This window comes from Mytilus trossulus, chromosome 8 (genome assembly GCF_036588685.1).
Source record: "Mytilus trossulus isolate FHL-02 chromosome 8, PNRI_Mtr1.1.1.hap1, whole genome shotgun sequence".
Taxonomy (NCBI): Eukaryota; Metazoa; Mollusca; class Bivalvia; order Mytilida; family Mytilidae; genus Mytilus; species Mytilus trossulus.
The window spans coordinates 76,134,716-76,206,804 of NC_086380.1; the positions used below are offsets into that span (position 1 = coordinate 76,134,716).

The 72,089-nt window shown below is 32.1% G+C and overlaps 6 protein-coding genes across 6 annotated transcripts; all 6 read left to right on the forward strand.

Annotated features, from left to right (window-relative positions):
* Nucleotides 1-2,054: 2,054 nt before the first annotated feature.
* LOC134728012 (E3 ubiquitin-protein ligase TRIM71-like) lies at nucleotides 2,055-3,092 on the forward strand. Its single transcript, XM_063592411.1, has one exon. The coding sequence runs from the start codon at nucleotides 2,055-2,057 to the stop codon at nucleotides 3,090-3,092; it is 1,038 nt and encodes a 345-aa protein (XP_063448481.1).
* Nucleotides 3,093-9,275: 6,183 nt separating this feature from the next.
* On the forward strand, nucleotides 9,276-10,925 carry LOC134728013 (E3 ubiquitin-protein ligase TRIM71-like). Its single transcript, XM_063592412.1, has one exon. The coding sequence runs from the start codon at nucleotides 9,276-9,278 to the stop codon at nucleotides 10,923-10,925; it is 1,650 nt and encodes a 549-aa protein (XP_063448482.1).
* A 3,835-nt stretch (nucleotides 10,926-14,760) lies between these two features.
* LOC134728014 (E3 ubiquitin-protein ligase TRIM45-like) lies at nucleotides 14,761-15,816 on the forward strand. Its single transcript, XM_063592414.1, has one exon. The coding sequence runs from the start codon at nucleotides 14,761-14,763 to the stop codon at nucleotides 15,814-15,816; it is 1,056 nt and encodes a 351-aa protein (XP_063448484.1).
* Nucleotides 15,817-22,429: 6,613 nt separating this feature from the next.
* Nucleotides 22,430-23,863, forward strand: LOC134728015 (uncharacterized). Its single transcript, XM_063592415.1, has one exon. The coding sequence runs from the start codon at nucleotides 22,430-22,432 to the stop codon at nucleotides 23,861-23,863; it is 1,434 nt and encodes a 477-aa protein (XP_063448485.1).
* Nucleotides 23,864-34,358: 10,495 nt separating this feature from the next.
* Nucleotides 34,359-36,008, forward strand: LOC134728016 (uncharacterized). Its single transcript, XM_063592416.1, has one exon. The coding sequence runs from the start codon at nucleotides 34,359-34,361 to the stop codon at nucleotides 36,006-36,008; it is 1,650 nt and encodes a 549-aa protein (XP_063448486.1).
* A 32,631-nt stretch (nucleotides 36,009-68,639) lies between these two features.
* On the forward strand, nucleotides 68,640-70,289 carry LOC134728017 (uncharacterized). The gene has a single exon (XM_063592417.1). The coding sequence runs from the start codon at nucleotides 68,640-68,642 to the stop codon at nucleotides 70,287-70,289; it is 1,650 nt and encodes a 549-aa protein (XP_063448487.1).
* Nucleotides 70,290-72,089: the final 1,800 nt, after the last annotated feature.

Below are 72,089 nucleotides of genomic sequence, written 5' to 3' on the forward strand. Positions count from 1 at the left end.
TCTTTATGTAATTGATATGCAAATGAAAATCACTGTTAGGAAAGTGCGAATCATTTAAACGGCCGATATCGTTTGTTGTGGGATAGATGTTTTACTTTTATAAAATATAGGTTGATGGTAGTTATAAGAAAAGAGGGGCTAAATATACCAGTTGGACAGTCAAACTCATAGATCGAAAATAAACTGACAAAGTCAGGGCTAAAACAGAAAAAGACAAATAATAGAACACAAAACACAATATAGAAAACTAAAAACTAAGCAACAGGAACCCAACCAAAAACTTGGGGTGATTTCAGGTGCTCCGGAAGGGTAGCAGAACCTGCTCTATAATAAAAAATGTTTGGTATGTTGTAATGACCTGCATTTATTTGGCCTGCTAGCTATTTTGATCAGTCTAGCGCGTCTTTTGTATACAATTATAAGCTTTCATTGTCTTAAATTTTTATAATAAAATTGCCTTTCTTTTTTGTGGTAAAGATAATGCTTTCAAATATAAAAACCACAACAAACATGATAAATAAACCTAGCAAAAAATACAACAATGGATTTATGTGATTATTTTCCATGAAACAATGAACTCATTCATCAAGATTCATATCATAATATACAAATAACATTTCTAACAATCCAAGTGCGAAACTTGACTACCGTTATCTTTTTAAGCAATAGGGGGTTATGTTTTTTCTCTTGTCCATTTGTGTTCTCGTCTGTCTGTGAGTCCTAACTCCCCAAAATTGATTTATGTTCTCTCACCTTACTTTACCACAACCGAATGTTAGGAATGCCTTTTTTTGTTCTGTAATCTATCTTTAGTTTACCTCAATCAAACGTTTGTAATCTAATATATAATGCTTATGACCACAACCAACCATTTATAATATTATATACCAGCATTTGCACCATCTGTGAATTCATTACAATTATCATTATTAGGAAAACGATCAAATCATTAGAATATGCTTATGGTCAATTTTACTAGGTAAATTAAGTCTCTCGTCGATTTTGTTCCTTTTCTGTTCTGGGTGAAAACAACTATGACCTCATATACATTGGTGTTTGTATTATGTAGATATAAGAAGATTGTGCCAATCAGACAGCTCTTCATCCAAGTCACAATCTTATGTACTTTTGAGCTTTTGTGTAGCTAATTTCACATTTGACTATACCTAACGTCTCCAAATTTGACTAAAAGTAAACAAGGCGATTTAGACAATAGATTGTTCAACTTTTGTAGTTTAAATAAAGGCAACAGTAGTATACCGCTATTCAAAACTCATAAATCCATGGACAAAAAACAAAATCGGGGTAACAAACTAAAACTGAGGGAAACGCATTAAATATAAGAGGAGAACAACGACACAACATTAAAATGTAACACACACATAAACAGACTAAGCATTAGACAAAATCCTATGAGAATAACAAATATAATATCAAAACTAAATACATGAATTTGGGATAGATAAGTACCGTGACACGTCTTATAGTAATGTGAATTCATACTCAAAAATAAGAGAAGACAAACGACACAACGGAAACACAACGTTAAAATGTAACACACACAGAAACGAACTATAATACAACAATGGCCACATTCCTGAATTGGTACAGGACATTTTTAAAAGAAAAAATGGTGGGTTAAACCTGGTTTTGTGGCATGCTAAACCTCGCACTTTAATGGCAATGTTAAATATAACATTACAATGACAACATAATATTACAGGTCTACAGTACAAATAAATAGGAGAACGTATTATGCAAAGAAACACATGAATAATAGATAACAATAGGCATCACGTTTAAAATTCAATACGTCAAAAACGCGCCTCGTTTAAGTTATATATCAGTTGCGTTTTTCTTTTCTTTTATTGTGCGATTACGTTTTCAATTCTAGAACGATCAAATTTCTATTTACAAAATAACATACAGCATTTGTCAAACGTTAACTGTTAATACTGGGTAAGGAAACTTGCATACAAAAAAGAAAATCTTAAAAATTCTTTATGATTTGGAGTAAAATAAACCGTATATATAATTTGTTTTAAGGTTTTCCTATGGCATCAGCTAGTCTGTGTGATCCTTGCTCTGAAGCTGATAAGTCATTAACTGCAACAAAGTATTGCTCTGACTGTGAAGAACAACTTTGTAGAGACTGTGGGGTATCACATTGCCGATCCAAAGCCTTCAAATCTCACCATGCTATCGACCTGTCGGCCATCGGATCCAATATCCTTATATCTGCGAAGAAAAGGTGCAATGACCATTCAGAAATGATATTGGATTATTACTGCACAGATCATGAGATCGTATGTTGTAGAGCCTGCATATCTAATGAACACAGGGTTTGTCAGAACGTACTCCCGTTGGAACTTGCCTCGAATGATGTTAGAAAGTCTGCACTGTTTAACGATGTTATGGAAGACATAACTCATCTTATCACAACATTGAATGCTTTAGAAAATAACAGACAGTCAAAATTACAATCAATGGAGGAATCTAAATCAGCAATTACTAAGAAGATCCGTGCAGTGAAATCCAAGTTTTTGAAACAAATTGACGATTTGGAGCGTGAATTAACGACCAGTTTCTCGTCTCTACAACGAAAACATGAAATGGAAATCAACAAACAAAAGCAAGAAATATCACAAGTCTTGGTCGATGTAGAGGAAAACAAAAACAAAAAGGATTTTTTCAGAGATCATGGATCAAAGAATCAGCTTTTTGTATTCTTGCGACAACAAGTATCATATATTGATAGCACCGAAGCTAGGATTCAACAGATGATATCCAATTCACAAGAAATCAATATTATCTTTGATGAAAAGAAAGACGTCAAGCTTGAATCTTTTGGGTCCCTGATAGAGTATGTCCAACCTTGTCTAGTTCAATACAAACCACGGAAATGTCACCATGCCCAGATAAATGCAGAACAAATGAAATACATTATTTGGTTTGAGAAGGATACAGGGTTAAAACTTGAAATAGGGGAAACATATGCTCTTCGAGATGTAAAAGTCACAAACGATAATACGCTACTTCTAACCAATACATCATCATCCTATCCCAAACTCTATGTTTACAGAGACTGTTAAGATTACGAGACAGAGATAAGATTTTCCTCCGAACCTCATGGTGTTGCTGTGATACCTGGTACGGACAAAGTTGTTATTACCCTCCCTAACCAGAAGTCTATACAATTAATAAATACTAAATATTTGACAAAGAGCAACACAGTTAACGTTGGATTTACATGTGTTGGGATCACTGCTGTGCGTGACAGAATTTATGTTGGTGGTGTACATGGTGTAGGAGGTATTATTAAAATATTAGACACCAATGGGTCAATTTTGAAAACAATGAAACAAGAATCTGATTGTATTTGTTTCAAAGGATACGATGGTAGAAAAGAAAAATTGATTGTTAGGTGTCTTGACAAACTCCTTTGCATCAAATTGGATGGAACACTAGTATACAGTAAGGCCATTTCAGGAATATCAGGTATAACACTTGATCGACAGGGCAATCTCTATTTCTGCGATTACCATGGCAGCAACATTCAAAGAATATCATCAGGTGGGAAATGCAGTGAAAAAATGCTGTACAAAGACAATGGTTTTAACAAACCGTATGGAATGAGTGTTAACAATGGCTTCACAAAACTGTTTGTTATACATAATCATTATAAGTGTGTATAGAAATGCAAGTACTTGTAAAAACTTGAAAAGTTATATTCGGATTTTTATAAAATTGTGTTATCCATATGTACTTAGTAAATATATCTTGTTTGTATGTTTTTTTTGTACAATTTTAGATTTTCATTTGATGTTTAGAAGAAAATAACAATATAGGTCAAATTCAAATTTAATTATGTCGTCTGGCATGGCGTTATTTTAAAGGAAGGCGTTGCACATTGACACATAGTTCAAAACGTCATGACATAGCAAATCCAAATCTATGTTTGCTGTTTAAAAGTCATAAATCGATTGAATAAAAAAAAATCCGGGTTACAAGATAAAACCGATGGAAACTCATCAACTATATAAGAGGGAAACAAAGAAACAAGATAACACTGAAGTGCATAAAAAAAGCAAGCGACAATTTGAAACACAAATTAAAGGAGAACAAAAGAGGAACAGAAAGACATTTGAAATATATATATATATATATATATATATATATACGAAAAAAGTAAAATCACAAAAATACTGAACTCAGAGGAAAATCAATTTGGAAAGTCCATAATCACATGGCAAAATCAAAAAACGAAACGTTTCAAAAACGAATGGACAAGAACTGTCATATTCCGGACTTGGTACAGGCATTTTAAAATGTAGAAAATGGTGGATTAAACCTGGTTCTATAGCGCTAACCCTCTCACTTTAATAATAGTCTCATCAAATTCCGCTACGATAGCAAGTAAAAAGATTTAAGATAAGTGTGCAAAAAAAAAACCCAGTTAAACGCATATACACAAAAAGTCAGAAAAAAGGAAGAAAAAACAAACAAAAAACCCTGAACAAAAACAAACAGAGATTGAAATTCCAAACTCTTAAAAAAAAGAAATACATAAAAATAACAGTAAAACAGAAATGACAAAAAGGTGTAGATTCAATATATGAAATAAGAAAATAATAAGTAAACAACTCATTTCCGCTCAATATATTTAAAATCTTACTTTTTTAAAGTAGATAGTTGAGTGCTCTGGATTTTTTTAAAGTATCTGTTGTATGTCAATTTTGGTGTTCACTCTTATATTGTGCATCAATAATTTTTCTGTTATCTACACTTATCGAATATGTCAAACGGAAATATTTTATTCTCCGGATTCAATTTCTTGTACATTTGAAAGACCAACAAGACATATAAACCTGTATTTTGGTGACACTTAAGCTTATAAATGGATTAGCCAGAGTAAAACGTATACCAAGATCTTGTATTAGCATTGCTTAGCGAAATGACAAGGGGTCACACGGGATACTCGTAGACTTATTGTATTCCGATGAGCACAAAAAAATGAAATTTAAATTTAATTCAAGTATCTAAAGTTCTTGTATATATTCCTGATGTTGAATTTCCTATTATAATTTTCTTGATATAAGGTTGTTGCTCACAAGGAAGCTATTAAATCTAGAGTTCCTAGTGGTGATGACGAAATAATCTCTTCGTAAATTTAACGGTCGCCAACACGAGTTGGTTGACCGTTACGGAATATCCGTTTCACAGATGATATCGGAGATGTTCCTAATGTTGTTGCTACAATCTCGTTCCTTTCTTTTAATGAACTTTATCAAATACTAGATAAGACTAGAAAGAAAAACATGGCGTTACCGTTCATATTAGCTCACAATCTTCCTAGCTACGAAAGGGGCATGCATTTCTGTTAAGGAACTTTGTTTCATTTTGAACTAATAGGAGTTAAGAGGTAATATCGAAATAAAAAAAGAACTTAATTACAGATATCGTTTAGTTTATTTGAAAAAATAATAATATGGGTCACCGATGAGTTAAAAAAGATATTTCAGTTTTAATGAAAAGAAATAGTTTTTTTGGCTTAAAGGGAGATAACTTGTAGCTTTTGTGTTGATATAAATATTTTAAAACTCAGTTTGGGCTAAACAAAAATTATTTTTTGGGTTGATTTCATAAAGTAAAAACTAATAGTGTAATAGATATAACTTGTAATGAAAGCATTTTTTACTGATTTTTCTTTTGTTCCCTCAAAACTCTTTAAGTCACGGTATCGAAAGTGCGATTTGTTTGATTGGTCTATTTCGCTTGTTGCACGTAGAGTAAATGCTTTAACTTCCACGAACAATAGGAGATTGCTAACTTCTTAGAAATAGTTGGTGTCTTGTTTAAAATGGACTTGCAGTATGAAATTTATAAAATAAAGCAAGGTTCTTTCAATAAATTTACTGAGTTTATTTATAAAATCGAGTCAAAACCAAAAACACCCACGTACAGGAAAATATAAATTGATAGGACGAGAAGAGAAACACCAATGAACCGCACAAACAAAGGACTATCACTGAGCACCATAAATATAGTTTGTCCAATTATGTATCGCATTGATTTCTCCTGTTTTCAGTCCTGATTAACAGCTATGACCTTCTGAACATTGGTATTCTTATTTTGTACTTTTTTAAAGAGGATATTTTCAATGTAATCATTTCCCACCCAGTGTACAAAGCACAAATGTATATCCCTTGCGAAAAGGCAATTATATCATTGTTTCGTTTTGTAGATTATCTCTTACTAAAGAATCTTGTATACCAACTGTAACATTTCTATATGTTAGGACGAGTGTGTTATGTAATTGTATCAGGTTTACATGCATAAGTATTTTCACCCATGTCCATTTGATACAGTTAGAGAACATCAGAGATATTAATTAAGATATATATTTAGATTTCTTTTTTGACTAGTGAGCCCTAATGATTTGCATAAGGTGCCCTAGTAAATTTATGTAAGGTGCACGGAACGCTAGGAGCCCAGATTACCGGAGCATTCGGATTTCCGGAGCACCCGGATTTCCGGAGCACGGAATACACGGAGCCCGGCTGCCATAGTAGTTTATAGTTGTATCCGGACTTGTAGAAGTAGCATAAAAGAGAGAAAAAGCGTGAGATAAAGGAGGAGAAAGAATTTATAGTGAGAAGAGGACAGTTACGTTTGGAGAGTAGAGATGAGAACTGTGTTGTTGAGCCTGAAGTTAGATGTACATTTTGTTCTACTTGTAACTGTGTTAAAGTCGTGTGATTTTAATAATACATTATTGTACTTTTATTCAAATTCGTGTTTATGTTCACTTTCAAGACTTCGTTCAGACTGCATTAGGCTCCATTTATATATTGATGTGACCAGGATTCCCTTAATCACGCTACCAATAGATTTCTAGAGTACCCTGTTAAAGATTATACTTGGCATTTGTCGTCCGTGTACAAGTGAATGGCACGACATGCAACTTATACACCCCAAAACATAGCACAAACACAGCACAAACACACGGATACACATCTTAGTTTAAAGTTGCATCATAACTTCTTTTTCGTCACACAAAGAACCATAAGACTATAAAATTATACCGATTCGTCCCTTCAAAAATCAGGCTTAAAATTTATCTCAAAAACAAATATCCAATAAAAAATGCTAAATACGTATACAAGGTATTAATCTTAACTTAGGCACAATTTATATGGACCGATGGAACTAAATATAATTCTAACACAATTCAGATGCTTTTCATCGTTCTTGAACTTTGACTTGTTGAGAGTCAATACACCATTTCCTTTTTGACTGTTCTTTATTTACACACTTGAACAAAATCTGATGAACAATCTAAGATGGCTCCCTGACGACTTTATATTAAGTTATTAACATCTGGTAATCCGAACATTTCGTATCAACACTACGTCAATATATTCAAACATTTATTATAGTTTATTAAAAGCTCTGAGAGATTTCTTGTCAAAGATATATTACTAATAGTGTATTTGTGGTACATTCACGTCACCATCTTTATCATCATTACCTCTTTTTCAGTTATTATTTTTTCATCTTTTTTCAATAAATTAAATCTTAAAGTATTGTCAATTCTGATTATTTTTGCATGCTTGTATTTATATTGTGTTGTAATTCATTGTTATTTGGAACGGGCCGCATAAGTATGGTTTACTTAAACTTGTGCCTAATCTATTTTACTTCGAGTAAATGCAATATGTAAAAAATTCAAACAAAACATGCGACACTTAAAAGAGGGACGAAAGATACCAAAGGGACAGTCAAACTCATAAATCTACAACAAACTGACAACGCCATGGCTAAAAATGAAAAAGACAAACAGAAAAACAATAGCACACATGACACAACATAGAAAACTAAAGAATAAACAACACGAACCCCACCAAAAACTAGGGGTGATCTCAGGTGCTCCGTAAGGGTAAGCAGATCCTCCTCCACATGCGGCATCCGCCGTGTTGCTTATGTGATTTCAAATCCGGTAAATAGTCTAATTCGGTAGGTCAAATTAATGAAAAGGAAGGGGATTGTAGTTACGACGTAAGGAACATATCCGATATCATTTGTGAAACGGTTATTCCATAACGGTCAACCAACTCGTGATGGCGTCCGTAAAATTTACGAAGGGACGATTTCAACTTCACCATTTGGAACTCTTGATTAAAAATCGTTATCTTTTTGGAAGATCTCACGTTTGTGACATATATATCAATTATATGGGCATTTTTATAAATTTTCTGTTTACAAAACTTTGAATTTTTCGAAAAACTAAGGATGTTCTTACCCCAAGGAGTAGATTACCTTAGCCGTATTTGACACAACTTTTCGGAATTTTGGGCCCTCAATGCTCTTCAACTTTGTATTTGTCTGGCTTTTAACTGTTTTGATCTGAGCGTCACTGATGAGTCTTATGTATTCGAAATTCGCGTTTGGCGTATTAAATTATAATCCTAGTACCTTTGATAACTATTAACACCACTAGGTCGATGCCACTGCTGTTGGACGTTTCGTCCCCTAGGGTATCACCAGCCCAGTAGTCAGCACTTCGGTGTTGATATGGATATCAATTATATGGGCTTCTTTTTTTTTAATTTTCTGTTTACAAATCTTTGAATTTTTCGAAAAACTCAGGATTTTCTTACCCCCAGGAGTAGATTACCTTAGCCGTATTTGGAACCACTTTTTGGAATTTTGGGTCATCAATGCTCTTCAACTTTGTATTTGCTTGGCTTTTTAACTGTTTTGATCTGAGCGTCACTGATGAGTCTTATGTAGACGAAACGCGCGTCTGGCGTATTAAATTATAATCCTGGTACCTTTGATAACTTTTGTGAATGATCATTATATCGAGCCAATTTAAGTAACTATAAGGTATTTATATATTTCTTTCTGGTCGCTTTAGAGTATACTCGACGTGTCAACAAGACGACTCATTTATAAAACGGTATTCACTATGAATGGTTTACTGTCGGTAGTTTTAAGTCATATACCATTCCAATCTTATAACAAAACGCCGTTCTGCTATTAGTTAACGGATGGTTGTTTTTTTCTTCTTTAAAAAGGAAATTGAATCTTCAATTCTAGAATGGTGAACATCTTATGTACAAATTTGCATGCATGAATTGATAAATTGTAACTGCTAAAACTACTCTATAAAATTGGCTTGAATACAGAAAATGAAGAAAAAACCTTTTGATTAGAAACGTGAAGAACACATTTCATTTTTATTTACTATTTTTTTTTCCAGAAATCATTCTATGGCATCAACTAGTTTCTGTGATCCTTGTTCCGAAGCTGACAAGTCTTTAACAGCAACAAGGTATTGCTCAGACTGTGAAGAAAGACTTTGTACAGACTGTGCAGAATCACATTGCAGATTCAGAGCTTTTAAATCTCACCATGTTATCGACCTGTCGTCCATTGGATCCAATATTCTTATGTCCGCGAAGAAACACTGCAATGTTCATTCAGAAATGATATTGGATTATTACTGCACAGATCATGAGATCGTTTGCTGTAGAGCCTGCATATCTAGTGAACACAGGGTTTGTCAGAACGTTCTCCCATTGGAACTTGCCTCGAAAGATGTAAAAAAGTCTGCACTGTTTAATGATGTTATGGAAGACATAATGCATCTTATTACAACATTGAATGCTTTAGACAATAACAGAGAGTCAAACTTACAATCAATAGAAAAATCAAAATCAACAATAACTAAGAAGATCCGAGCAGTGAAATCTAAATTTTTGAAACAAATTGAAGATTTGGAGCGTGAATTAACGACCACTTTGTCATCTCTCCAACGAAAACATGAAATCGAAATCAACAAACAAAAGCAAGAAATATCGCAAGTCTTGGTCAATGTTATAGAAAATAAAAACGAGATGGATTTTTTGAGAGATCATGGATCTAAGAATCAGCTCTTTATATTCCTTCGCCAACAAGTAACAAATATTCATAGTGCTGAGGCAAAGATTCAGCAGATAGTATCTGATTCACAAGAATTCGATATAACCTTTGACGAAAAGAAAGATGGTAAGCTTGAGTCTCTCGGGTCACTGTCAGAGTATGTTCAACAATGTCAAGTTCAATACAAACCAAAGAAATTTCAACAAGCCCAGATAAAGGCGGAACCAATGAAAAACATTCTTGGGTTTGAGCAGGATACGGAAGTACAACTGAAAACTGGGGAAAAATATGTTCTTTGGGATGTGTCTATCACACATGATAATAAGCTACTCCTCATTAATAAATCGTCAACATATTCAAAACTGTATGTTTACAGAGACTGTAAAGATTATGAAACAGAGATAACTTTTTCCTCCGCACCTGTTTTTGTTGCTGTGATACCTGGTACGGACAGAGCTGTTATTACCCTACCTAACGAGGGGTCTATACAATTTATAAATACGACAACGATGACAAAGTCCGACAAAGTCAACATGGGATTTACATGTTATGGTATCACTGCTGGACGTGACAGAATTTACGTTGGTGGTCAAGGTGGTACTATCAAAACATTAGACACAAATGGGACAATTCTAACAACGATTCGACAAGGATCTGATGAAATTTTCTTCATGGTATACAATGATTTACAAGATCAGTTGATTGTTAGATGTGTTGGTAAACTCCTTTGTATCAAAGTAGATGGAACACTAGTTTACAGTAAAGAAGTTTCTGGAATAGCAGAAGTAACACTTGATCGACAGAGGAACATTTATGTGGGCGGTTATGAGACCAACAACATACAAAAAATGTCATCAGATGGAAGGATTTGTGAAGAAATGCTAAACAAAGACAATGGCATTGAACGTCCGTATGGAATGTGTTTTAACAATGACTTCACCAAACTGTTTGTTATTAATAACGGTTGCAAATCCGTACATGTATTCAAATGCAAGTGAAAATATATGTCAAAGAATTTAGATTTCTTTATCAAAATGTAACTTATATACAAAAAGTATAGTTTTTAGTCTAACTATGGAAGATGTTGGTTTTTTTACAATAAAACCTGACTTTTAGCAATGCCGCTCATTATTTGCATTTAAAAACTGTGTGAAGTTCTAATCTTTAATGTGTAATAAATACACGATAGTCTATCAAGAATTCATTTAGCAGTTTAAGACAAATTGACAATTAAATTAACCAGCTAGTTCAATCAAAGCAAGATATGATTTGTTCATTTTTTGATTATTTTTGTTTATGTGCACATCCTGTTTGTTTAAATCTTGTTTTTGTGAAACTCCTATAAATTTAAGCAACGATGGTTTATCGATGCGTTATCATTGTTTACAGACAAACATGGTGATGTTCCAGCAGTTACAATAGCAAATAACATTCTGTTTAAATGCAAAATTCGTTTTTTGGAATGTCTATCTAAAGACTTTTAAAGAGTTTGCAGCGAATCTGAGAATCTGACTTATACCCATATATTATTCACGAAAGAGAATATTTTAGTAACTTACTAATCTATCGTTTTCTCCTTTTATACTTAAAACAATTCCAATCGTTCTGCATAACCCTCTGTCTTACCCATGATTGCAACTGTCTGCGTTAGGGCACCTGTAATGATGATTATAAGTTTGTTCTGGTAAATTTTTAAAGTTAAATACAGAATTTTTTAATCAAACTTTTCCGTTCTAATGCTTTTTCTTGATCTTGATGTTTGTTTCTGTCAACGATTTATATCAATCCATTAAGGTAATCATGTTAAAAAGAATCACTGGCTACTGAAAAAGTTTGACATTATACTGTATGTTATAGAATATATGTTGTTGTTTGTCTTTCCCCGAACTGTAACGGGTGTTTTAAATTGTCCATCATTGCGAATATATGAAAAGTGAAAAAACAACACGGTAAGTAGTATATGCAATATTCCTCTTAATAGATAGAAAGCATTGTAAATGTGGTATGAGTGCAAATGAGACAACTCTCCTCTCAAATAACAGTTTAGATAAGTAAACCATTATAGGTCAATTTACGGCCTTCAACACGGAGCTTTTCGCTCACACCGAACAAAAAGCTTAGAAGGGCTCCAAAATTACTAGTGTAATATAAATTCATTCAAACGGGAAAACCAACGGTCTAATCTATATAAAAACGAGAAACGAGAAACACGTATAAATTACATAAACAAACGACAACTACTGTACATCAGATTGCTGACTTAAGACAGGTGCAATCATTTGTAATGGGATTAAACGTTTTAATGGTACCAAACGTTTTCCATTTTTCTTAAACCTTAGCATATTTTTTTTTTTCTGAAACAATAGCATATTTATCCTTTTCTGAAACAATAGCATATTTACCTTTTACTGAAACTATAGCATATATACCTTTTTTCTGAAACAATAGCATAACAGCATAACACAGCTAAGTATGCTTTAACACATTTCTGTGTCACTAAACCTTTAAAACCTCAAAACGACAAAAAAACCTCTGCAGTCGCATGTATAATCATGATAATTATGTATTGTAATATTTTAGTTATGTCTTTTTTTTATTTTTTAGCTTTTTTAGTTATCAAATTCTCACAAAAAAATATTCGATTTATTGAAAAATCGTTTTGCATTAAATTTTAAATTTGTTTGATTTATTAAACTAGACAATTAACAGCGCCACGTAGTTTTTAAAAATGTCATACATCAAACTTTATCATCCTTATATAATTTGTACATTAAGTTCTAGTATTGTCTTCAAGAACCAGTATAGCAAGTTAAACAGCAGAAAAGTCGTGGTTGATTTTGAATCTGTTGATCTCGTTTAAATCCAACAGGTAAGTCTTAATTTAGCAGTGTTATTATTTGTTTTGACGACGAGCTAATTTTAGGTTGATATGGTTTAAATCGAAAGTAAATAATTTCATATTTCGTTCTTTATTGCGTTACTGTTAAACTATTACAATAAAATATTCCGTTTTTTTATAAATTCAATTTGGTTTCAAATGGATAAAGTTCTTACTGTTGGTCTACTATATAGAGACATCACTGTCAGAGAGAGTGCGAATCGTTTGAACAGCCGATATAGTTTGTAATAAGGAAACTCTTTACAATTATATTATATATTTGTGCAGTGTGTTGTGTTGTATACACAAGATTCAATGTTCAGATTTTGTGAAATGAAGCAACACCTTGCAAATATCAAATGAATGAATGTATTAAATTAAGATGATGAAAGAAGGTCTGTGTTTAGGGAACGAACAAATATGTATTGAAAGTATTGAATGTATGCAAAAAATAGCCAGTGAGATTGATTTTTTACCTAAAATAAAAGATTGAAAAAGTATAAAAAATGGTAACCGCTGTTTTGTTTGGTAAAATTGAATTCAAATGATCGGAAGCCTCGAAATTGATTTTGATTTGGTTATTCAGTTTAAAGATCGACTTGAAAATGGGCAGTTGGGCGATGTGCATCAGACATAACGGTCATTATAATCAAACAAAAGGTACTAATCAAAAGAGCCATGACACGTTAGAAACCTTTCAGTGAATACAAGCTACAAATCTTAGCAGTAATAATTTTGAGAACATCATTACATGATCGAACATTTGGTGTTGATGGGAGATCTTGTATTATTTTAGCAACTGTTAAAAAGTGAGGACGATTTATATCTTGAATTTTTATGTACTTTTCTGTGGTCTCCTTTTGAATATAGTATGCAGCCCTCCAGTTGTCTTTTAACTGTATGTGTCGTTAACTTATTGTCTCATTGAGATTAACGCAGATGTTTTACCAAAAATTCAGTTGGCCAATTGTATTTTAAATATCATCAAACGATCGTTATATTATACTAAACGTAAAAACTGTTTTTCACACCGCGATGCATCACAGCTGGATATGTGATATTTCTAATATTTTTTATGAAATCACGCCTATGATAGTAAAAATGTTTTGTTTTATGTGGGGGGGGGGGGGGATTGATATGCATTACTAATATTCAATGCATGATTTTTTAATTCTAAGATTTAAGCGTTTTACTTATAGATTGCCTCCGTCATAATAGGATATACAAGAAACATTACTTTTTTTGACTGAATTATTTCATCTAAATTAGATACATTTTTTTTAATTACACCAACAAACAATGTTATTTAACAATGATTTCCGTCGTTGTAATCAAATTCTGATATTGTGGTACACTACTCTGGGATGAATATAATCGTAGCTTAATCAAGCAGCCATTTTTATGTGAGTGGATCTCTGTTTTTATAGATTATGTGATAAATGACCTCATTAATCCAGTCAAGGAGTATCATAAAATGATTTACAAATAGCGGTTTGGTTTATAAAGTTGCTAAAGTTATCTTTCTTGAAACATAAGCAACTTCCATAACTACATAATTTTTATATAGTTTGTCATTGTCTCAGTTTTGATTAAAAATAAAAATAAATCCTAGCTTTAAAAAAAATAAATCGATCCTTTTCAAGGAAACCACACACACACTTTACCGTACTATGTGCCAAACAAAGAATCTAGTTTCAAATACATAATGATACACTGTAATGTGACCAGTATAAATTCAAAGCGTGTTTATTTTTTATTGGTTAACTTTGGATTATTTGTCCCTTATTTTTGGTTTTCTGAAAAAATACTGCATTTTCTCTTTACCGTAGTGTAATCTTATCTTAGATCACAGTCTTTGTAATTTTGCAGTAATATTAAGACTTTTGATTTTGCTATGCTTTACACTACTATTTCCATGCTCAGTCATATCTCATTTGTTTTCAGAAATTTTCTCTATGGCATCAACTAGGTTCTGTGATCCTTGTTCCGAAGCTGACAAGTCTTCAACAACAACAAAGTATTGCTCTGACTGTGAAGAAAGACTTTGTACAGACTGTGATGAATCACATTGCAGATTCAAAGCCTTCAAATCTCACCATGTTATCGACCTGACGTCCATCGGATCCAATAAACTGATGCCTGCGATAAAAAACTGCAATGTCCATTCAGGGATGCTTTTGGATTATTACTGCACAGACCATGAGATCGTATGCTGTAGAGCCTGCATATCTAATGAACACAGGGTTTGTCAGAACGTTCTCCCATTTGAACTTGCCTCGAAGGATGTAAAAAAGTCTGCACTGTTTAACGATGTTATGGAAGACATGACGCATCTTATTACAACATTGAATGCTTTAGACAATAACAGACAGTCAAACTTACAATCTATGAAGGAATCTAAATCAACAATAACTAAGAAGATCCGAGCAGTGAAATCCAAATTTTTGAATCAAATTGACGATTTGGAGCGTGAATTAACGACCACTTTGTCATCTCTCCAACGAAAACATGAAATGGAAATCAACAAACAAAAGCAAGAAATATCGCAAGTCTTGGTCAATGTTATAGAAAATAAAAACGAGTTGGATTTTTTGAGAGATCATGGATCTAAGAATCAGCTCTTTATATTCCTTCGCCAACAAGTAACAAATATTCATAGCGCCGAGGCCAAGATTCAGCAGATAGTATCCGATTCACAAGAATTCAATATAACCTTTGACGAAAAGAAATATGGTAAGCTTGAGTCTTTCGGGTCACTGTCAGAGTATGTCCAACCATGTCAAGTTCAATACAAACCAAAGAAATTTCAACAAGCCCAGATCAAGGCAGAACCAATGAAAAATATTCTAGGGTTTAAGAAGGATACAGTATTAAAATTTAATACTGATGTGGTAAAAAGTATTTTGAGTGTATCAGTGACGATAATAATAAGCTCCTCATTACTAATACATCATCATCCGATACCAAACTGTATGTTTACAGAGACTGTAAAGATTATGAGACAGAGATAGCTTTTTCCTCCGAACCTCATGGTGTAGTTGTGATACCTGGTACGGACAGAGCTGTTATTACCCTACCTAACGAGAATTCTATACAATTCATCAATACGACAAAGATGACAAAGGACAACACAGTTAACGTTGGATTTACATGTTATGGTATTACTGCTGGACGTGACAGAATTTACGTTGGTGGTACAGGTGGTACTATCAAAACATTAGACCCCAATGGGACAGTTCTAAAAACGATTCAACAAGGATCTAATAATATTTTCTTCATAGCATACGATGATATTCATGATCATTTGATTGTTAGATGTCAAGACAAACTCCTTTGTATCAAAGTAGATGGAACACAAGTATACAGCAAGGACGTCTCAGGTTTAGCAGGAGTAACACGCGATAGGCGTGGTAACATTTACTACGGTTGTTACTATGCCAACAACATACAGAGAATATCATCAGATGGGGAAAACTGTGAAGAAATGCTGAACAAAGACAATGGCATTTACCGTCCGTATGGAATGTGTTTTAATAACGACTTCACGAAACTGTTTGTAATTAATAACGAAGGTAAATCTGTTCGTGTATACAAATGCAAGTAAATGTTTTTATGAAACAACATGAGTACTTGAATTTATATTATGTAATTTATCGTGTTACTTAGATATACACATATAAAGTGCAAACTTCTTTTTTATATTTTCTGTTTAATTTTCGCTTTGTTATGCGGTTACGAAGAAATAATATTCGGAGAAAAATAAGTAAAGTACAAACAAAGACGAAATAAACAAAAAGGAATATAAAGATTTATAATAAAAGTGGAAAAATAAAAAAAAAAAACCAATAAATAGCGTACATAAATAGCACGCATTAGTAAACAATACAAGCAAACAAATGTTAAACAAACATTTACAAAGTCTTCGAAAAAAAGATGAAAAAGCCAAATAGAAATGAACAATTTAAACTCACTTACAAAGAAAAATAAAATACCACAAAAAATAAAATAAAATTGTAGATTCAATATATGAAATGATTCAAATGTTTACACAATTCATCTGCACTCAAAATATTGAAATTGGTACTTTAATTTAGAAACCACATGTATTGTTATGCATTAAACAAGATAGCTTAACACAGACCAATGAACTATGAAAATGAGGTCAAGGTCAGATGAACCATGCCAGGGAATAACAATACATTTTGAAATGGATACCTAATTATATTTATTAAATACAATCATACGACATACGTTTGAAAAATCATATTCACATACCATATGATTGAAAGAACTATCAAGATTAAGAAATACATACTCTGGAAGTCATTCCTTATGCTCATGTTGGTGTATATAAGAGAATGATGATAATTTTATAAGCATATTGCTTTTGAGTTGAAATGCGTGGATTGTGAAGTGTTCAATTGAATAAAAATACATTTTGAAATGGATACTTAATTATATTTATTAAATACAATCATACGACCTACGTTTGAAATTTTCATTTCTTAGAGGATTATTGTAAAGAGGTAATTGATCATGAGATTTCTTAGAGGATTATCGTGAAGAAGTAATTGATCATGAGATTTCTTAGAGGATTATTGTAAAGAGGTAATTGATCATGAGATTTCTTAGAGGATTATTGTGAAGAAGTAATTGATCATGAGATTTCTTAGAGGATTATTGTGAAGAAGTAATTGATCATGAGATTTCTCAGAGGATTATTGTGATGAAGTAATTGATCATGAGATTTCTTAGAGGATGATTGTGAAGAAGTAATTGATCATGAGATTTCTTAGAGGATTATTGTGAAGAAGTAATTGATCAGGAGATTTCTTAGAGGATTATTGTGAAGAAGTAATTGATCATGAGATTTCTTAGAGGATCATTGTGAAGAAGTAATTGATCATGAAATTTCTTAGAGGATTATCGTGAAGAAGTAATTGATCATGAGATTTCTTAGAGGATTATCGTGAAGAAGTAATTGATCATGAGATTTCTTAGAGGATTATCGTGAAGAAGTAATTGATCATGAGATTTCTTAGAGGATTATTGTGAAGAAGTAATTGATCATGAGATTTCTTAGAGGATTATTGTGAAGAAGTAATTTATCATGAGATTTCTTAGACGATTATTGTGAAGAAGTAATTGATCATGATATTTCTTAAAGGATTATCGTGAAGAAGTAATTGATCATGAGATTCCTTAATTTTGACCTACAACATGAAGAATTTAATAATTTATACTGAATATTTTGGTATTTATTGTATTTCTGTTAATCAGTAGAAAATGGTTTGTTTTAATTTGTAACATACAATCGGGAAGCAACTGTATATCATTTTAGATTTGCGGCTATTGTAAAACAAGGACTATAGTTACCAGAGGGACAGTCAAACTCATAAATCGAAAATAAACTGAAAACACCATGGTTAAAAATTAAAAGGACAAACAGACAAATGTAAATTTGTGTTGAAGAAACCAATTATGAACATAAATTGAAATAAAAACTGCTTTGACATTTTTGTAAAAATTCCTTATATCCAAATATACAGAGACAAAACTAAAACATAACAAATAATACATGGTTTACTAAACGTTTTTACTATTTCTAAATTCGTATATTACTTAATATGAGGATATAAATCTTCGTCATAGTCTTAAATACAATTTAATGAACGACTGTTGGTTTTCCTCTGTTCCAAATGATTCCTAACACTTTTTAAAGCAAATTTCAAAGCTTATATCCTCTAGTAAATTATTATTATGAAATAATTTGTCAAATCAAAAATACCGTTTTGTGTCAGTTATTATTCAAAATTTAATCTACTTATATATAAGACATTGCATCATAAATATACAATGTAAGATAAACCTCAGAAAATGTTAATTTTTAAGTTTGTGTCAAGCTGAAAAATCAAAAAAAAGGCAAGGTTGTTCAAGCGTTTTAACAGTTTCGTGTTCATAACCTAAAGGAGTTAATATTTTGTAATGCAGCCAAAGTGACTAAAATAATTACTAGTTTACCATCCCTGAATTAAACTGAAGTGTAAGAAAAAGTTTCACAGTATGATATGGGTTACTATTTTTAGGAAAAGAGAGTCTGATTCATTGATGTATAACACACTGTACTAAAAAGATTGTGCAAATTTAAACATGTGTGTAAAATTTCAATGGATGTGATTTCCAGAAGATTCCTGCCTACACAAATCTTTCGATGCAAGACTTTTTAATCGAACGCTATGTGATTTTTGTTTACCATCAGTGAATTTGTTTGTTTCAGGTGACCACCAATGTGTTTAAACTGTTAACCATACTCTTCTAGAGCATGTGCCTGGTAATTTCGTATCGTTGAATTTGTATTTATCATAGATAGAAACGGGCGGGTTCTTGAGTTTAATAGTTGCTTTTTTTATTTTGGTTTGATAGGGATATAAGGTAGAAGTTAAACAAACAACATTAGTACGTTTTTGACCATATAGTCCATTATTACTCAATAAATTTAGAAATTAATATACAAAATTATTTGAATGGTGAACTTATGCACAGACGTTTTCAAACGTGTAGTCTTTTTTAGTAGCAAGAATTTAGTTATACAAAAAACATGAAAAAATACATGAAATCATGAGAATACAATATTAACTTTAGTTACCAATGAAAATGATACAAACAGCCCAAAGTCTACCAGAGAGGATGAATAATTATTCTCCTACAATTAGACAGGTATCTATGTTCTGTTATGCATCGGTCCGATTCTGCAACAATTGTATATGAATAAGTGGATAGTATCAAAGTACTCATTGCAACACATATAAAAAAAACTTAAAAAGAACAAAGAAAAAAAAGAAAAAAAAAAGAAAAGAAAAGATGACATTCAATTAAAACACTTATAATTGACTGAAAATGAAGGATACGTGGTTTATTCATTTCGTTTTAATATCAAAACAGGGTACGTTTATGCACACTGTTTGGTATTATTTCGTATGGTATCGTTAAATTTTTGTATTCTTAATTTTTTTAATGAACGTTAACATGGTTAGGTCGATTGTTTTTTTGTTTTTTTTTCAAATTTGGCTATTTTGTTGTGTGTCTGTCTTTGACTTTCCTCTTTATTTACTACTTGTCCATCTTTTTCTATTAAGGATAAATGAGAAAAAATATTTTAGAGTGAATATAAAATCTACATCTTTAAACAAATTTACATTATTGTTTTTTTCTGCATTATACATGTTATAAGACATGTGTCTGTGTCAATATTTCCGTAAATGATAATCGAAAAAACAAATATATATACTGTAGCTGGCATGATTATCTATTGTTATTATTTGGTACTCTAGCAATCAACTCTTTGATTTTTTTAAATTGACCTAGTCGTATTTATTTTTAACCAGGAAGTGTAACTAGGCGGATATATATTTAACAGCGCCACATAGTGTTCAAAATCGTCATACATTAAATAAAGATACGGTAACTACGTATTTTTTGTCTTCAAGATCCAGTATTGCGTATTAGCAGAATTCGTAGTACTGTTCTCATTTAAATCCATCAGGTATGTTTTCTTAGTTTTGAAGTAGTTATTTTAACATTAAACTCGGGTTGATAAAATGGACGTTTAAACCGAAAGCAAATATCTTCACAATACTTTCGTCATATTTTTCTGTTAATCTTTTACATATGTTGCATAAAAAGTTTCTGCTTTTTAAAAGCAAATGATGTCAATGAATATATTTCTTTCTCTGAATCGTTTTCTTGTAATTGATATACTTTTTAGTAAAAATCACTGTAAGGGAAGTGCGAATCGTTTAAACGGTCGATATCGTTTGTTGTAGGGTAAATATTTTACTTTTATCAAACAAAGGGCGAGTGTAGTTATTTATACGAATTTTTTGGTTTTATGCATTGATTTGGTTTTCCAATTATTTTTGATTCCCGCGTAATTGAGAGTCTTATGTAGACGACAAATGCAATACGCGAGTCTGGTGTACACAATTATAAGCCTAACATGTTTGATTAGATGTTAAGTATAATGCCACTGCTGGTGGTGTTATGATTCCACGAGGTTTTCACGAGCCTAGTAGTCAGCACTTCTATGATGACATAAATTATTATTGATATGGTCAGAGTGGAAAAAAAACTTTTAGGAATTTATGGTCCTCAATGCTTTTTAACTTCTAACTTTTTTGGCCAGAGTAAATGATGAGTCTTGTGTAGCTGAAACGCGCATCTGACAAACATACAAAATGTCAATCCTGGTATCAATGATGAGTTTATTGACATTCCTTTTTTTCTAGGGCAGATATTGCTTTAAAATATATAAAAACAAAACAAAGTCATACGAAACCCATAAACAAACAATTTACTTTTTAAATTGTTATTTGGATGGAGAGTTGTCTCATTGGCACTCACACCACATCTTTCTATATCAATATAACACAACAATGGATTCATGCGTATATTTTTTCATGAAACAATGAGCTCATTCACCCAGTTTCATATCATAATACATGATGTAATATACAAATAACATTTTGCACGATCCGATTGAGGCAATGGATCACCGTATTTTTAATTGTTGTTTCAGATGTGTACTCGTTATGAAAAGATTAAAGGAGTAGGTTCAGTAAGAACTCCTTTTGGCCCCAAAATATAGCAGTTTTAGAAAATTGTGAAAATGTAAACTTTAAGCTATATTTTGGAAAGTAAAATGCTTCTGCTACATACATATGAGCTGTTTTGAAAATTCAATACACAAATATCGCGTTCTAGCATCAATCAGTCATGGTAAATTACTGAAATCTTCAAAATTTTAGCATTTTGGTTATTTTTTGGACGGTTTCTTCATTCATTATATTGAAATGTTAGTTGTATTTGATGATAATACAAATATATATAAAGGTTGAGGGTGAACACGGCTGCGGCAACTTTCATTTTTGAGAAAAAACATCTGAAAAGTGACGTTTTTTGACATATTTGATAGATTATTCATATTTAAGCTTGAATCAGAGCGTTTTTAATGACTTAATCAGTTAAAATCTTTCACATAAACTAATTGAATCCATTGAAATAGACACTTAAGTGTTTAAAAAGTGTCCAAATTTCGAGGCCATAATCGTCCCTTATCGGACCTACTCCTTTAAAAATGATCAAATTATTATAGTATTATTAAAATATACTCAAAATCTCCAACTTTTACTTCAGTTTAACAAGACGATTTGTTTATGGTACAGTATCGAACATGAATGGTTCAGCTGTGGTAGTTTAATTCATATCACAAGATCGCAAGCAAAATTTATTAACCTTTTACTGCTAATCTTGCTCATCATGGAAACTGGCTTAAAAAAAGAATATGTAGACAAATATTATGATTTGGAGTATAATCAAACCACATTAATCCTTTATTTCAGAAGGTTTACTATGGCATCAGCTAGTTTCTGTGATCCTTGCTCTGAAGCTAATAAGTCTTTAACAGCAACAAAATATTGCTCTGACTGTGAAGAAAGACTTTGTACAGACTGTGCAGAATCACATTGCAGATTCAAAGCTTTCAAATCTCACCATGTTATCGACCTGTCGTCCCTTGGATCCAATATCCTTATGTCCGCGAAGAAAAACTGCAATGTCCATTCAGAAATGATATTGGATTATTACTGCACAGACCATGAGATCGTATGCTGTAGAGCCGGCATATCTCATGAACACAGGCTTTGTCAGAACGTACTCCCATTGGAACTTGCCTCGAATGATGTTAGAAAGTCTGCACTGTTTAACGATGTAATGGAAGACATGACGCATATTATTACAACATTGAACGCTTTAGACAATAACAGACAGTCAAACTTACAATCCATGGAGGAATCTAAATCAGCAATTACTAAGCAGATCCGAGCAGTGAAATCCAAAATTTTGAAACAAATTGACGATTTGGAGCGTGAATTATTAACCAATTTGTCATCTCTCCAACGAAAACATGAAATCGATATCAACAAACAAAAGCAAGAAATATCGCAAGTTTTGGTCAATGTCATAGAAAATAAAAACGAGATGGATTTTTTGAGTGATCATGGATCTAAGAATCAGCTTTTTATTTTCTTTCGCCAACAAGTAACAAATATTCATAGCGCTGAGGTCAAGATTCAGCAGATAGTATCCGATTCACAAGAATTCGATATAACCTTTGACGAAAAGAAAGATGGTAAGCTTGAGTCTCTCGGGTCACTGTCAGAGTATTTTCAACAATGTCAAGTTCAATACAAACCAAAGAAATTTCAACAAGCCCAGATAAAGGCGGAACCAATGAAAAACAATCAAGGGTTTGAGAAGGATACAGTATTAAAATTGAATACTAATGTGGTAAAAAGTCTTTTTAGCGTATCAGTTACAGATGATAATAAGCTGCTCATTACTAATATAAAATCATCCGCTCCCAAACTGTATGTTTACAGAGACTGTAAAGATTATGAGACAGAGATAACATTTTCCTCCGCACCTTATTGTGTTGCTGTGATACCTGGTACCAACAGAGCTGTTATTACCCTACCTTACGCGATGTCTATACAATTCATCAATACTACAACGATGACAAAGTCCGACAAAGTCAACATGGGATTTGAATGTAATGGTATCACTGCTGGACGTGACAGAATCTATGTTGGTGGTACAGGTGGTACTATCAAAGCATTAGACACCAATGGAAAAATACTTAAAACAATTCGACAAAGATCTGAGGATATTTACATCATGGTATATAATGATTTACACGATCAGTTGATTGTTAGATGTTTTAACAAGCTTCTTTGTGTCAAAGTAGATGGAACACTAGTATACAGTAAGAACGTTTCAGGGGTATCAGGTGTAATACTTGATCGACAGAGGAACATTTATTTCGCTGGTTTTGAGACCCACAACATACAAAGAATATCATCCGATGAAGAAAATTGTGAAGAAATGTTGAACAAAGACAATGACATTGACTATCCATATGGAATGTGTTTTAACAATGACTTCACAAAACTCTTTGTAATTAATAACTATCGTAAATCTGTTTGTGTATACAAATGCAAGTAAATGGTTTTTTTTTGAAACAACATGAATACTCTAAATTATATTATGTAATTCATCGTGTTACTTAAATACACAATAAGTACACACTTCTTTTTTTTTTATATTATCTGTTTAATAATCGCTTTTTATTTGCGGTTACGAGGAAATAATATTCGGAGAAAAATAAGTAAAGTACAAACAAAGACAAAATAAACAAACAAATAATATAAAAATTAAGAATAAAAGTGGAAAAAATAAAAACAAATAGCGTACATAAATAGCACGCACAATCAAACAATACAAGCAAACAAATGTTAAACAAATATTTACAAAGTCTTCGAAAAAAAGATAAAAAAAGCCAAGTAGAAATGAACAATTCAAACTGATCTGCCGCTAACGGATTTTTTTTTAGGATTTAATTTTAAGTACATTTAGCAGACACATTAAATGAACTTATAAATGGATCAGTTTCAAGTACTTATAGAATCAGCGTGTTGTGGTGGAATGACAAGTTCACACAGGATCATATAAAAATATGGGTAACGTTAGGGTACCCAAATTGCACCGAGTACCCAAATTGCACCTATTTAGAAAAAAATAGCAACAAAAATCTTACAAGATTTCCTAGAGACTAAACAATTTTTATTTTTATGATTTGATACTATGCACGTCTTTCAACATAGGTAAACAAATTTAGATATACACAAAACTTTCACAGTTTTTATCAACAGATGGACTGTTTACTGAAAAAGCAAAATGTACGAAAACGTCAACATGCGACGTCATCAAAACGTCATCTTTTTAAAATTAGCAAATACAATATATTATAAGTATCCATTTCGTAAAATTTGAAGAGTAAGCATGGACAAATATCCAATTGTTAAAAATATTTGAAGAAATGAAACAAAAGCCCGGTTATTAGACTTTTGACGATGTGAATCTAAGCATGGATGCAATTTGGGTACTCCTCATTACAGAATCATGGATAGTTTGGAGGTTGATACAAACCCATTTTTCAATGACTCAATATGGATTAAAATTCAAATTGGTGTACCTATACAATCAAGAAGGATAGGGCTACAAAAAAAACACAGTATGGACATTTTTTTCTTCATCATAAAAAAACGTAGGTGAAAAAACTGTCAAAATAGGTGCAATTTGGGTACCGTCACGTTAGACCGAACAGCGGAAAATTTTTGGAAATTAAATTCAATTCCTGTGTTTGAAACTTCAGGTATAAATTCAAACTTTTTTACCACATACAATGGGAGATCAAGCGTGCGTGTACAAGGTAACGCTGTCGGATTTGTCTGGCGTCAGCTTTGTAAGATCTATGAAACAATATGACGATTATGGTCGCACTCATTTACCCGTTTCTGGATTATATTATAATGGTATGTATGCTCTGCAAACTAATCAATCTTTCCCTACCTTATCAGACAATTATGATACCGTAAACTCTGATGAATATTATCACGGATTGCCAAATTATTCAACACAAGTATCGATTGAAAACACAGAATCACTATCAAATGGACATATACAATATTCTCGTTCTCGTTTTGTTTATATTGCCCGAGAACACAGTTATTTCGTAGTGCATTTCTTTTAGACAATAAATTCAAATTAAAAAAAATCGCACCTGCTCTTTCTCAAAAATATTTTTACAGTGTAGTGTACTACCAGTGAGACAAATAATATCAAAATTATAGAAATTTCTCCCAGCTCTAACTCAAAATATTGACAATTCCGTGTTAATGGGGTGTAAAATTCAGTTTGACAGCTTCAGACGTGATAAAATTTGACCCTTTAGAACTGGACCAATTCACTACTTAACATAAAGTTTCAGCACCCAAATTGTTTTGACATGTAATTACATCCCCCTGATTAATATTTCATACATTTAATATAAATAAATAAATTGGGAAAGTGTATTTAATAAAACATGCAAGTTATACACTGTTTCCACTAGGGACTATATTCGTAGACAACGAAAACCAAAGGACGATAACTGTGTCCTTGGACCATATAGATTAGACCGTTGGTTTTCCCGTTTGAATGGTTTTACACTAGAAATTTTGGGGCCCTGTGTCCTTGGACCATATAGATTAGACCGTTGGTTTTCCCGTTTGAATGGTTTTACACTAGTAATTTTGGGGCCCTTTAATAAATAATAAATATTAAAAAACACGAAATCCACTAAAAACGCATGACCTGGTGCTGTACTTAAATATCCACTCTTTAACATTGTGTTATTGTGCTATTGTAAAATTGAGAATGGAAATGGGGAATATATCAAAGAGACAACAACCCGACCATAGATAAAATAACAACAGAAGGTCACCAACAGGTCTTTAATGTAACGAGAAATTCCCGCACCCGGAGGCGTCCTTCAGCTGGCCCCTAAACAAATATATACTAGTTCAGTGATAATGAACGCCATACTAATTTCCAAATTGTACACAAGAAACTAAGATTAAAATAATACAAAACTAACAAAGACCATAGGCTGCTGACTTGGAGCAGGCGCAAAAATGCGGCGGGGTTAAACATGTTTATGAGATCTCAACCCTCCACCTATACCTCTAGCCAATGTAAAACAGTAAACGCATAACAATACGTACATTTAAAATTCAGTTCCAGAGTTGCACTGTTTAACGATGTTATGGAAGACATAACACATCGTATTACAACATTGAATTCTCTAATCGATAACAGACAGTCAAACTTACAATCAATAGAGAAATCTAAAGTGTTGAATCAAATTGTCGATATGGAGCATGAACTAACTACCAGTTTTACATCACTGCAACGAAAACATGAAATGGATATCAACAAACAAGAACAAGACATATCCAAAGTCTTGGTCGATGTAATAGAACATACACACAAAATGGATTTTTTGAGAGATCATGGATCTAAGAATCAGCTCTTTATATTCTTACGCCAACAAGTAACACATATTTATAGCCCCGAGGCCAAGATTCAGCTGATGGTATCCAATTTACAAGAAATCAATCTTACCTTTGATGAAAATAAAGATGTTAAGCTTGAGTCTCTCGGGTCACTGTTAGAGTTGGTTAAACCATGCCATGTTCTATACAACCCAAGGAAATGTCAACAGGCCCAGATAACTGCAAAACCAATGAAAAACATTATTGGGTTTGAGCAGGATACGGAAGTACAACTGAAAACTGGGGAAGTATATGTTCTTCGGGATGTGTCATTCACACATGATAATAAGCTACTCCTCATTCATAATTCGTCAACATATTCAAAACTCTATGTCTTCAGAGATTGTAAAGATTATGAGACAGATATGACATTTTCCAATCGACCTTTTAGTGTTATTGTGATACCTGGTACCAACAGAGCTGTTATTACCCTACCAGACGAAAAGTCTATACAATTTATAAATACGACAACGATGACAAAGGACAACAAAGTTCAAGTCGGATTTACATGTTATGGTATCAGTGCTGGACATTAGACCGTTGGTTTTCCCGTTTGAATGGTTTTACATTAGTAATTTTGGGGGCCTTTATAGCTTGTTGTTCGGTGTGAGCCAAGGATCCGTGTTGAAGGCCGTACTTTAACCTATAACGGTTTATTTTTTAAATTGTTATTTGGATGGAGAGTTGTCTCATTGGCACTCCCACCACATCTTCCTATATCTATGACAGAATTTTAGTTGGTGGTGATTATGGTACTATCAAAACATTAGACATTAATGGGGCAATTCTAAAAGCAACCCAACATGGATTAAATTGTATTTACTTAATAGCATACGATGATATTCGTGATCATTTGATTGTTAGATGTGTTGGTAAACTCCTTTGTGTAAAATAAGATGGAACACTAGTTTACAGTAAGAACGTTTCAGGAATAGCAGATGTAACACTTGATCAACAGAGGAACATTTATTTTTTTGTGGTTTTACAACTCACAATACTGTGAAAGTACTTTAATTCGTGGGTATCAATTTTCGTGGTTTGAGCAATATTTACATGTTCGTGGGTTTTTAAATTCGTGGATTTTAGTTTTCTTTAAAAAAATTGAAAAAATTAAAGCCTTTAGACACGAAGTTTGCAAATTATGATAAATCTTGATTGAAGGAAATAATTGCAAAGTAAACATTGACCCGTGTAAATCGCAATGACAACACCAATTAACCCAAGATAAAGTGATCAACAGATTAAAGACCATGGAAGGTGTTAATTAGGCCATAAACATGTCACCTAAAGGAAACAGTAACATAAACAAATGCTATAAACGTATTTTGAATTGTCAAATAATTCTTATCAAAATCAAGTCCAGCATAAAACATTATTATTTACCATGTGTACGAGAACTATAGGGATATAAAATGAACACTTAATCATACTGGCATATCATACTGGAAATCTGACTTTCATCGATCAAATATATTTTTATGAGAATTAAAAGATCAAAAGTTGTACAATATATGTAATTAAAGATAAAATTGTACAATCTTGCATGCAGGTGTAGGTCTGTGACTGCTGTTGAAATAATCTCAGATTTGGCGATATTCAAAACAAGCTCTTGATCATATCAGTAGTCAAACATACATGGGGATCATTCCATGTCTTGATTTGGACAATGGTTGTTTTATTTCGTTGGACACTTAAATTCGTGGATAAAGCCATCCACGAAAACCACGAAAATTGGTACCCCACGAATAAAAGTACTTTCACAGTATACAAAGAATATCGTCAGATGGAAACCACTGGGAAGAAATGCTGAACACAGACAGTAACATTTACCATACATATGGAATGTGTTTTAACGAAGACTTCACAAAACTGGTTGTTATTAATGACGGAGGCAAGGCCGTACATGTATACAAGTGCAAGTAAATATACATGTAAAACAACATGAACATTGACAACCTATACCGCATAGCCAGCTATATGACAAATATAGAATTTTTGTACATGGTAAAATAAAGGAACAAACACAAAATAGAGTAGGTGGCACGTATTCGCCACGGACACATTTTTGCCGATTTGCTATTTTTTCTGTAAAAGTTGTGTGCCTTTTCTTAGTACATAGATTGTAGAGGCTGTTTGTTATGTTCGAATATATACTGAGTGCCAATGAAAACGCAACACTTTTGTTTTTCAAAAAATTCTGATCCTTTTTTATTTTATTTATATTAGAACTTTGTATAGTTGGTTTAAAATTACTTTTAAGACAATTGACAACAACTTAACGGTTGAGTGATTTTTGGTACAAAAGCGAAGTAAGGGTTATTTTGATCGGACATAAACCGAGTTCACCGCTTTTCAACATACGCACCGTTTTCACGATTTTGTCATTTAAAGCTTGGATAATGGCATGAATTATCCCGCCATTATTGTTAGGAATCTGCAATAAACATCTGAGTAAATGCCAGGACTTTCTGACAACCAGCGACATGCAGTTTTGGGTATGATCCAATGAAGCCTTTCACAGCAAGACTGAAGTTGTAGCCTCTACAATAACCCAAATCATTCACAAATTCAAACAAAATGGATCATTTAATGATTAATTAAGCCACATCCCGGGGTACAAAAAGCAAGAAATGCACAAGCCAGACCGATACATTTGGTCTAAAACATATTCGATTTTGACTCTGATAGCTGTACAAAGGTCACGAGAGTTCAATGGTGGTCACGGTAGATCATTTGGAGCAATTTCAGTAAAGCACCATTTCCGCAGAAATTGTTAAAGAGCACTAAATTTCCTTAGGAACATCTAAACGGCCACCAGGTGTAAATAGTGAATGTTGTAGACCAAACATCATTCATTATGTACCAAAAACCGTCCGTGCTGATTACATAGACATTTTGCACCAATCTTGGCCAAAAGTCATGTGTTTCGCGTGATTTTGGTCTGATCGAGCAAATTTTGCATCAGATTTGACATGGTTTAGACGATGAAAACCACCACCAATATCATAAATTCAGTTTGAGTTTGATTTGCGGGACAAGTGGAATAACATTCCTCGAGATTACATTACACGTCCGGGATGATCAATTCCACGGCGCTGTCGAGATTGCGCTGCACAACGGGGTTGTAACATGTTTTGTTAGGACTGTGAGTTGATGATTCGACATTGGATGTTTCGTTTACCTATAGCGTCTGAAAGATGACAATGAAACATTTTTTTTTATATCGATCTATTGTTAGAATTGTTAATTTTCAAGAACAATTTATTTTGAAAGATTATCATTTCTAATATAAATTTTATTTTTGAAAAACCAAGTGTTGCGTTTTCATTGGCACTCAGTATATAAAGAAATATGCAGGTGTTTGTAATGGTGGTTTTGTTGCTATTATGTAAGATTAATATAGCAATCATGCTCAGTCTTAAAGTAAATATTTGTGATAAAAATCAAATAGGAATTATCTCTTCAACTTATTAATGTAACTACATTCATTCGTTTTTATAATATACCATAATAATGAGGATGGTCATAACATACAAATGGAAATGTGTCCCCCATGGTACACGAGAAACTTTAATTTCACTCGAGTTTGCGTTCAGTTTTAGAACCAATGTTTTGAAAATGATTCTTTTATTAAACTTGCATCAAGTAAAATTTCTGAAACTTACATTAAAAGCTCCAACCATTCGGTTGTAAGTGAAAATGAACGAACTATGCTTTCATTTAGCCGCAAGAAAATTAGTTTTATGATAAAAAACAACAAAAAGAGATATGGTATACAATAAAACCAATGACTAAAAATAAAAAATAGTAAGGACTAATTATTTAGTTTTTACATACCAAATCTGCTTAGTTAATTCGAGGTTTTTCGTTTTATTTGTTTGTAGGCTTTTTTTTTTTTTATAAATATAGAATTAATGTTTTTGTTTGTCTTTTCCCCGAACTGTATACCCCCACCCCCACCCCACCCTCAGATTCATATAGGATATATGTTGTTGATAGTTTCTCCGCTAACTGTAACGGCTGTAATTTGCCATCATTGCGTATAAATAAAAAGTGAAAAATCAACACGGTAAGGTGAATAATCATACAATATTCCTCTTTCAGGTAGTACCTATAAGATCATCTAAGACTGAAGGGAGATAATTTTGTAAAATCAGCCAAACGTTTTACACACGTTATAGTGTTAGGGAAATATTAAGGTTCTCAATGACCAAAATGTCAAACTGCTATATATTTATCCATTATTTCCCAAGAAAGTGATTGGTTCAAGTTTTTTTGAAATTTTAATTTTTTTTCAAACGTTCATAGAACTATAACATGATAAACATTATATCAAAATTATATAAAAATTACACGAGCTAAATTTATTTTAGTCAAAGTAATGGGTACAAACTTAATAGATAAAAAAAATATTGCATTGCTGTTTCAGTATTGGAAAGTCGTTAAATTGAATGTTGGCTTTCACGCTTTTCTTTATTAATAAATTTTTAAAGCATAAAATCGCAAACAAAATAAAATACATCTGCTGCCGCATGCATAATTAACTATTGTAATATTCGGTTATGTCTTTTTTGATTTTTGTCATCAAATTATTAGAAAACATTATTTGACTTTAGCATGAAATTGTTATTTTTTCTAATTTATTTTTAACCGAGGTGTCGCAGGATGTAAGACTGATAAAAGTGCCAGGTAGTGTTTAAATATATCATACATATCTTTATCATCCTTATATAATGTCTACATTAAGTTCTATTATTGTCTTAGTGCTGGCTTCAAGAATCAGTATTGCAAGTTAAACAGCAAAAAAGTCGTGGTTAATTTTGAATCTGTTGATCTCGTTTAAATCCAACAGGTAAGTTTTCTTAATTTAGCAGTGTTATTGTTTGTTTTGACGACTAGCTAATTCTAGGTTTATATGGTTTACATATATGGAAAGTAAATTATTTCACAATCTGTTCTTTATTGCGTTACTGTTTATTATAAACTATTACAATAAAATATTCCTTTTTTTTATTACTTCAATTTGGTTTCAAATGGATAAAGTTCATACTGTTTGTCTACTATATAGAGGCATCAATGTCAGAGAGAGTGCGAATCGTTTGAACAGCCGATATAGTTTGTAATAAGGTAAATCTTTACAATTATATTATATATTTGTGCAGTGTGTTGTGTTGTAAACACAAGATTCAATGTTCAGATTTTGTGAAATGAAGCAAGACCTTGCAAATATCAGATGAATTAATGTATTGAATTAAGACAAGGAAAGAATGTCTGTGTTTTTGGAACGAGGAAATATGTATTAAATTAAGACAAGGAAAGAAGGTCTGTGTTTTTGGAACGAGGAAATATGTATTAAATTAAGACAAGGAAAGAAGGTCTGTGTTTTTGGAACGAGGAAATATGTATTAAATTAAGACAAGGAAAGAAGGTCTGTGTTTTTGGAACGAGGAAATATGTATTAAATTAAGACAAGGAAAGAAGGTCTGTGTTTTTGGAACGAACAAATATGTATTGAAAGAAGTAACAGGAGATGGTCAAGATTTGGACTGCAAAAAATAGCCAGTGAAATTGATTTTTTACCTAAATTAAAGATGAAAAAAGTTTAAAAAATAGTAACCGCTGTTTTGTTTGGTAAAATTGAATTCAAATCATCGGAAGCCTCGAAATTGATTTTGATTGGTTAATTCAGTTTAAAGATTGACTTGAAAATGAGCAGTTGGGCGATGTGCATCAGACATAACGGTCATTATAATCAAACAAAAGGTATCAATCAAAAGAGTTATGACACATAATAAACCTTTTAGTGAATACAAGCTATAAATCTCACCATTAATTTTTTTTATATCTTATCTTTAATGTATTTTATTTTGAGAACATGATCGAACATTTGGTGTTTATGAGAGATCTTGTATTATTTCAGCAACTGTTAAAAAGTGAGGACGATTTATATCTTGAATTTTTATGTACTTTTCTGTGGTCTCCTTTTGAATATAGTATGCGGCCCTCCAGTTGTCTTTTAACTGTATTTGTCGTTGACTTATTGTCTCATTGTTTACAACTGTTAAAAAGTGAGGACGATTTATATCTTGAATTTTTATGTACTTTTCTGTGGTCTCTTTTTGAATATAGTATGCGGCCCTCCAGTTGTCTTTTAACTGTATTTGTCGTTGACTTATTGTCTCATTGTTTACAACTGTTAAAAAGTGAGGACGATTTATATCTTGAATTTTTATGTACTTTTCTGTGGTCTCCTTTTGAATATAGTATGCGGCCCTCCAGTTGTCTTTTAACTGTATTTGTCGTTGACTTATTGTCTCATTGTTTACAACTGTTAAAAAGTGAGGACGATTTATATCTTGAATTTGTATGTACTTTTCTGTGGTCTCCTTTTGAATATAGTATGCGGCCCTCCAGTTGTCTTTTAACTGTATGTGTCGTTAACTTATTGTCTCATTGAGATTAACCCAGATGTTTTACCAAATATTCATTTGGCCAATTGTATTTTAAAATATCATCAAACGATCGTTACATTATACTAAACGTAAACAAAAATTTCACACCTCGATGCATCACAGCTGGAATTGTGATATTTGTAATATTTTTTATGAAACCACGTCTATGATAGTAAGAATGGGTGTTTTATGTGGAAGGAATTGATATGCATTACTAGTATTCAATGCATGATTTTTTAATTCTAAGATTTAAGCGTTTTACTTATAGATTGCCTTCGTCATAATAGGAAAAACTATTCGTTGTTTTGGTTTCGTATATTTGATAAGCCTTTTTCGCATCTGTGGACAAAATGATCAGTCTGCTCTATTTTATGTGTTTTTGATATACAAGAAACATTACTTTTTTTTGACTGAATTATTTCTTCTAAATTTGATACATTTTTTTTTAAATACACCAACAAACAATGTTATTTAACAATGATTTCCGTCATTGTAATCAAATTCTGATATTGTGGTACACTACTCTGGGATGAATATAATCGTAGCTTAATCTAGCAGCCATTTTTATGTGAGTGGATCTCTGTTTTTATAGATTATGTGATAAATGACCTCATTAATCCAGTCAAGGAGTATCATAAAATGATTTACAAATAGCGGTTTGGTTTATAAAGTTGCTAAAGTTATCTTTCTTGAAACATAAGCAACTTCCATAACTACATATATAGTTTGTCATTGTCTCAGTTTTGATTAAAAATAAAAATAAATCCTAGCTTTAAAAATAATAAATCGATCCTTTTCAAGGAAACCACACACACACTTTACCGTACTATGTGCCAAACAAAGAATCTAGTTTCAAATACATAATGATACATTGTAATGTGACCAGTATAAATTCAAAGCGTGTTTATTTTTTATTGGTTAACTTTGGATTATTTGTCCCTTATTTTTGGTTTTCTGAAAAAATACTGCATTTGCTCTTTACCGTAGTGTAATCTTATCTTAGATCACAGTCTTAGTAATTTTGCAGTAATATTAAGACTTTTGATTTTGCTATGCTTTACACTACTATTTCCATGCTCAGTCATATCTCATTTGTTTTCAGAAATTTTCTCTATGGCATCAACTAGGTTCTGTGATCCTTGTTCCGAAGCTGACAAGTCTTCAACAGCAACAAAGTATTGCTCTGACTGTGAAGAAAGACTTTGCACAGACTGTGATGAATCACATTGCAGATTCAAAGCCTTCAAATCTCACCATGTTATCGACCTGACGTCCATCGGATCCAATAAACTGATGCCTGCGATAAAAAACTGCAATGTCCATTCAGGGATGCTTTTGGATTATTACTGCACAGATCATGAGATCGTATGCTGTAGAGCCTGCATATCTGATAAACACAGGGTTTGTCAGAACGTTCTCCCATTGGAACTTGCCTCGAAGGATGTAAAAAAGTCTGCACTGTTTAACGATGTTATGGAAGACATGACGCATCTTATTACAACATTGAACGCTTTAGACAATAACAGACAGTCAAACTTACAATCAATGGAGGAATCCAAATCAACAATAACTAAGAAGATCCGAGCAGTGAAATCCAAATTTTTGAAACAAATTGACGATTTGGAGCGTGAATTAACGACCACTTTGTCATCTCTCCAACGAAAACATGAAATGGAAATCAACAAACAAAAGCAAGAAATATCGCAAGTCTTGGTCAATGTTATAGAAAATAAAAACGAGATGGATTTTTTGAGAGATCATGGATCTAAGAATCAGCTCTTTATATTCCTTCGCCAACAAGTAACAAATATTCATAGCGCCGAGGCCAAGATTCAGCAGATAGTATCCGATTCACAAGAATTCAATATAACCTTTGACGAAAAGAAATATGGTAAGCTTGAGTCTTTCGGGTCACTGTCAGAGTATGTCCAACCATGTCAAGTTCAATACAAACCAAAGAAATTTCAACAAGCCCAGATAAAGGCAGAACCAATGAAAAATATTCTAGGGTTTAGGAAGGATACAGTATTAAAATTTAATACTGATGCGGTAAAAAGTATTTTGAGTGTATCAGTGACAGATAATAATAAGCTCCTCATTACTAATACAGCATCATCCGATACCAAACTGTATGTTTACAGAGACTGTAAAGATTATGAGACAGAGATAGCTTTTTCCTCCGAACCTCATGGTGTTGTTGTGATACCTGGTACGGACAGAGCTGTTATTACCCTACCTAACGAGAATTCTATACAATTCATCAATACGACAAAGATGACAAAGGACAACACAGTTAACGCTGGATTTACATGTTATGGTATCACTGCTGGACGTGACAGAATTTACGTTGGTGGTACAGGTGGTACTATCAAAACATTAGACCCCAATGGGACAGTTCTAAAAACGATTCAACAAGGATCTAATAATATTTTCTTCATAGCATACGATGATATTCATGATCATTTGATTGTTAGATGTCATGACAAACTCCTTTGTATCAAAGTAGATGGAACCCAAGTATACAGCAAGGACGTCTCAGGTTTAGCAGGAGTAACACGCGATAGGCGTGGTAACATTTACTACGGTTGTTACTATGCCAACAACATACAGAGAATATCATCAGATGGGGAAAACTGTGAAGAAATGCTGAACAAAGACAATGGCATTTACCGTCCGTATGGAATGTGTTTTAATAACGACTTCACGAAACTGTTTGTAATTAATAACGATGGTAAATCTGTTCGTGTATACAAATGCAAGTAAATGTTTTTATGAAACAACATGAGTACTTGAATTTATATTATGTAATTTATCGTGTTACTTAAATATACACATATAAAGTGCAAACTTCTTTTTTATATTTTCTGTTTAATTTTCGCTTTTTCATGCGGTTACGAAGAAATAATATTCGGAGAAAAACAAGTAAAGTACAAACAAAGACGAAATAAACAAAAATGAATATAAAGATTGAGAATAAAAGTGGAAAAATCAAAAAAAAATACAATAAATAGCGTACATAAATAGCACGCATTAGTAAACAATACAAGCAAGCAAATATTAAACAAACATTTACAGTCTTCGAAAAAAAGATGAAAAAGCCAAATAGAAATGAACAATTTAAACTCGATTACAAAGAAAAACAAAATACCACAAAAAATCAAATAAAAATTGTAGATTCAATATATGAAATGATTCAAATGTTTACACAATTCATCTGCACTCAAAATATTGAAATTAGTACTTTAATTTAGAAACCACATTTATTGTTATACAGTATCTGTTGTATAGTAGTATAATGTTTGTTGAAAATCTTTATATTGTGTATCGCCAACTTGTTTCATTACGTAATGTGCAATTGGTACTTTTTTGGGGGGTGATTAAGAATACAATATTACAATGTATTTCCTATTTCCTATTTCCTCTTAATACCGCATTTCTATAACGAAACCAACTTTGAGTAGTAATGAATGTTGATCTGCGGCTAACGGATTTTGTCCCCTCAGGATCTAATTTTAAGTACATTTAGAAGACACATTAGATGAACTTATAAATGGATCAGCCACAGTTTCAAGTACTCATATAATCAGCATGTTCTGATGGAATGACAAGTTCACACAGGATAATCGCAATATATGGATAATCCGAACAGCGGAAGATGTTTGGAAATTAAATTCAATTCCTGTGTTTGAAACTTAAGGTAGAAATTCAAAAAAATTAACCACACACAATGGGAAATCGTGCGTGTACGAGGTAATACTCTCGGATTGTCTGGCGTCAGCTTTGTACCGAAAGATTTATGAATTAATATGAAAACTATGGTCGCACTCATTTGCACGATTATGGATTAGATTATAGTGGTATGTATGCTCTGCAACCTAATCAATCTTTTCCTACCTTATCAGGCCATTATGATACCGTAAACTCTGATGAATATTATAAGTTACATAGTGTGTTAGTGACCTAATATGATATATACAGAGTCAGTAAATTCCATATGGGGTGAGAGGTCATTTGCACACTATGTAACGAATTTATCTTACCGACTATCTTTTTTTGTTGAATTTAGGCTAAAGCTTTCTTATTTGCTATCATAACACATCTCCTTATTTCTGTATTAAAAATGTTCAAGTGTTCAATTTTAAGAACCTTCTTCAATTGATCTGCACTTAAAAAAAACTAATGTAAACGATTAATAACTATGATAAACAACCTTGATATAACAATATAAAACAGAACTTTCAATATTTTAAATAATTAAACAATGCCTAAGTGGCAAATTCACTACTAATCGCGTATTGAAATAAGCCTCGCCTCCCTACTAACCTAATATTGAATATGCACGGTCTCCACGAGGTCGCTTTTAACCAATCATATTCCTAGAAATGTATTTGAGGTAAGATAATATCCCGGATTGCCAGATTATTCAACACAAGTATCTATTGAAAACACAAAATCACTATCAAATGGACATATGCAAAACGGTATAGATGAAGAAAATTGGTGTTACATGTGTGTTAATTTGTGTTTTGCTATTCCTTGTAGTTGTCATTCTCTTGTATCAAACGACATAATTAATGTTATATATTAATTAATATCAAATAAGGTAATACTACGATCAATCAAATGGTTGCCTATGTGAAATCTGCGTAAGTTTTATTTACAGTTTTTTTGTGTGTTTATTTGACAGACAATAACAATCAAAACCAAGGAGTAAACAAAGACTTACAAACCCAAAAGACATTTACATGAACAGATATAAATAATAAATAAGAAACAACACGAACTCCAATAAAACATATGACGTGGTGCTGTACTTAAATATCCCGTCTTTAACATTGAGTTATTGTGCTATTGAAAATGTTTTGTATTCCTGTATTTCATTTTGTTTATGTGCTTTGTTTACATGCCTTTTTTGTTACTTTGTTACTTTTTTGTAATGTTATAGTGATAAAGATTATAACCCAATGTTGAATGCTTTACTCCTATGTTGATATTTTAGCCTATTAAGTATGTTTTTTTCACACATTGTTGTCAATATAATATGTATTATCTGCATAAGAATACACCTGTACCCAGTCAGAAATTTTTTGTTATCCATTCATTTGATGCGTTTGAGCTTTTGTTTTTTCCCATTTGATTAGGGTCTTTCTGTTTAAATGTTTGCATTTTCATGGGAGTTCAGTATTTTTGCGATTTCCTTTTACATGTAAAATTGTAAGATGTCGGCCGAAGAATGCCAACACGATCAGTTTTCACATTACATATGATTTGTAAAAACATTTTTTACTAAACCGAATTAATGACGGGTTATATTTTCTTTACTTCTGTAGCATATACATATGGGTGTGGTATAGACATTTAATGATTTGGAACATCGCCAGTTTGTCAGTTTGTCAGTTTGTCAGTTTAGTGAACATGTTGAATTGTTAAATATTTTAAAACCGGAAATTGTAAAAGATAACATCGTATTCACCTACATTGGGAGGCGTATTATTAAAATTTAAAAGTTAATAAATTTGAAAGAAATTGTGCTGTGTTAATGTATATTTTTAGCTGCACATTGACACTTGAATAATTCAGTCAGTCTCCTTTCAAATTGAAATGCTAGGATTGCGAAAACTTCAATTGAATACTTTTGAAGCTAGATATCTTATTATATTTATGGAATAAAACTATAGTACAAACGTTTGAATTTAAAGTTCTCAGTGGATTATTGTAAACAACTTTTCATACTGTATATTTTGGTATTTATTGCTTTTTAATTTCAATAAAACATTTTTTGTTGGTTTTATATTTTGTTGATTTTCGGAAAGTAACTATAGAACATTATAGACGTATGGATTTGTAAAGTTATAATGTACAAACCCACGATGAAAAGTAATAACCTGTACAAAATAATAACATGTTCATGGCATATATGTGTACAGAGCCACTTCATATGTATCAAAGAAGCACAAAAAGGCACATGAACAAAACACATTAGCAAAAATGAAAGCCAAGAATACGAGCATTACCATAGAACAATAACACAATAACAGGTGAACAAGTGCCGAGCTACGTCAAATGAATATCAATAAAAACAGACTAAACATAAAAGTAATATTACTAAACATATATAAAAAAAATAGTATACAACGTAGGTATCCCGAATCTCAACTTCATGACCATCTTGTATTTGTGAAGTTGATACGGAATATTTATCAACAAGGTCGATGAATCTTTTGAGAAAAATTACAAGATGTTCTTTGATATACTCCTGGTTTAACAACTTTCTTATCATATACTTGTGACGTTTTACAAAGGCTGAGTAAGAGTTGCAAGCTCCTGAATATGGAATAAGTTTGAAAATGTATATCTCATATGCAGGTGAAGTTGGTATATTGCCACTATGGCGGAGAAATTGATAATTTTAAAATTAAAATCGTCTCGTTTGCCATAGATTATGGTACTGAGATGACCGAGTATGTCAAATTCGATAAATATAAGTCTAAAAATGAGATGAAGGAAGTCGACTCTGTTGTTACTTTAATTTCAAGTTTTAGGGAATATATCAATGGAGTCCAATCAGAAAAGTTTGGATTGTTAGTGGAAGGAACCTTCGTCTGTTATTGTAATTGTATGTAATTGTATGTCAAGCTTGCCATAAAACTATACCTGCAGTGTCTCCAATGAGGTTTTAGTATTGAATCGAATTCATGTTTTTGTGGTTAATATACTGTTTTGAAATAAAAAAAAAAAAAAAAAAAAATATCATACCACATTATTCACGATCCGATTGAGACACGCGACCACCGAACCTTTTTTTTTTTATGTCATCGACGTATCGGGGAGTATTACATTTTACAATTGTACGTCTCTACGTCCTTGCGTCCAACAGATATTTTCGTTCACTTATTTTTAGTTTGCATCATCCAAGTGTTAGAGCATCATCAATATTAATTTGTGAAATTTAATAACTGGCTTCTTTGATATTCTTGTTTTGACAAGTGTCTGAAGGATCGCCGATTCGTACGAAAATAAGAAGAGGTCGGTAAGAAGAAGCGCATAATTCGTTCCCATAGGATTGATGACAATTTGTTGAACAAGTCTACCTCCAAATAAAATAGATATATTGTCAAAAGAAAACTGGCTACGTTTATTTACGCTCTTTCTTTGAACGCTACTTGGATATTTGTAATAGTTTATTGGCTTTTTTTAAATTTGTCTGTTTTTGACCTTGTCTTTGACCTTGTCTTTGACCTTGTATTTTACTGAAGTTTGTTATTGTATGTCTATAATTTCGTATTAATGACAAATGAAAAAATAAGAGCGTAGAATGAAAATCTACCTATGTTATTAAAAATCATGATATCTTTTTTTCTGCACTCAACATGCTTAATGTTCATATGGACCCTTCGGCTTCACTTCCAATTTTACTCTGAGTACAGACAAACCTGTGCATCTGGAAAAAGATAAATAAAACTAAAATATATAGTATGTTTTAAAAAATTCAAAACTTAACTGGATTTTGCAGTCCACATGAACCTTGATAGAAAAAATATTATAAGCTGTCTGTGTCAATAAATCCCTAAGAATATAAAACCAAAAAATATTCCTGTGCAGCCGGCATAATTATATATTGTTATCATCATTACAATTTTTCTATATACAACTCTAGCAATAAATAGTTTGATTTAAATATTGAAACTTCATATTTCATGATTTAAAATGTATTTAAATTGTGTGTTTATTTTTAACCAGGAAGTGTGCTTATTTTGTTAACAGCGCCACGTAGTGTATAAATCATCATACATCACACAGGTGTTTTATTGTTGTCTTCAAGAACCAGAATTACAAGTTAAACAATAGAACCGTCGTGGTTTTATTCTTAATTAGAAGCTTAACGAAAATTAATCAGGTATGTAATCTAATTTTGTAATATTTTTTTTTATGAAGAACTAAACTGGCTTAGGTAGATACCGTTAAAACCGAAAGTAAATATTTTATCAATCCTCTGTTTATTCCGTTTATGTTAAGATAGTCACATGTTACTTTAAAAATATTCTGTTTTGTAAATAAATTAATTTGGTTTCAAATGGATATCTTTCTTTTTCTGATTCTTCTTTATGTAATCAATATTCAGGTAAAAATCACTGTTAAGAAAGTGCGAATCGTATCTTCAATAAGATTTGTGTATTGAATCGAATTCATTTATTTGTAGTTGAGATACTGTTTTGAAATAAAAGAAATAAAGCAAACAAATAATATAATACCATACTATTCACGATCCGAGTGCGACACTTGACCACCGAACCTTTTTTTTTTTTTATGTCATCGACGTATCGGGGAGTATTACATTTTACAATTGTACGTCTCTACTTCCTTGCGTCCAACAAATATTTTCGTTCACTTATTTTAGTTTGCATCATCCAAGTGTTATGCATCAATATTAATTTGTGAAATTTAATGACCCGGCTTCTTTGATATTTTTGTATTGACAAGTGTCTGAAGGATCTCCGATTCGTACGAAATAAGAAGAGGTCTGTAAGAAGAAGCGCATATTTCGTTCCCATAGGATTGACGACAATTTGTTGAACAAGTCTACCTCCAAATAAAATAGATATATTGTCACAAGAAAACTGGCTACGTTTGTTTACGCTCTTTCTTTGAACGCTACTTGTATAATTTTAAAAGTTTATTGGCTTTTTTGAAACTTGTCTGTCTTTGACCTTGTATTTGACCTTGTCTTTGACCTTGTATGTTACTGAAGTTTGTAATTGTATGTCTATGATTTCGTATTAATGACAAATGAAAAAAATAAGAGCGTAGAATGAAAATCTACCTATGTTATTAAAAATAATGATATCTTTTTTTCTGCACTCAACATGCTTAATGTTCATATGGACCCTTCGGCTTCACTTCCAATTTTTCTCTGAGTACAGACAAACCTGTGTATCTGGAAAAAGATAAATAAAATTAAAATATATAGTTTGTTTTAAAAAATTCAAAACTTAAATGGATTTTGCAGTCCATATGAACCTTGATAAAACAAATATTGTAAGCTGTCTGTGTCAATAAATCTCTAAGAATATAAAACCGAAAAATATTCCTGTGCAGCCGGCATAATTATATATTGTAATCATCATTACAATTTTTCTTTATACAACTCTAGCAATAAATAGTTTGATTTAAATATTGAAACTTCATATTTCATGATTTAAAATGTATTTAAATTGTGTGTTTATTTTTAACCAGGAAGTGTGCTTATTTTGTTAACAGCGCCACGTAGTGTATAAAATCATCATACATCACACAGGTGTTTTACTGTTGTCTTCAAGAACCAGAATTACAAGTTAAACAGAAGAACCGTCGTGGTTTTATTCTTAATTAGAAGCTTAACAAAAATTAATCAGGTACGTAATCTAATTATGTAATTTTTTGTTTATGAAGAGCTAAACTAGCTTAGGTAGATACCGTTAAAACCGAAAGTAAATATTTTAACAATCCTTTGTTTATTCCGATTATGTTAAGATAGTCACATGTTACTTTAAAAGTATTCTGTTTTGTAAATAAATTAATTTGGTTTCAAATGGATATCTTTCTTTCTCTGATTCTTCTTTATGTAATCGATATTCAGGTAAAAATCACTGTTAAGAAAGTGCGAATCGTATCTTCAATAAGATTTGTGTATTGAATCGAATTCATTTATTTGTAGTTAAGATACTGTTTTGAAATAAAAGAAATAAAGCAAACAAATAATATAATACCATACTATTCACGATCCGAGTGCGACACTTGACCACCGATTTTTTTTTCTTTTTTATGTCATCGACGTATCTGGGAGTATTACATTTTACAGTTATATGTATCTACGTCAATGCGTCCAACAAATATTTTCGTTAACTTATTTTTAGTTTGCATCATCCAAGTGTTAGAGCATCATCAATATTAATTTGTGAAATTTAATGACCCGGCTTCTTTGATATTCTTGTTTTGACAAGTGTTTGAAGGATCTCCGATATGTACGAAAATAAGAAGAGGTCGACAAAAAGAAGTGCATAGTTCGTTCCCATTGGAATGACGACAATTTGTTGAGCAAGTCTACCTCTAAATAAAAAAGATATATTGTCAAAAGAAAACTGGCTACGTTTATTTACGCTCTTTCTTTGAACACTACTTGGATATTTGTAATAGTTTATTGGCTTTTTTGAAATTTGTCTGTCTTTGACCTTGTCTTTGACCTTGTCTTTGAGCTTGTCTGTTACTGAAGTTTGTTATTGTATGTCTATGATTTCATATTAATGACAAATGAAAAAATAATACCGTAGAATGAATATAAAATCTACCTATGTTATTAAAAATCATGATATCTTTTTTTCTGCACTCAACATGCTTAATGTTCATATGGACCTTTGGCTTCACTTCCAATTTTACTCTGAGTACAGACAAACCTGTGCATCTGGAAAAAGATAAATAAAACTAAAATATATAGTATGTTTTAAAAAATTCAAAACTTAACTGGATTTTGCAGTCCACATGAACCTTGATAGAAAAAATATTATAAGCTGTCTGTGTCAATAAATCTCTAAGAATATAAAACCGAAAAATATTCCTGTGCAGCCGGCATAATTATATATTGTTATCATCATTACAATTTTTCTATATACAACTCTAGCAATAAATAGTTTGATTTAAATATTGAAACTTCATATTTCATGATTTAAAATGTATTTAAAGTGTGTGTTTATTTTTAACCAGGAAGTGTGCTTATTTTGTTAACAGCGCCACGTAGTGTTTAAAATCATCATACATCACACAGGTGTATTACTGTTGTCTTCAAGAACCAGAATTACAAGTTAAACAGTAGAACCGTAGTGGTTTTATTCTTAATTAGAAGCTTTACGAAAATTAATCAGGTATGTAATCTAATTTTGAAATATTTTTATGTTTATGAAGATCTAAACTAGCTTAGGTAGATACCGTTAAAACCGAAAGTAAATATTTTAAAAATCCTCTGTTTATTCCGTTTATGTTAAGATAGTCACATGCTACTTTAAAAATATTCTGTTTTGTAAATAAACTAATTTGGTTTCAAATGGATATCTTTCTTTCTCTGATTCTTCTTTATGTAATCGATATTCAGACAAAAATAACTGTTAATAAAGTGCGAATCGTATCTTCAATAAGATTTTTGTATTGAATCGAATTCATTTATTTGTAGTTAAAATACTGTTTTGAAATAAAAGAAATAAAGCAAACAAATAATATAATACCATACTATTCACGATCCAAGTGCGACACTTGACCACCGAACCTTTTTTTTTTTTTTATGTCATCGACGTATCGGGGAGTATTACATTTTACAGTTACACGTCTCTACGTCATTGCGTCCAACAAATATTTTCGTTAACTTATTTTTAGTTTGCATCATCCAAGTGTTAGAGCATCATCAATGTTAATTTGTGAAATTTAATGACCCGGCTTCTTTGATATTCTTGTTTTGACAAGTGTCTGAAGGATCTCCGATTCGTACGAAAATAAGAGATCGGCAAGAAGAAGCGCATATTTCGTTCCCATAGGATTGACGATAATTTGTTGAACAAGTCTACCTCCAAATAAAATAGATATATTGTCAAAAGAAAACTTGCTACGTTTATTTACGCTCTTTCTTTGAACGCTACTTGGATATTTGTAATAGTTTATTGGCTTTTTTGAAATTTGTCTGTCTTTGACCTTGGCTTTGACCTTGTATTTGACCTTGTCTGTGACCTTGTCTTTAAGCTTGTCTGTTACTGAAGTTTCTAATTGTATGTCTATGATTTCGTATTAATGACAAATGGAAAAATAATAGCGTAGAATGAATATAAAATCTACCTATGTTATTAAAAATCATGATATCTTTTTTTCTGCACTCAACATGCTTAATGTTCATATGGACCCTTCGGCTTCACTTCCAATTTTACTCTGAGTACAGACAAAGTTGTGCATCTGGAAAAAAGATAAGTAAAATTAAAATATATGTTATGTTTTTAAAAATTCAAAACTTAACTGGATTTTGCAGTCCACATGAACCTTGATAGAAAAAATATTATAAGCTGTCTGTGTCAATAAATCCCTAAGAAAATAAAACCGAAAAATATTCCTGTGCAGCCGGCATAATTATATATTGTTATTATCATTACAATTTTTCTATATTCAACTCTAGCAATAAATAGTTTGATTTAAATATTGAAACTTCATATTTCCTGATTTAAAATGTATTTAAATTGTGTGTTTTTTTTTAACCAGGAAGTGTGCTTATTTTGTTAACAGCGCCACATAGTGTTTAAAATCATCATACATCACACAGGTGTTTTATTGTTGTCTTCAAGAACCAGAATTACAAGTTAAACAGTAGAACCGTCTTGGTTTTATTCTTAATTAGAAGTTTTACGCAAATTAATCAGGTACATGTATGTAATCTAATTTTGTAATATTTTTGTTTATGAAGAGCTAAACTAGCTTAGGTAGATATCGTTAAAACCGAAAGTAAATATTTTAACAATCCTTTTTTTTATTCCGTTTATGTTAAGATAGTCACATGTTACTTTAAAAGTATTCTCTTTTGTAAATAAATTAATTTGGTTTCAAATGGATATTTTTCTTTTTTGATTCTTCTTTATGTAATCGATATTCAGGCAAAAATCACTGTTAAGAAAGTGCGAATCGTATCTATGTTAGGAAAGTGCGAATCGTTTAAATGATCGATATCGCTTGTTGTAGGGTATATTTTTTACTCTGATAAAATATAGGTAGATTGTAGTTATTAGAAAAGAGGGTCGAAAGTTACCAGTGGGACAGTCACACTTTCAACTGACAACGCCATGACTAAAACAGAAACATAATATCAGACAAATAACAGAACACAATACACATGATACACAAAATAGAAAACTAAAAACAAAGTAACACAAACCCGACCAAACATTTGGGGTGATCTCAGGTGGTCCAAAAGGGTGAGCAAATCCTGCCCAACAATATCAAATGTTCGGAATGTTATACACAATGGTTAGTACCACAATATACAGATATACTTTGATTTGCGTAGTGAATACATTACAATTAGCATTATTAGGAAAACGATCAAATCATTAGAATATGCTTATTGCCAATTTAACTAGGTAAATTATGTCTTTCGTCTATTTTATTCCTTTTCTGTTCTGGTTGAAAGACAATAACAATCAAAACCAAGGAGTAAACAAAGTCTTACAAAACCAAACGACATTTACATCAACAGTTATAAATAATAAATAAGAAACGAACTCCAATAAAAAAATGGGAGTGAAATCAGGTGTTCCGGAAGGATAAGCATTTCCTGCACCGTATACGGCACCCGTCGTGTTATTTCTTTGTTCAGTTCGGTAATGATGAAAAGTTATTATGACTGAGGAACATTATCACCCCATATTTATTGGTATTTGTACAATGTAGTTATAAGAATATGTGGAATGAGTTTTCATTAGGATGATTAGACATCTTTCCATCCAAGTCACAATTTGTAATAGTATACCATTATAGGTCAATGCACGGTCTTCAACACGATGGCGTGGCTCACACTTAACAGTTAGCACTAAAAGGCCCCTAAAAGGCTAGTTTACCTTGTTTTCAAACATGCAACACTTACATTTATGCATGTTTTAGTTTTTGTGTATTGAATGTCGCAGTTGAATATACTGAACAATTCAAAATGTGACTATGGATGGTTTGACTCTGGTAGTTTTAGTCATATATCATTTCAAATGATTACAAGTTGCGTTTAAAAAAAAAAATTAGATTAAGTTTAAATTCTAGATTGTCAAATGTTAATTGCTTATACTGCTTAGAAAAACTTGTATACAATACAGAACATGAAGAAATTTTTTTTTTGATTTAAAGTATAATAAAACCACACCTCTCCTTTTTTTTAGAAGTTTTCTTATGGCATCGGCTAGTTTATGTGATCCTTGTTCCGATGCTGACAAGTCTTCAACAGCAACAAAGTATTGCTCTGACTGTGAAGAAAGACTTTGTACAGACTGTGATGAATCACATTGCAGATTCAAAGCCTTCAAATCTCACCATGTTATCGACCTGACGTCCATCGGATCCAATAAACTGATGCCTGCGATAAAAAACTGCAATGTCCATTTAGACATGCTTTTGGATTATTACTGCACAGATCATGATATCGTATGCTGTAGAGCATGCATATCTAATGAACACAGGGTTTGTCAGAACGTACTCCCATTGGAACTTGCCTCGAAGGATGTAAAAAAGTCTACACTGTTTAACGATGTTATGGAAGACATGACGCATCTTATTACAACATTGAATGCTTTAGACAATAACAGACAGTCAAACTTACAATCAATGGAGGAATCCAAATCAACAATAACTAAGCAGATCCGAGCAGTGAAATCCAAATTTTTGAAACAAATTGACGATTTGGAGCGTGAATTAACGACCACTTTGTCATCTCTCCAACGAAAACATGAAATGGAAATCAACAAACAAAAGCAAGAAATATCGCAAGTCTTGGTCAATGTTATAGAAAATAAAAACGAGATGGATTTTTTGAGAGATCATGGATCTAAGAATCAGCTCTTTATATTCCTTCGCCAACAAGTAACAAATATTCATAGCGCCGAGGCCAAGATTCAGCAGATAGTATTCGATTCACAAGAATTCAATATAACCTTTGACGAAAAGAAAGATGGTAAGCTTGAGTCTTTCGGGTCACTGTCAGAGTATGTCCAACCATGTCAAGTTCAATACAAACCAAAGAAATTTCAACAAGCCCAGATAAAGGCAGAACCAATGAAAAATATTCTAGGATTTGAGAAGGATACAGTATTAAAATTTAATACTGATGTGGTAAAAAATCTTTTTAGTGTATCCGTGACAGATAATAATAAGCTCCTCATTACTAATACAGCATCCTCCGATCCCAAACTGTATGTTTACAGAGACTGTAAAGATTATGAGACAGAGATAGCTTTTTCCTCCCCACCTGATTGTGTTGTTGTGATACCTGGTACCAACAGAGCTGTTATTACCCTACCTAACGAGGGGTCTATACAATTCATCAATACTACAAAGATGACAAAGGATGGTAAAGTTGACGTTGAATTTACATGTTATAGTATCACTGCTGGACGTGACAGAATCTATGTTGGCGGTGGGGATGGTACTATCAAAACATTAGACACCAATGGGACAATTTTAAAAACAATTAAAACAGGATCTAATCCTATTAACTTCATGGCATACAATGATTTACATGATGAGTTGATTGTAAGATGTCATAACAAACTCCTTTGTATCAAATTAGATGGAACACTAGTATACAGTAAGGACGTTTCAAGTACAGGAGGTGTAACACTTGATCGACAGAAGAACATTTATGTCGGCGGTTTCTATACAAATGCAAGCATCATACAAAGAATGTCACCAGATGGAGAAAATAGTGAAGAAATGCTGAACAAAGACAATGACATTTACCATCCGTATGGAATGTGTTTTAGCAATGACTTCACAAAACTTGTTGTAATTAATAACCATTCTCAGTCCGTATGTGTATATAAATGCAAGTACTTGTAAAAACTTGAAAACTTAAAATCAGATTTTTATGGCATTGTGTTATTCACATATACATAGTAAACATATTTAGTTTGTTTGTTTTTTGTATAATTTTCGATTTTCATTTGATGTTAAGAAGACAATAACAATGTCGTCTGGCATGACGTTAATTTGATGGTAGGCGTTGAAAATTGATACCTAGTTCAAAACCTCAAAACGTCATGACATAGCAAATCCAAATCCATGTTTGATGTTTACATGTTAAGAAAAAAGTAGTATACCACTGTTTAAAAGTCATAAATCGATTCAAAGAATTCAAATACGGGTTACAAACTAAAACCGATGGAAACTCATCAACTGTATAAGTGGGAAACAAAAAAAAACACAACACTGAAGTGCATAAAAAACAACCAAGCGACAATTTGAAACACCAATTACACAGGAAATACTACGTAGGAGAGGCAAAGAAGCACAGAAAGACATTTGAAATATATACTAGTATATATATATTCGAGAGCAAATAAAAAGATTTAAGATTAGTGTGCAAATAATAGAAAAATACTCTATATCAAACAAAAGAGTAGACACCCCCCAAAAAACCAACAACTAACCAAACAATAAAAAAAACAGTTAAATGAATATACACAAAAAGCCCGAAAAAGAAATAAAAAACAAAAAAAACAAAGAAAAAACCCAAAACAAAACAAATAGAGAGGGGAATTCCAAAATCATATAAAAATGAAATACTTTAACATAACAGTAAAACAGAAATGACAAAAAGGTGTAGATTCAATATATGAAATTAGAAAAAGTAAACAACTCATTTCTGCTCAATATATTTAAAATAGTACTAGAAATTTAGAGTAGAATGTAGAGTGCTCTGGATTATAAAAAAAGTATCTGTTTTATGTCATGTTTGGTGTACACTCTTATATTGTGCATCGCCAACTATTTTCCTTATCTACGCTTATCGAATATGTTTCTGAGTCCAACGGAAACATTTTATTCTCTGGATTCAATTTCGTGTACATTTGGAAGACCAACAAGACATAGAAACATGTATTTTGGTGACACATAAGCTTAACTTAAAAATGGATTAGTCAGAGTAAAACGTATTTCAAGATCTAGTTGTAGAATTGTTTAGCGAAATGAAAAGGGGTCCACACGGGATAATTGTAAACTTTTTGTATTCCGATGAGCACAAAAAAATGTGAATACTAAATTCAATTCAAGTATATAATGTATTGATGTATATTCCTGGAGTTTTATTTACTTTTATGATTTCCTTAATAGAAGGTTGCTGATTACAAGGAAGCTATAAAACCTAGAGTTCCTAATGTTGATGTTGAAATCACCCCTTCGTAAATTTAACTGTCTTCATCACGAGTTGTTTAACCGTTATGGAATTCCCGTTCCACAGATGATATCGAAAATGTTCCTCATGTTGTTGCTACAATCCCGTTCCCATTTTAAGAATGTGACCTACCAAATTAGAATATTTACCGGGTTTGAAATAACATGAGCTACACGACGGGTACCACATGTAGTGCAGGATCGGCTTACCCTTCCAGAGCACATGAGATCACTTCTAGCTTATTGTGAGGTTTGTATGGCTTAGTCTTTAGTTTTCAATGTAGTGACTTATTTGTCCGTTTGCCTTTTTCAGTTTATTTTCGATCTATGAGTTTGAATGTCCCTCATGTATCTTTCGGCCCTCTTTTTCAAACAAGTTCAAACATGTAATGGTGTATTAAGTGTGCGTATAATGGGTTATGCTAGTTTGGCGTCAGCTCAGTATGGTAACGTCTATCAATATTATGAAAACCAATCCCACGAATTTACACAATTCTTGATCATCCGATTGAATTATGAAGTTTAAATAAGTCTATCCTTGTGAAACTTATCAGAAAATTCTGACACAGAAAACTTAAGGGTTCTAATGCCTGATTTCCAAATTATTTAACCAAATCTCGATTAAAAAAGCAAAATCAGGATCAAATTAATATATTGTGGACCGAAATTGTCTTTCAAGGGTGTCTAATTTAAAAAAAATATTCTTGTAGTTACCATCCTTGTGTACATAATCATTGTTGTATTATTCAATATTAAATTAGTTATTCATACAATTCTTATACGAGGGTTTCAAACATACAAAAATAGAGCTTTAGTCTTGTTATGAGATGTTGTACGAATGCAGTAGAACCACATCATAAAGTACACATGAATTGTACAATTAGTTCAACAATTGATTTCTTAGAATGTTTAATTGTTATTGAAAAATAACTTATGATCAGACCAAACCGTCACTAGCATTTTGTTATAAGGATTATGTGGTTGAATATTTTTTAGTTTCCTGAAAGAAGTTCTTTAAATTCAACGTTTTTCATGACTTCGTTTTAATTTACTGTTCACTAGACTTGTAACGCTACTTCTTGAATTTGTGGGTTTACAACTTTCTATATCAATAAATCTATAAATATCTGACTCGCTAAATACCCGAACAGTCGGTATGATTCTCTATCGTAATATCTCGACAATTCTATGTAAACTCTTTTGTTTTATGAATCAAAAGTCCTAGACTTAGTAATTTGATTTATTTAAAAGTTTCGTACTGTAAAAATAACATAAAAATACATCAAACAGATGCATTTAACCTTCAATTTTTTATTTATTTTATTTTATTTTTATCTATGTGTTGTCGTTAGAAATCTACCTAGGACACATTATATCACATGTTATATTAAAACGTCATATATTGAACTGTAATCTGACATTAGAGAGGATTAACATATGATTATCTTCAAAAACTTTCATATTTCGAAAAGACGTGTCACGGTACTGGTCTATCCCAAATTCATGTAAACGGTTTTGATGTTATATTTGTTATTCTCGTGGGAATTTGTCTGAAGCTTGGTCCGTTTCTGTGTGTGTTACATTGTAGTGTTGTGTCGTGTGTTCCTCTGATATTTAATTCGTTTTCCTCAGTTTTAGTTTGTTACCCCGATTTTGTGTTTTGTCCATGGATTAATGAGTTTGAACAGCAATATACTACTGTTGCCTTTATTCATAGCAAATATTAGGATTTTGTTTGTTTTCTTTTGTTTGATAGTGTTTATTGTCCTGTAACTGTTGAAAATGTTAATCTTACAATTTTGAAAAAAAGTTACCCACATCCGAAAATAACGTTACGGACAGTCTGATTACTTTTTACTTGTAAGTTACGGACATCTTATGCATTTTTTAAAAGTTGGCCTTGCGCTAAAGTGAAGTCAAAATTTACGAATTTGAAGTGATGGTAGGTGATTTCTTTATTCAAAAAGCCTATCAATATTTACATAGATCATGAAAAAAGTTGCAAAAAGTATATTTCGTATCAACTGTCATCTCAACGAGTTTAGAGTCCGCCATCTTGGGCTGTGGGTAACTTAAGTTACCCACGGCCGTTTAAGCACAGTGACAACAGACACATTCACATGCATAAGCAACTATATGTCACATTACAGCTTTAACAATGGAAATACAAACCCAAACGACTTAGCTAGCTATTGAAGGCCCCGAAATGATCAGATTAATGTAAATATAAATATTTTGACCTTAGTAATTTCGAAAGAACATACAGTATCATGAAAATGTGTAATATCATTAAATCGCAAAAATTGAGTTACATAAAAACAAATGAATTCCGGAGAATACATAAGCTTCAGTTACCAAACCCCTACAAACAGCTACAAAAAAACCAAGAAAGCAATTGACTATTCTCCATTATAAGACAGGTATATGTGTACAATATGTTAAAGTTCACAACGGTCCTAGTGCTCAACGTTGATGAATATATCGTTACATAGAAATTATCATAGAACTCTAATCAGCTCATGTCGAACGAAACTAACAGCCACAAACTGAAAATGGAAGATCTGACATACACTAAAACCACTGTTTGAAAATGGAGTGAGATTTAAGTATTTCTGATTTTCAAATCAAAACCGTCCACGTTCATTCCAGTTTTTTTTAACTTTTTCGTGTTACTTACAGTTGTGAAACTTCAGTTTTCGACATTTTTTTGGTGGATTATTTGTAGGCTTTTTATTTGATTTTTAAATATACCCTATATCATTTATTGATGTCGTTCATAAGTATTTTTCGTCTATCGTTTTTATATAGAGAAGACCGTTTGTTTTCCCGTTTGAATGGTTTTTCACTAGTCACTTATGAGCCCTTTTTAGCTTGCTAAGACTCCGAGTTGAAGACCGTACTTTGACCTATAATTGGTTACTTTTACAAACTGGAAATTAGATGGAGAGGTGTATCATTGACAATCATTTTCTTAACAGTATATTTTGATGTTTGTATATCTCCGAACTATGCCTGTCATTGCCCATCGTTGCGTAAAAATGAAAAGTGACACATATTTTTTTTTTGAATAAACATTGTGGTTAAGTGAATATAAAATATTCCTTTTTTAGCGATACATTTGTATAACAAACCATGGTATTTTTCAGAATTGGAAAGGTATTTTAAAAATGTTCGCTTTGACCATGTTGACGCCTGTCTGTGCATTTCAATAAATCCTTAAATCATAAAATCGAAAAAAAAATATTCCCTGCAACTGGCATGAATATCTATAATTGTAATATTTTTTTAAACTTTGTTTTATAAAAACTCTAGCAAAAAACAATTGTTTTTTAGTGAAAAATCGTTTGACAGGAATATTCAGTTCGTGTGATTTATTTTTAACCAGGAAGTGTAACATGTGTAACTAGGCGGATAACAGCGCCACGTAGTGTTTAAAATCGACAAACATCACACAGTTGTTAACGTAGGTTTTACTTCAAGAACCAGTATTTCAAGTTAAACAGTATAACCGTCGTGGTTTTATTCTTAATCGGCATACTTTACGTAAATAAATCAGGTATGTTTTCTTAAAGTTTTGCAATGGGTTTTTTTTTAACGAAGAGCTAAACAATGCTAAACTAGCTTATAAATGCAGATACTATTAAAACCGAAAGTAAACAATCCTTTCTTTATTGCGTTTCTGTTATGCTAGTCACATGTTACTATAAAATATTTCAGTTTTGTAAAGCAAATTAATTTGATTTCAAATGGATAGAATTTTTTTTTCTCTACTACTTCTTTATGTAATTAATATGCAAGTAAAAATCACTGTTAGCGAAGTGCGAATCGGTAAAACGGTCGACATCGCTTGTTGTTGTTATTTTTATACGACCGCAAATTTTGAAAAAAATTTCGTCGTATATTGCTATCACGTTGGCGTCGTCGTCGTCGTCGTCGTCGTCGTCGTCGTCGTCGTCGTCGTCGTCGTCGTCCGAATACTTTTAGTTTTCGCACTCTAACTTTAGTAAAAGTGAATATAAATCTATAAAATTTTATCACAAGGTTTATGACCACAAAAGGAAGGCTGGTATTGATTTTGGGAGTTTTGGTCCCAACATTTTAGGAATAAGGGGCCAAAAAGGGCCCAAATAAGCATTTTCTTGGTTTTCGCACATTAACTTTAGTTTAAGTTAATAGAAAGCTATGAAATTTTGACACAAGGTTTATGACCACAAAAGGAAGGTTGAGATTGATTTTGGGAGTTTTGGTTTCAACAGTGTAGGAATTAGGGGCCAAAAAAGGGCCCAAATAAGCATTATTCTTGGTTTTCGCACAATAACTTTAGTTTAAGTAAATAGAAAATAATGAAATTTAAACACAATGTTTATGACCACAAAAGGAAGGTTGGTATTGATTTTGGGAATGTAGGTACCAACAGTTTAGGAATTAGGGGCCAAAAAGGGACCCAAATAAGCATTTTTCTTGGTTTTCGCACCATAACTTTAGTATAAGTAAATAGAAATCTATGAAATTTAAACACAAGGTTTATGATCATAAAAGGAAGGTTGGTAATGGTTTTGGGAGTTTTGGTCCCAACAGTTTAGGAATAAGGGGCCCAAAGGGTCCAAAATTAAACTTTGTTTGATTTCATCAAAATTGAAAAATTGGGGTTCTTTGATATGCCGAATCTAACTGTGTATGTAGATTTTTAACTTTTGGTCCCGTTTTCAAATTGGTCTACATTAAGGTCCAAAGGGTCCAAAATTAAACTTCGTTTGATTTTGACAAAAAATTAATCGGTTGGGGTCTTTGATATGCTGAATCTAAAAATGTACTTAGATTCTTCATTATGGGCCCAGTTTTCAAGTTGGTCCAAATCGGGGTCCAAAATTAAACTTTGTTTGATTTCATCAAAAATTGAAAAAATGGGGTTCTTTGATATGCCAAATCTAACTGTGAATGTAGATTCCTCATTTTTGGTCTTGTTTTCAAATTGGTCTACATTAAAGTCCAAAGGGTCCAAAATTAAACTTAGTTTTATTTTAACAAAAATTGAAATCTTGGGGTTCTTTGATATGCTGAATCCAAACATGTACTTAGATTTTTGATTATGGGCCCAGTTTTCAAGTTGGTCCAAATCAGGATCTAAAATTATTATATTAAGTTTTGTGCAGTAGCAAGTCTTTTCAATTGCACAGTATTGCGCAATGGCAAGAAATATCTTATTGCAAAATATTGTGAAATAGCAATTTTGTTTTTAATTAGAGTTTTCTTTCTTTGTCCAGAATAGTAAGCAAGAAATATCTAATTGTAAGAATTTTTTTTATTTGGAGTTATCTTTCTTTGTCCAGAATCATCTTAAATCTTTGTTATATATACAATATACAATGTATATTCACTTTTTACTACCAACTGATAAATTAAAATAATCTTTACCATTCAGTGATAACAAGCAGTTTTTTTTACATCTTAATATTTTATGATGTATTTAAATGAGTAGTAATTGTTGCAAACTCCATTAGAAATTTTAATTGAGATTAATTTTGGAATAAGGGAAAGGGGGATGTGATTAAAAAAATTGGGTTCAATTTTCTCATTTGAAATTTCATAAATAAAAAGAAAATTTCTTCAAACATTTTTTTGAGAGGAATAATATTCAACAGCATAGTGAATTGCTCTAAGAGAAAACAAAAAATGTAATTTCATTAGAACACATTCATTCTGTGTCAGAAACCTATGCTGTGTCAAATATTTAATCACAATCCAAATTTAGAGCTGAATCCAGCTTGAATGTTGTGTCCATACTTGCCCCAACCGTTCAGGGTTCAACCACTGCGGTCGTATAAAGCTACGCCCTGCGGAGCATCTGGTTTACTTTTAGCAAACAAAAGGTTGACTGTTGTAATATACAAGACATGTTTGGTGTGTTGTATGGATTTGGTCTACAACTGATTTGATTCTGCGTCACTGTTGAGTCTAATGTAGACGTCAAGCGCGCCTAGTGCATACAGCTATACGCATACGTTGTCTCTAATAAAATTTGAGTTTTGAATCGCGAATTAATTTTTTTTTTGTAGTTTATATAATGTTTTGCAATATGAAAAAACACCAGATATGAAAAATATACCTATGCAAAAAATATAATTTATGTGCCTATTTTCTATAGTACAATTAGCACATTATTCAATTTTATATCGTACTATTCACAATCCGATTGCGACACTTGACCCACTTATCTATTTATATGCCACCGCCATGCATAGGGCATTACTTTTTACAAAAAAATGTTTTCGTTCATTTAATTTAGTTTATTCTTAATCGGCAGACTTTACGTAAACCAATCAGGTATTTTTTCTGAGGTTTGCAATGGTGTTTTTTTTACGAAGAGCTAAACTAATTCAGGTAGATATGGTTAAAACCGAAAGTAAATACTTAAACAATATTTTATTTATTCCGTTTCTGTTAACCTAGTCGCATGCTTTTTTTGTAAACAAATTTATTTGGTTTAAAATGGATAGTAAGGTTGTTTTTTTAAATCTAATACTTCTTTATGTAATGGATATGCAAGTAAAAATCACTGTTAGGGAAGTGCAAATCGTTTAAAAGATCGACATTGCTTATTGTTTGGTAAATGTTTTACTTTTAGCAAAGAAAAGGTTGACTGTAGAATTTTACAAGAAATGGTTGGTGAGTTGCATTGATTTGGTCTACCAACTATTTTTGATTCCCGCGTCACTGTTGAGTCTAGTATAGACGTCAAGCTCGCCTAGTGCATAAAACAATACAACTAATAAAATTTGTATTTTGAATCGAATTCATTTTTTTTGTAGTTTAGATAATGTATTGAAATATGAAAAAAAAACACCAGATATGAAAAATAAACCTAAGCAAAAATTATAATAAAACACTGGCACCTTCGACACATTCCATATTTAAATCTTGTGCTTTTGTTGTGTCGTAGTTCTCCTATGCCTCTTATATTATGTTGTCCCGCAGTTTTAGTTTGTTACCTGGATTTGTTTTTTACTCATTCGATTACAGGTATACTACTGTTGCCTTTATTCACCTTAGCCGTATTTGGTACAACTTTTTATTATTTTTTAGAATTTCCGGCCCTCAACGCTCTTCAACTTTGTACTTGCTTATGCTTTCTTACTGTTTTGAGCATCATTAAGTAGTCTATTGTAGACGGACAGCGCGTCTGGCGTTTCATGTTATAAGCCTGGCACCTACTATAACTATTTTGTCTGGTTCAGTTGTTGTCACCTTTGAAAGTTCTCAAACATCTCCAACTTTGAATGTAAGTCATCATGACGTCTAGGTCATGAAGCAGTATCTAGCTCCAACTTTGAATGTAAGTCAACATGACGTCTAGGTCATGAAACAGTATCTAGCTCCAACTTTGAATGTAAGTCAACATGACGTCTAGGTCATGAAACAGTATCTAGCTCCAACTTTGAATGTAAGTCAACATGACGTCTAGGTCATGAAGCAGTATCTAGCTCCAACTTTGAATGTAAGTCAACATGACGTCTAGGACATGAAACAGTATCGAGCTTCAACTTTGAATGAGAGTCAACATGACGTCTAGGTCATGAAACAGTATCTAGCTCCAACTTTGAATGTAAGTCAACATGACGTCTAGGTCATGAAACAGTATCTAGCTCCAACTTTGAATGTAAGTCAACATGACGTCTAGGTCATGAAACAGTATCTAACTCCAACTTTGAATGTAAGTCAACATGACGTCTAGGACATGAAACAGTATCGAGCTTCAACTTTGAATGAGAGTCAACATGACGTCTAGGTCATGAAACAGTATCTAGCTCCAACTTTGAATGTAAGTCAACATGACGTCTAGGTCATGAAACAGTATCAAGCTCCAACTTTGAATTTAAAGTCAACATGACGTCTAGGTTATGAAACAGTATCGAGTACGGAACTTGATCTTTTGAAGTGTTAGTCTAAAATCATTTCGATCTTATACCATAAAAATTAACATTTAGGTAATCATTTACTCTGTGGTCGAGGTCATAACGCATCTTATAATAAATTGACTTTTTGACACAATCCCCATTTCCATTCTCAATTTTATTAAAGTTCAAAAAAATTGTTGTGACACAATCCTTGTCGTCTTTGGATCATTTAACATTGATTTGTTCTAACATAAACAAAATTCTAGGTACAAAATCGCACGCAGGATTCATTTGCTCTCTAATGCTACTTCTGATCAGAGAAACTTGCTTAGATACAGAAATCTAGTGAAATCTTTCGATTTTAGGAATTACAAAATATAACATATGTTTTCAGAAGTTTTTCTATGGCATCAGCTAGTTTCTGTGATCCTTGTTCTGAAGCTGACAAGTCTTTAACAGCAACAAGGTATTGCTCAGACTGTGAAGAAAGACTTTGTACAGAATGTGCAGAATCACATTGCAGATTCAAAGCTTTCAAATCTCACCATGTTATCGACCTGTCGTCCATTGGATCCAATACACTTATATCAGCGATGAAAAACTGCAACGTCCATTCAGAAATGATGTTTGATTATTACTGCACAGATCATGATATCGTATGCTGTAGAGCCTGTATTTCTGATAAACACAGGCTTTGTCAGAACGTACTCCCGTTGGAACTGGCCTCGAAGGATGTTAGAAAGTCTGCACTGTTTCACGATGTTATGGAAGACATGACGCATCTTATCACAACATTGAACGCCTTAGACAATAACAGACATTCAAACTTACAATCTATTGAGAAAACTAAATCAACAATAACTAAGCAGATCCGGGCAGTGAAATCCAAATTTTTGAAACAAATTGACGATTTGGAGCGTGAATTAACGACCGCTTTGTCATCTCTCCAACGAAAACATGAAATCGAAATCAACAAACAAAAGCAAGAAATATCGCAAGTTTTGGTCAATGTCATAGAAAATAAAAACGAGATGGATTTTTTGAGTGATCATGGATCTAAGAATCAGCTCTTTATATTCCTACGCCAACAAGTAACAAATATTCATAGCGCTGAGGCCAAGATTCAGCAGATAGTATCCAATTCACAAGAATTCGATATTACCTTTGACGAAAAGAAAGATGATAAGCTTGAGTCGTTCGGGTCACTGTCAGAGTATGTCCAACCATGTCAAGTTCAATACAAACCAAAGAAATTTCAACAAGCCCAGATAAAGGCAGAGCCAATGAAAAAAATTCTAGGGTTTGAGAAGGATACAGTATTAAAATTTAATACTAATGTGGTAAACTGTCTTATTTGTGTATCAGTTACAGATGATAATAAGCTGCTCATTACTAATATATCACCATCCGATCACAAACTGTATGTTTACAGAGACTGTAAAGATTATGAGACAGAGATAGCTTTTTCCTCCACACCTTATTGTGTTGCTGTGATACCTGGTACGGACAGAGCTGTTATTACCCTACCTGACGAGGGGTCTATACAATTCATCAATACTACAACGATGACAAAGTCCGACACAGTTAACATGGGATTTGGATGTTATTGTATCACTGCTGGACGTGACAGAATTTATGTTGGCGGTACAGGTGGTACTATCAAAACATTAGACACTAATGGAATAATACTCAAAACATTTCAACAAGGATCTGATTATATTTACTTCATAGCATACGATGATATTCATGATCATTTGATTGTTAGATGTGTTGGTAAACTCCTTTGTGTCAAATTAGATGGAACACTAGTTTACAGTGAGGACGTTTCAGGAAAAGCAGGTGTAACACTTGATCGACAGAAGAACATTTATTTTGGCGGTTTTATGACCAACAACATACAAAGAATGTCATCAGATGGAGAAAATTGTGAAGAAATGATGAACAAAAACAATGACATTAACCGTCCGTATGGAATGTGTTTTAACAATGACTTCACAAAACTGTTTGTTATTAATAACCGTTACACGTCCGTATATGTATATAAATGCAAGTACTTGTAAGAAACTTGAAAACTTAAAATCGACTTTTTATAGCATTGTGTTATTCACATGTACAAAGTCAAAATATATTGTATCTTTGTTTGTTAGTTTTTGTTTTTGTTTAGTTTTTGAAGAAGAAAATAAAAATATAGTTTCAAATTCCATTTTATAATGTCGTCTGGCGTGTCGTAATTTTAAAGGAATGCGTAGAAAATTGATGCATATTTCAAAACCTCAATACGTCATGCCATAGCAAATCCAAATCCATGTTTGTTGTTTGATATAGGCAAAAGTAGTATTCATTTCCGCTCAATATATTTAAAATAGTACTCAAATTTTAAATTAGAAAGTATAGTCCTCTGGATTATTATATAGTATCTGTTTTATGTCATGTTTGGTGTACACTCTTATATTGTGCATCCCAACTATTCTCGCTATTTACACTTATCGAATATGTTTCCGAGTACAACCAAAATATTTAATTCTTTGGATTCAATTTCTTGTACATTTTGAAGACCAACAAGACAAAGAAGCATGTAGGATCTTAACTAATAAATGGATTATAATAAATGATAAAATGTATTCCAAGAACTAGTATTAAGATTGTTTAGCAAACTGACATGAAGTTCAAACGGGATAATTGTTAACTTATGGTATTCCGATGAGCACAACAAAATGTAAATATTGTATTCAATTCAAGTATATGATGTTTGATATATATTCCTGGTGTTGTATTTACAATTATCATGTCCTCGATAGAAGAATGCTGCTAACAAATGAACTATTAAACCTAAAAATCAAAATGGTGAAGTTGAAATCATCCCTTTGTAAATTTAACGGTCGCCAACACGAGTATCGGATATGTTCCTCATATTGTTGCTACAAATCCCGGTCCATTTTCATGAATGTGACCTATCTAATGACTATTTATTTGGTTGGAAATAACATGAGCGACATGACACATACCACTGGTGGAGTAGGATCGGCTTACCCATCTAGAGCACATGAGATCACTCCTAGTTTAAAGTGAGGTGTGTATTGCTTAGTCTTTAGGTTTCTATGTATTGATCTGTGTTGTTTTATTTGTCCGTTTGTCTTTTTCAGTTCATTTTTGATCTATGAGTTTGAATGTCCCTCAAGGATCTTTCTGTCCTCATTTTTAAAATGTAATGGTGTTATTTTAAAAGTGTGCGCATAATGGGTTTTGCTAGTTTGGCGTCAGCTCAGTACGGAAACATCTATCAATATGAAAACCAATCCCACGAATTAGCATAAGTTTTGATCATCCGATTATATTATGCAGTGCAACTAAATCTATCTTCGTGAAGCTTATCAGAATGTTCTGCCACAGGAAACTTTAAGATGTTTATGCTTGATTACCAAACTGTTCAACATAAATATCGATGAAAAAAGCAAAATCAGGACCAAATAAATCTATCGTTGACCAAAAATGTCTTTCAAAGGGTGTATTATTTAAAAAAAATCTTGTAGTTATCATCCTTGTGTACATAATCATTGTATAAATTAATATTTAATTTGTTACTAATGAAATTCTTGTCCGAGGGTTATAAACGAGAAAAAATGCCACGTCATTAAGGTGCTTTAAACAGTTTCGTATACAAACCTAGGGTTTCTTCTCAGACTAAAAATAACCAGGGGGCGAAACCCCGGTTTATTTACTTAATTATTCCATGTTATCCCATGTTCTTGGGATGGAATATATTAAAAGTACACTTTATTTTTAATTCATTACAAACTAGAGAACATTCTGATTCCAGTGATATGTAATTGTATACAAGTATCTTTATTAAACAGTCAACCACTTAGGGTCACTTACGCATGGTTCCTCAAAACATGCCGTCATAGAAAAAAAACCTGTTGATTGCCACCTTTATTATACATGAATTGTACAATAAGTTCTAAGATTTCTAAGAATATTCAATTGTTTAAGAAAATTAACTTATGGTCAGACCGAACCGTCAATAGCATTGTGTTAGGATTGTGTGCTTGAATATGTTTTAGTTTCCTGATAGAATATCTGTAAAATCATCTTTTTTAATGAGCTCGTTTAAAGGAGTAGGTACCGATTTTGGCCTCAAATTTCAGGTTCATCTGACGAAAGATTTTGACCACTTTTTAAACACTCAAGTATTTACTTCATTTGAATAAATAAGTATATGTAAAAGATTTTTGCTGATTTAGTAATTGAAAACGATCCGATTCATGCTCAAATATGAAAAATCTACCAAATATGCCGAAAAATGTAACTTTTCAGATCGTTTTTGTTCAAAATGAAAGTGGCCGCATCCGGGTTCATCCTCAACCTTTATATATGTTATGTATTATCACCAAATACAACTTATTTCATATCGGTTAATAATAAGCTTATCTTATTGGATAAAAAGAGGCCACATGCCATTCTTTATTCTTCAGTAATAAGTTCCATCGGTCATTAACAGAACAAAGCGGACCGGAAAACTGGTCGTTTACAGACCTTTAAATGATAATGACCGGTGGGGCGTGGTTTGTCTGTTTGAGTGACGTTCCGTAATAAAACGCAACGCGATTCAGACGTGTTTTCACTTTACAGTTAGGAAAATAGAAGACTCGTCTGCTAGTATAGACAACTCTAATGACCGTTTTACTATTGATGAAATTAAAGTTAACCCTTTTTTGTATTTCAAATATTGAAGTGACTTAGACAGATATCTAAAACTATGTCCGGCCTTCATTCTTTCCTAAAGAATTCGACCATTATCTCACTGTAACTGTAGTAAGTTGTTTTCTATGCGTTGAATAACAACTAACGAGAGCTAAAGGTTCTGATGATTTATTACCAGTATATAAAAACCAAGTCACTTGTGGAGTGAGTTGTACTGATAAGGTTAACGGCACATCATATAAACATCACAATCATGTGTTCTACATAATTACAGTACATGGAGTCAGTATTCTATAATAATGTTGTCCAAAATATATAAGGTTTACAGGTAAACTATGTGGTCAACAATTTGAATGTATGAATTCTTTTTAAAACATAGTTTCTCAATGAATTAACATTATAGTTATCGAAAAAAACTGTAATTATCGTGATATATGGACAGCCCTTAGGTCGGTCATATTGACTGCGACAGCGATAATGATCTCGCCTTTGGCTCAGTCATTATCGCTGTCTCAGTCAATACCACGGTCCTGTGGGTAGTCTATATATCACGATATTGACCAGTTTTTCAATAACTATTATTTAATTACTTTTCAATAAAAAGGATGAACACGAATGCGGCCACTTTAGTTTTACACGAAAGCGTCTACAATTTAATTAAAATGCGGGAATTGTGAAGATTTCAGTACTTTGGCATAACTTAATGGTGGTAATACCCGATAAATGTGCATTGTCCTCTCAAAAATAACCCATAGTTATGTAGCAGAAGCATTCTACTGTACAATAAATAACTAAAAGTTTACATTTTAACCATTGTGTAAAGCTGCTAAAAAGGGGTCTTACTGGACCTACTCCTTAAAACTGTTCACTAGACTTTTAACGCTAATTTTTGAAATTTTGGGTTTACAACTTTCTTTGTCAATAAATCTATAGAGATCGGAATAGCTAAATACTTTAATATCTCGCCAATTATATTAAACTCTTTTGTTTTATGAATCAAAATTCCTTTTCTTATTATATCCTATAATTTGGTGTATTGAAAAGTTTCCTACTGTATTAATAACATGCGAATATATTAAACAGATGCATGTAACCTACGACCTTTCATTTATTTGATTTGGTTTTTATCTATGTGTTGTCGGTAGAAATCTACCTAGGACGTATTATATCACATGTAATACTAATACGTCATACATTGAATTTCTTACATAAGGGAGGAATAACATATGATTTTCAAAATCTTTCATAGCAAAAATTCGAATTTTGTTTGTTTTCCTTAATAAACTGTAACCCTGATCTAAAAAAAAAACACGGTAAAGTTTGTAAGTTACTTTTGTTGTTCTTTTTTTATGACGTTGTAATTTAGGTTAACCTTGTTTCAGTCGAATTAAAATTATTTTCAAAAGCATTTTCTAATTCGCATAACTATAACATATAATAATATTCTTAATACTAGTATATGTTTTGGTTTGAAACGAATATATGTTTTGCTTCGATTCATCTTTATATAACATACATGTTAATTGAGCCACTGTTTGGAAAGTGCGAAGCGTTTGTACGGTCTATATTGTTTGTTGTAGGGTAACGTATAATAGTTTTCTCTAATAAAGGGTGATTATTAAATTCTGATAAATAGTTGCTAGTAGATCTTTGTTAATTTATGTATTATTGTCATTTTGTTTAGCTTCTTTGATTACCTATTCTGACATTGGACTCGGACTTCTATTAAACTAAGTTTTATTGTGCATATTGTTGTGTGTTTGTTTTTTCTGCATTGGCTAGAGTAATAGGGGATAGGTTGAGATAAAACAAAACAAAAATGTTAAACCCCGCCGCATTTTTGCACCTGTTCTAAGTCATCTATTATACATTTTGGAGTTTAGCATGACGTCCATTATTACTGAACTAATGAACATATTTTTTAGGGGCCAGGTGGAGCACGCCTACGGGTGTAGGAGTTTCGTGTGGCTTTTAAAATTCATTTGTGGCCTTCGACTGTTAACTACTCTTTGGTTGGGTTGTTGTTTCTTTGACACATTCTCCATTTCCATTCTTAATTTTATTGTTTTGTATATCATTGATTGACAGTGTGGACTTTGTAAAATGCAGCAACATTGTGATGAATTTACTTTCTCCTGGTATAAATTATCCATCAATGTAGACATAAAACCAATACTTGCACCAAATAAACAAGTATAATCAATACTTGTACCAAATATACAAAAATAACCAATACTTGTACCAAATATCCAAGTATATATGTATACACTCTAAATATTAACGCCATAAAAGGCTATAATAAATACCAAAGACTTTGTAAAGTGGATATTTGCACGACAACGCCGATGCTCTATATTTAATAAGAAATAAACACAATTCATACATATAGGTACACATATAATATATATAACTCAAACATCAGTATCAACAAAAAACTCTCCAAATAAAAAGCTTAATAAACTTTTAACTAGAATTAAAATTTACCAAGAAAATTCGACTGCTCAGATTGACGATGTCGTGCTGAATAATTACATAGGCAATAAAATACCGCGAAAATAATTTTGAAGCGGGAAAACATAACGCCCTCTATGCTACATATGATGAAACACCCAGGAGAAATGCATTTCACTCTAATGCACTGCCCGTTTAAACGAATGAAATTATAATTCTCCTGGTATGAACCACCCATCAATGTAGACATAAAACCAATACTTGCACCAAATAAACAAGTATAATCAATACTTGTACCAAATATACAATTTATATAACCAATACTTGTACCAAATTTCCAAGTATATATGTATACACTCTGTATATAAACGCCATAAAAGGCTATAATAAATACCAAAGACTTTGTAAAGTGGATAGTCGCACGACAACGCCGATGCTGAACCCAAAGAACGGGAAGCTATTAATTACTATGTATGGAAAATTATTCAGTCCAAAATGTAAAATAAAACAAAAAAAGATATTCATTTCCCAAATTCTTAGAAACAATCCATCGTTCTGATAAATTGTCTTTCACATAGCCATCCTTTGAAATCTTGTATCTGAAAAAACAAACCTTGCAGCGGTAATAGCACCACAAGATCGTAAACTATATAATCTGTATGCTTTGATATCGGTTCACAAATGGAGAAAATTGCATCAAAGAAAGTTCCCTTATCCTTGTATAGCGTAAAGGCTAATTTGTTGAACGAAAAACGAAAAATTCTTTCACTTGTTACAAATTCCTGAATGAATTTATATTTCAATCAGATTAAATGCTACTCCATGCATATATAATTCCAAATTAGGACTGGATGCAAATTTGTGCGTTCTTCACAATAATAAAACAGTTTCCATCTCTGTAAATATCCGTTTTTTCGATAAAAGTTGAAATGTGTGTTGACTTGCAATTAACTTCATAATAACTCAGATTCAACAATTCTGATACCCGCATACAACCTAGATATCCCAATATACACGCACCAATGGTACGTTGTGTAAACTAATTATATGCACTAAATAACTTATTAAACGCATCCTGTAATAACTCATCGACTCTTCCTTTCAGATTTGTGGGCCTAATTTCTTTATAAATAGACTTATAACAGCGTCACGTAGTGTTTAAAAATGTCATACATGAAATTTTATCATTCTTTTATTATTCTAACACAACGTTCCAGATGGTATTTACTTAGATACATGTAAGTGTTGTCTATAGTATATAGCAAGTTAAACAGCAGAAAAGTCGTGGTTAATTTTGAATCTGTTGATCTCGTTTAAATCCAACAGGTAAGTTTTCTTAATTTAGCAGTGTAATTGTTTGTTTTGACGACAAGCTAATTTGGTTGATATGGTATAAACCGAAAGTAAATAATTTCACAATCCGTTCTTTATTGCGTTACTGTTAAACTATTTCAATAAAATATTCCTTTTTTTATTACTTCAATTTGGTTTCAAATGGATAAGGTTCTTACTGTTGGTCTACTATATAGAGACATCACTGTCAGAGAGAGTGCGAATCGTTTGAACAGCCGATATAGTTTGTGATAAGGTAAATCTTTACAATTATATTATATATTTGAGCAGTGTGTTGTGTTGTATACAAACGATTCAATGTGCAGATTTTGTGAAATGAAGCAAGACCTTGCAAATATCAAATGAATGGATGTATTAAATTAAGACGATGAAAGAAGGTCTGTGTTTTTGGAACGAACACATATGTATTGAAAGAAGTAACAGGAGATGGTCAAGATTTGGACTGCAAAAAATAGCCAGTGAAATTGATATTTTACCTAAATTAAAGATGAAAAAAGTTTAAAAAATAGTAACCGCTGTTTTGTTTGGTAAAATTGAATTCAAATCATCGGAAGCCTCGAAATTGATTTTGATTGGTTAATTCAGTTTAAAGATTGACTTGAAAATGAGCAGTTGGGCGATGTGCATCAGACATAACGGTCATTATAATCAAACAAAAGGTATCAATCAAAAGAGTTATGACACATAATAAACCTTTTAGTGAATACAAGCTATAAATCTCACCAGTATTTTTTTTATATCTTATCTTTAATGTATTTCATTTTGAGAACATGATCGAACATTTGGTGTTTATGAGAGATCTTGTATTATTTTTTCACAACTGTTAAAAAGTGAGGACGATTTATATCTTGATCTTTTATGTATTTTTCTGTGGACTCTTTTTGAATATAGGTATGCGACCCTCCAGTTGTCTTTTAACTGTATTTGTCGTTAACTTATTGTCTCATTGAGATTAACCCAGATGTTTTACCAAAAATTCAGTTGGCCAATTGTATTTTAAAATATCATCAAACGATCGTTATATTATACTCAACGTAAAAACTTTTTTTCACACCGCGATGCATCACAGCTGGATATGTGATAATTCTAATATTTTTTATGAAATCACGCCTATGATAGTAAAAATGGTTTTTTTATGTGGGGGGGGGGATTGATATGCATTACTAATATTCAATGCATGATTTTTTTATTTTAAGATTTAAGCGTTTTACTTATAGATTGCCGTCGTCATAATAGGGAAAACGTTTTGAAATATTCGTTGTTTTGGTTTCGTATTAGATTAGCCTTTTTCGCATCTGTGTACCAAATTATCAGTCTGCTCTATTGTATGAGTTTTTGATATACAAGAAACATTACTTTTTTTGACTTAATTATTTCATCTAAATTAGATACATTTTTTTTAAATACACCAACAAACAATGTTATTTAACAATGATTTCCGTCATTGTAATCAAATTCTGATATTGTGGTACACTACTCTGGGATGAATATAATCGTAGCTTAATCTAGCAGCCATTTTTATGTGAGTGGATCTCGGTTTTGATAGATTATGTGATAAATGACCTCATTAATCCAGTCAAGGAGTATCATAAAATGATTTACAAATAGCGGTTTGGTTTATAATATTGCTAAAGTTATCTTTCTTGAAACATAAGCAACTTCCATAACTACATATATAGTTTGTCATTGTCTCAGTTTTGATTAAAAATAAAAATAAATCTTAGTTTAAAAAAATAAATCGATCCTTTTCAAGGAAACCACACACACACTTTACCGTACTATGTGCCAAACAAAGAATCTAGTTTCAAATACATAATGATACATTGTAATGTGACCAGTATAAATTCAAAGCGTGTTTATTTTTTATTGGTTAACTTTGGATTATTTGTCCCTTATTTTTGGTTTTCTGAAAAAATACTGCATTTGCTCTTTACCGTAGTGTAATCTTATCTTAGATCACAGTCTTTGTAATTTTGCAGTAATATTAAGACTTTTGATTTTGCTATGCTTTACACTACTATTTCCATGCTCAGTCATATCTCATTTGTTTTCAGAAATTTTCTCTATGGCATCAACTAGGTTCTGTGATCCTTGTTCCGAAGCTGACAAGTCTTCAACAGCAACAAAGTATTGCTCTGACTGTGAAGAAAGACTTTGTACAGACTGTGATGAATCACATTGCAGATTCAAAGCCTTCAAATCTCACCATGTTATCGACCTGACGTCCATCGGATCCAATAAACTGATGCCTGCGATAAAAAACTGCAATGTCCATTCAGGGATGCTTTTGGATTATTACTGCACAGATCATGATATCGTTTGCTGTAGAGCCTGCATATCTAATGAACACAGGATTTGTCAGAACGTACTCCCATTGGAACTGGCCTCGAAGGATGTAAAAAAGTCTGCACTGTTTAACGATGTTATGGAAGACATGACGCATCTTATTACAACATTGAATGCTTTGGACAATAACAGACAGTCAAACTTACAATCTATGAAGGAATCTAAATCAACAATAACTAAGAAGATCCGAGCAGTGAAATCCAAATTTTTGAAACAAATTGACGATTTGGAGCGTGAATTAACGACCACTTTGTCATCTCTCCAACGAAAACATGAAATGGAAATCAACAAACAAAAGCAAGAAATATCGCAAGTCTTGGTCAATGTTATAGAAAATAAAGACGAGATGGATTTTTTGAGAGATCATGGATCTAAGAATCAGCTCTTTATATTCCTTCGCCAACAAGTAACAAATATTCATAGCGCCGAGGCCAAGATTCAGCAGATAGTATCCGATTCACAAGAATTCAATATAACCTTTGACGAAAAGAAATATGGTAAGCTTGAGTCTTTCGGGTCACTGTCAGAGTATGTCCAACCATGTCAAGTTCAATACAAACCAAAGAAATTTCAACAAGCCCAGATAAAGGCAGAACCAATGAAAAATATTCTAGGGTTTAAGAAGGATACAGTATTAAAATTTAATACTGATGTGGTAAAAAGTATTTTGAGTGTATCAGTGACAGATAATAATAAGCTCCTCATTACTAATACAGCATCATCTGATACCAAACTGTATGTTTACAGAGACTGTAAAGATTATGAAACAGAGATAGCTTTTTCCTCCGAACCTCATGGTGTTGTTGTGATACCTGGTACGGACAGAGCTGTTATTACCCTACCTAACGAGAATTCTATACAATTCATCACTACGACAAAGATGACAAAGGACAACAAAGTTAACGTTGGATTTACATGTTATGGTATCACTGCTGGACATGACAGAATTTACGTTGGTGGTACAGGTGGTACTATCAAAACATTAGACCCCAATGGGACAGTTCTAAAAACGATTCAACAAGGATCTAATGATATTTTCTTCATAGCATATGATGATATTCATGATCATTTGATTGTTAGATGTCATGACAAACTCCTATGTATCAAAGTAGATGGAACACAAGTATACAGCAAGGACGTCTCAGGTTTAGCAGGAGTAACACGCGATAGGCGTGGTAACATTTACTACGGTTGTTACTATGCCAACAGCATACAGAGAATATCATCAGATGGTGAAAACTGTGAAGAAATGCTGAACAAAGACAATGGCATTTACCGTCCGTATGGAATGTGTTTTAATAACGACTTCACGAAACTGTTTGTAATTAATAACGAAGGTAAATCTGTTCGTGTATACAAATGCAAGTAAATGTTTTTATGAAACAACATGAGTACTTGCATTTATATTATGTAATTTATCGTGTTACTTAAATATACACATATAAAGTGCAAACTTCTTTTTTATATTTTCTGTTTAATTTTTTTGCTTTTTTATGCGGTTACGAAGAAATAATATTCGGAGAAAAATAAGTAAAGTACAAACAAAGACGAAATAAACAAAAATGAATATAAAGATTGAGAATAAAAGTGGAAAAATAAAAAAAAAAATACAATAAATAGCGTTCATAAATAGCACGCATTAGTAAACAATACAGGCAAACAAATGTTAAACAAACATTTACAAAGTCTTCGAAAAAAAGATGAAAAAGCCAAATAGAAATGAACAATTTAAACTCACTGACAAAGAAAAAGAAAATACCACAAAAAATCAAATAAAAATTGTAGATTCAATATATGAAATGATTCAAATGTTTACACAATTCATCTGCACTCAAAATATTGAAATTGGTACTTTAATTTAGAAACCACATTTATTGTTATGCAGTGTCTGTTGTATAGTAGTATAATGTTTGGTGAAAATCTTTATATTGTGTATCGCCAACTTGTTTCATTACGTAATTTGCACTTGGTACTTTTTTTGGGGGGTGATTAAGAATACAATATTACAATGTATTTCCTATTTCCTATTTCCTCTTAATACCGCATTTCTATAACGAAACCAACTTTGAGTAGTAATGAATGGTGATCTGCGGCTCACGAATTTTTTTTCCCTCAGGATCTAATTTTCAGTACATTTAGAAGACACATTACATGAACTTATAAATGGATCAGCCACAGTTTCAAGTACTCATATAATCAGCATGTTCTGATGGAATGACAAGTTCACACAGGATATGGGAAATCGTGCGTGTACGAGGTAATACTCTCGGATTGTCTGGCGTCAGCTTTGTACCGAAAGATTTATGAATTAATATGAAAACTATGGTCGCACTCATTTGCACGATTATGGATTAGATTATAATGGTATGTATGCTCTGCAACCTAATCAATCTTTTCCTACCTTATCAGGCCATTATGATACCGTAAACTCTGATGAATATTAAAAGTTACATAGTGTGTAAGTGACCTAATATGATATATACAGGGTCAGTAAATTCCATATGGGGTGAGAGGTCATTTGCACACTATGTAACGAATTTATCTTACCGACTATCTTTCTTTGTTGAATTTAGGCTAAAGCTTTCTTATTTGCTATCATAACACATCTCCTTATTTCTGTATTAAAAATGTTCAAGTGTTAAATTTTAAGAACCTTCTTCAATTGATCTGCACTAAAAAAAACTAATGTAAACGATTAATAACTATGATAAACAACCTTGATATAACAATATAAAACAGAACTTTCAATATTTTAAATAATTAATCAATGCCTAAGTGGCAAATTCACTACTAATCGCGTATTGAAATAAGCCTCGCCTCCCTACTACCCTAATATTGAATATGCACGGTCTCCACGAGGTCGCTTTTAACCAATCATATTCCTAGAAATGTATTTGAGGTAAGATAATATCCCGGATTGCCAAATTATTCAACACAAGTATCGATTGAAAACACAAAATCACTATCAAATGGACATATGCAAAACGGTATAGATGAAGAAAATTGGTGTTACATGTGTGTTAATTTGTGTTTTGCTATTCCTTGTAGTTGTCATTCTCTTGTATTCAACGACATAATTAATGTTATATATTAATTAATATCAAATTAGGTAATACTACGATCAATCAAAGGGTTGCCTAGTATGTGAAATCTGCGTAAGTTTTATTTA

Bases quoted from the DNA above. Each gene is read 5' to 3' on its own strand.
- LOC134728016 (XM_063592416.1), top strand. From the start codon at position 34,359: ATGGCATCAACTAGGTTCTGTGATCCTTGTTCCGAAGCTGACAAGTCT.
- LOC134728017 (XM_063592417.1), top strand. From the start codon at position 68,640: ATGGCATCAACTAGGTTCTGTGATCCTTGTTCCGAAGCTGACAAGTCT.
- LOC134728012 (XM_063592411.1), top strand. From the start codon at position 2,055: ATGGCATCAGCTAGTCTGTGTGATCCTTGCTCTGAAGCTGATAAGTCA.
- LOC134728014 (XM_063592414.1), top strand. From the start codon at position 14,761: ATGGCATCAACTAGGTTCTGTGATCCTTGTTCCGAAGCTGACAAGTCT.
- LOC134728015 (XM_063592415.1), top strand. From the start codon at position 22,430: ATGATATTGGATTATTACTGCACAGACCATGAGATCGTATGCTGTAGA.
- LOC134728013 (XM_063592412.1), top strand. From the start codon at position 9,276: ATGGCATCAACTAGTTTCTGTGATCCTTGTTCCGAAGCTGACAAGTCT.